At 40.6% G+C, this 61,194-nt stretch overlaps 2 protein-coding genes across 14 annotated transcripts; both read left to right on the forward strand.

Annotated features, from left to right (window-relative positions):
* Positions 1 to 32,007: 32,007 nt before the first annotated feature.
* Positions 32,008 to 51,849, forward strand: LOC134821767 (hemicentin-1-like). Of its 13 annotated transcripts, none has more exons than XM_063832523.1 (19): positions 32,008 to 32,147; positions 32,278 to 32,431; positions 37,530 to 37,675; positions 37,901 to 38,040; positions 38,560 to 38,725; positions 41,249 to 41,453; positions 41,679 to 41,770; positions 42,777 to 42,949; positions 43,477 to 43,594; positions 43,890 to 44,043; positions 45,174 to 45,328; positions 46,032 to 46,307; positions 46,975 to 47,073; positions 47,887 to 48,015; positions 49,354 to 49,390; positions 50,127 to 50,233; positions 50,571 to 50,768; positions 51,026 to 51,108; positions 51,321 to 51,849. In XM_063832523.1, the coding sequence occupies exons 1-19, from the start codon at positions 32,039 to 32,041 to the stop codon at positions 51,357 to 51,359; spliced, it is 2,580 nt and encodes an 859-aa protein (XP_063688593.1). In that variant the 5' UTR covers positions 32,008 to 32,038; the 3' UTR covers positions 51,360 to 51,849. The 13 variants fall into 13 exon arrangements, 12 of the variants coding, with proteins under 12 accessions (XP_063688593.1, XP_063688600.1, XP_063688601.1 ...); XM_063832521.1 differs by having other exon boundaries at positions 32,015 to 32,147; positions 50,550 to 50,768; XM_063832522.1 differs by having other exon boundaries at positions 32,015 to 32,147; positions 50,562 to 50,768.
* A 1,812-nt stretch (positions 51,850 to 53,661) lies between these two features.
* LOC134821916 (uncharacterized) lies at positions 53,662 to 60,670 on the forward strand. The gene is made up of 9 exons (XM_063832744.1): positions 53,662 to 53,801; positions 54,333 to 54,443; positions 54,714 to 54,810; positions 54,943 to 55,104; positions 56,013 to 56,188; positions 56,315 to 56,390; positions 56,714 to 56,804; positions 57,527 to 57,647; positions 59,677 to 60,670. The coding sequence occupies exons 1-9, from the start codon at positions 53,676 to 53,678 to the stop codon at positions 60,466 to 60,468; spliced, it is 1,752 nt and encodes a 583-aa protein (XP_063688814.1). The 5' UTR covers positions 53,662 to 53,675; the 3' UTR covers positions 60,469 to 60,670.
* The last annotated feature ends 524 nt before the right edge of the window (positions 60,671 to 61,194 follow it).

Raw genomic sequence — 61,194 nt, forward strand, 5'->3', positions numbered from 1 at the left:
CTTGCTTGACCAACTCAAGATGTACAATTCCTCAGGTTCCACGACCTCCGACAAAGAATGGATACGGTTCAAGTCGAAGGATGGGAAGTATGAACACCCAAAGCCAAAGTTGAGGAAGGAGAGGCCCTTTGAGAGAGCGAAAGACTGGAAGCTGATATGGGACGAGGATACACTACCTGCCCAGTTTCCACAGCACATCTACAACACAGCGGAGAGACCCGACATTGTAGTATGGTCGGATAGTTTGAGAGAAGTAGTTCTGATTGAACTGACTTGTGGTGACGAGAGTAACTTCAGTGACCAAGTAACACGTAAAGAAGCACGCTACAACAGAGAGCTGATTCCTGGCATCGACGGGTGCGGTTGGAAAGCTCTGCTCTTTACGGTAGAGATTGGGTGTAGGGGCTTCTGGCACCATACTGTACCAGCTCTATTTAACTACTTTGGATTGGCGAAGAGAACGAAGAATAAAGCCCTGAATGAGGCTGCTTTGGTCGCTCTTCGATGTTCCTATACAATCTGGTTAGCCCGCGACAACAAGAAATGGTCTACCTGCTACGACATCGCAAGGAGGCCAGAAGTCATAAACTGTGAAAGCTGAGTGTTGGGCCCATAAAACATGTTGAAAGCTGCAACCATGCCAAGATCACAAGTACTGGTGGAATACAGAATGACTTGCTAATCAGATTGATAGATGGAGTTGCTATCAAAAGATATAGAACTCAGGTAAACATCTAACCTGTAATAGTTTATTGTTGATTTTTCTCTAACCACTGCTGCACTCACTCACTCGTTTATAGTGTAACCACTACTGCACTCACTCACTAGTTTATAGTGTAACCGCTGCTGCACTCACTCACTTGTTCATAGTGTAACCACTGCTGCACTCATTCACTCGGTTATAGTGTAACCACTACTGCACTCACTCACTTGTTTATAGTGTAACCACTACTGCACTAACTCACTAGTTTATAGTGTAACCACTACTGCACTCACTCACTTGTTTATAGTGTAACCACTGCTGCACTCACTCACTCGTTTATAGTGTAACCATTACTGCACTCACTCACTCGTTTATAGTGTAACCACTACTGCACTCACTCACTAGTTTATAGTGTAACCACTGCTGCACTCACTCACTTGTTCATAGTGCAACCACTGCTGCACTCACTCACTCGTTTATAGTGTAACCACTACTGCACTCACTCACTAGTTTATAGTGTAACCACTGCTGCACTCACTCACTTGTTCATAGTGTAACCACTGCTGCACTCACTCACTCGTTTATAGTGTAACCACTGCTGCACTCACTCACTCGTTTATAGTGTAACCACTACTGCACTCACTCACTTGTTTATAGTGTAACCACTGCTGCACTCACTCACTCGTTTATAGTGTAACCACTACTGCACTCACTCACTCGTTTATAGTGTAACCACTACTGCACTCACTCACTCGTTTAACGTGTAGCCACTACTGCACTCACTCACTAGTTTATAGTGTAACCACTACTGCACTCACTCACTTGTTTATAGTGTAACCACTGCTGCACTCACTCACTCGTTTAAGGTGTAACCACTACTGCACTCACTCACTCGTTTATAGTGTAACCACTGCTGCACTCACTCACTAGTTTATAGTGTAACCACTGCTGCACTCACTCACTCGTTTATAGTGTAACCACTACTGCACTCACTCACTCGTTTATAGTGTAACCACTACTGCACTCAGTCACTCGTCTATAGTGTAACCACTGCTGCTCTCACTCACTCGTTTATAGTGTAACCACTGCTGCACTCACTCACTCGTTTATAGTGTAACCACTACTGCACTCACTCACTCGTTTATAGTGTAACCACTACTGCACTCACTCACTCGTTTATAGTGTAACCACTGCTGCACTCACTCACTCGTTTACTTACCGAGACATGTCGAGATCATCTAGAGAGTTTCAAACGCAAAAACACGACGTACACAATATTAACGTACGTAAAAAATGTTGGCTAAAACGCGGATCAGCAGATGTTGCCATAGCAACAAGACGGCGACTTGTTGCCGGAGTAGTCTGGGAGCTGTTTAATGCGAGCTAGTAGTAATAGCAGGCTTTCTGTTTGAGTGTTTCTGTTTCTCACTTACTGACCGAACGTGCATTAACATTTTCAGGCAACTCAGACTGATATAGGAGAGAAGGGATACGATTTTGTTTCTCCATGATATCTTCAGTTTGAAAGGTTCACTTTAATTTGCTGATGCACCTATATGGTTTCAAGACGTTGGTAAATGTAGCTCAAACGTATCAGCCAATTAGCTGCAAAATGTAAGCCATTTAAATGCATGCAGCATAATGAAAAGTTTTGCCAGCAAGCTAAAGGGATAACTTTTAACTTATATAAATTTTATAACAGCATGACGAGGTCATTTAAGATTTAGATCCGAAGAGCTTGATTAATATAAAGCTTGCAGCTAAAGTAGCAGTGAGCAGTGGCGTAACCAGTAACGAGCAGTGAGATTGCTAAACTCGGGCAGTGAGCAGTGGCGTAACGAGCAGTGAGATTGCTAAACTCGGGCAGTGAGCAGTGGCGTAACGAGCAGTGAGATTGCTAAACTCGGGCAGTGAGCAGTGGCGTAACGAGCAGTGAGATTGCTAAACTCGGGCAGTGAGCAGTGGCGTAACGAGCAGTGAGATTGCTAAACTCGGGCAGTGAGCAGTGGAGATGAGATTGCTAAACTCGGGCAGTGAGCAGTGGCGTAACGAGCAGTGAGATTGCTAAAGGAGTGAGATTGTAAAGGAGCAGTGAGCAGTGATATTGCTAAATGAGTTGGTCACACTGCTTCCACTGACTTGACGACTTTCTTTCCTCTCTTAGATTTTCTGGGCTCCTCTTCTTCTTCTACTCTAGGTCTGGCTGGTTCTTCACCCCCTGCTCCTTCCCCTGCTCCGGGAGGAGGTGTTCAGCATGAGACGAGTATTATAGTATCGGTTTTAGTGATAAGTACATGCTCATTGCTCGCGCTATGCATGACTAACAAACAGATAGCCTTTTCTTAAGCGATAAGTACATGTTCGTGACGATTCCTCGCGCTGTTGATCGCATTGAGGTTTGAAGATTTTACAACTACAGTAGTATTTGGGCGTTAAGGAGGTTACTTCAGATTACTGTAGTAGTAATAGTAGTAGTAATATTGAAGATGAAACCTGGTTGATGAGGTGCGTGGTGTTCGTTCTTATCAGACCTCTCACTCTTGTCTTGACTGGTCTGCTCTGATGGTGTCTCCTCACTGGTTCCTGTAGAGCACTGGTTCTAACAGCAGTCACTAGTCAGCACTAACTGCAATACTTGCGCAGCACTTCACAGGATAAATAAACCTGATCACAACTTTAAGAGCTATCAATAAGAACAAATAAATACGTTGTCAATATTATTATTATTAATATTAACTACTAATAATAACTGTTAATATTGACTACATTGTAGATACGTAGATAAGAATGCGAGTAAAAATACCGGAGGATAAGTCAGTTGATGATGTAGTGGTGACCTGGCTCTCAGATAAACTGTTCCCACTTGATAGCTGACTACTCACCGATCTGCTAGCCTCGTACTGCCCTGTCCAGATAGCAGCCTGTAATTATCTCCTACTATATACTCACTTTATACTACTATCCTATACTCTATATACGCTACAGTGTCAAACCTTAGGTATCTCCTTGCAGGTGGAGTGTACGAGCTCTGCGTCGTAGGATGGGCGCCTAGCGTTCACTATTCGGACTTAACCTTCCTAGCGTTCACTATTCGGACTTAACCTTCCTAGCGTTCACTATTCGGACTTAACCTTCCTAGTGTTCACTATTCGGACTTAACCTTCCTAGCGTTCACTATTCGGACTTAACCTTCCTAGCGTTCACTATTCGGACTTAACCTTCCTAGCGTTCACTATTCGGACTTAACCTTCCTAGCGTTCACTATTCGGACTTAACCTTCCTAGCGTTCACTATTCGGACTTAACCTTCCTAGCGTTCACTATTCGGACTTAACCTTCCTAGCGTTCACTATTCGGACTTAACCTTCCTAGTGTTCACTAATCGGACTTAACCTTCCTAGCGTTCACTATTCGGACTAATACTTCCTGGCGTTCACTATTCGGACTTAACCTTCCTAGCGTTCACTATTCGGACTTAACCTTCCTAGTGTTCACTAATCGGACTTAACCTTCCTAGTGTTCACTATTCGGTTTTAACCTTCCTAGCGTTCACTATTCGGACTTAACCTTCCTAGCGTTCACTATTCGGACTTAACCTTCCTAGTGTTCACTATTCGGTCTTAACCTTCCTAGCGTTCACTATTCGGACTTAACCTTCCTAGCGTTCACTATTCGGACTTAACCTTCCTAGTGTTCACTATTCGGTCTTAACCTTCCTAGCGTTCACTATTCGGACTTAACCTTCCTAGTGTTCACTATTCACATTTAGCCTCCCTCTGATGTTATGTTGTATCGTATTATCAAGTTGTTAAGCTACGTTCTATTGGCGAATCTCGTCTAAATCCGTGAGGTATGCTTGTCTAACAAGATTATACTAATTCAGTGGGCAGTGAGAAGTACACTGATAGTATAGAGTATACTTCTCACTACTATAGTATCTACTGAGCTAGATCACCTGATTAGGTACCACTGTGCTGATATCACAATACACTAGTGATACATATCATAAACTGGGCATTGTCCAACAACGAGTTCTTTTTATTACCCTTTATAACTCAAACAAAGACAGGGCGAAGAGTCTTTATTTTGGTTAGTTTAGTTTAGAAATATAAGCCTCTGATAGAGCAGGATGGAAGAAATTGTGTATTTATCTTATTCTACTACCACTAGTTCACTAACAAAAGGAAAGCTATATAAGGTGTATTTATCTTATTCTGGCTACTTATCTGATCTTTATTCTTGATTCGAATAAAGTTATATAATATATAGTTACTATCGAATTCCTGCAAAAAACAAGAGGTTTCACAAATGAAATGTTCTCACCTTTTTGAAAGAAACTGTCAGAATAGTCAGAATAATCCGAGTAATGACAAGCAGCTAAAAAATCATCGTAATCGTCGTCATATTCCATAAGCAACAAACGGAGCGAACAACATCTTTTAATTGCGATAACTCTAATTCCGAGGAGAGAAAGGCTAGCAAGTGAAGGGGAAGTATTTATAAGTCCTTTGTTGGAGCACTGCTGTAGGACACATCGTGGCAATGTCCGTATCTCCCGACTTTCCGCTCAGATTCTTTAACAATTCACCGCTCCTCCTGTTATTTCCTCAAGTTTGTAGCGGTGCTGCTATACTACTGCTGCAACGTTTCAACGAACAAAAGAAATGAAAGTAATTATCGGAACACCTTCTTATATAATTGTATACAGTCTACGAATATAGTTGGTAACAATAAAGTATAGTAACAGTAATTATACGTTATGGTAAGGTAACTATGGTAAAGTTATATAATTTACCAAATTTGGTTGTCATTTTGACGTGGGACGGAATCAATAAATTTTAAAAATACGCAACAAAAATACTTTGAAACTTTCAAGTTTTCATGTCTAATAACCCCCTACGTAGCTAAGTAGTAGTAGTAATAGTATTAGTAGTAGTAGTAACTAAGCTACTGTAGTTAATACCTAAGTAGGAGGTTACTACTGTAGGAATACTGACCTATTCATCGCTCCCCTCCCCCAGTCCACTCATGATAAAGCCGGTTCTGCAATTCCACAACACTCAGACGCAGCAACACTACTAGTGACACTACTAGTGACACTACTACACACTGATTAAGAGAAGTACGTGCTGGTAAAAGCAATGGATAATATCGCTACAGATCCACCATCACAAGTACTTACCAGACAAAAGTAACCTTACACTATTAACACACTACTTGACAGGTGTGTTGCTGGTGTGTTGTCATTGGGTGAGGGTGATAAGGATGTTTGCTAATAGTTGCCATAGTTACACTACTATTTGCTAATAGCCTCATTATACAGCAATCATTACATTTGTTATTAATATTATACAGATTATCAGTACATGATGTATTTCAGTCAATCAACGTGTAATACCGCGTTATAGCGAGGTACTACTGTAACAGTAATCTTCTGCTACTCTTGCTACTATATGCTTTATAAGACAGTTCAGTTAAGACGTTTTAAGTGCCGACGCTAGGCGCCGCTAATCTTCCTGTCTCTGTGACCTATGTTGAGTTAATCTTCCTGTCTCTGTGACCTATGTTGAGTTAATACTCCTGTCTCTGTGACCTATGTTGAGTTAATCTTCCTGCCTCTGTGACCTATGTTGAGTTAATCTTCCTGTCTCTGTGACCTATGTTGAGTTAATCTTCCTGTCTCTGTGACCTATGTTGAGTTAATCTTCCTGTCTCTGTGACCTATGTTGAGTTAATCTTCCTGTCTCTGTGACCTATGTTGAGTTAATCTTCCTGTCTCTGTGACCTATGTTGAGTTAATCTTCCTGTCTCTGTGACCTATGTTGAGTTAATCTTCCTGTCTCTGCGACCTATGTTGAGTTAATCTTCCTGTCTCTGTGACCTATGTTGAGTTAATCTTCCTGTCTCTGTGACCTATGTTGCGCTAATCTTCCTGCCTCTGTGACCTATGTTGAGTTAATCTTCCGAGCTAATGATTCTAACAATCCCGCACAGGAGTATAGCGCTATAGTTAGCTATAGTAGATATAGCTTCTACTCTACTTCTAGTAGGGTGTGAATATTTGGCATATCTCTAAATACAACCCAACACAATGTAGCATGTATAAAAGTATAAAAGTCCAAAGTTTTTACCAGTTGCAGTAAATTCTAGTAAATTACTCCTACTAGTACTACTGGAGTAGAACACCCTCCCCCCTAGTAAACTACTCCACTAAAATTAGACAGCTCCTAGTTTACTGCTCCCTCAGACTCTTCATTAAATACTACTACTACTACTACTACTAGTAGTAGTAGTAGTAGTAGTAGTATTAATGAACTACTACTACTAGTACTAGTAGTAGTAGTATTAATGAACTACTAGTATTAGTTCATTATAATTACACGTTCAATTTAGAGCGGCCCAAAAAGCCTCCTTCATGTGGAACGTCGCAGTTCTAGCTGATGATTTTAATGCTGCTATATACTACTACTACTGCTGCTGTTGCATTACACATTAATATTATTAATATTATTAAATAATATTACAGATAGTGAATAATTAGTGCTTACGTTGCCTGAGTGTGTCATATTTTACAAAAGTTACAGCCCTGAATCCTGACTCAGTGACTCGTGACCTGACAGTCAGTGTGATATTCTGAGAAAAGTATGTGTTACAAATGATTTAACAGGGGTTTTAGCAAGATATTTGCACTTAGTTACTGTAACTACATGGTAACACTTAGTTACTGACTGATGACTACTTTATCACTTAACCACTGAAGATAGGAGAAAGTAATTAAAATACACTGAACACTCAGACTCTTATTACTGAGTTACTGGTCTCCCTAGTTACTGGTCTCCCTAGTTACTAGTCTCCCTTATTTCCAGGCTTTTGAGTCTTCTCGTGTCTTCAAGTAGACATATATATATAGACACATATATGGGAACATTTTCAATAGCAACTAGACTGAGAATAGCTCGTAACAAATAATACAGCACTGATACTTATTCGTTAAGGCTGGCCTATTCACGACCCAGTCTAATTCTAATTCACGAGCCCCTCGGGAGGAGACCGGCCCTTTACTCCTTCATAATGCAGACCAGCCCTTTACTCCTTCATAATGTAGACCGGCCCTTTACTCCTTCATAATGTAGACCAGCCCTTTACTCCTTCATAATGTAGACCGGCCCTTTACTCCTTCCTGATGTAGCCAGTATACTGACTACTCCTTAAACCACGTTAGAAGGTCAGAAGGCTGCGATGATGAATATTTGCTTTATAATTTTAAAGTTCACTTCGGACTTCTATGAATTAAAATTGTGATCATGAATGGCAGGGGCTATTATTTTATGGATGCAGCATGAATGTTTAAATAAGTTCAATCGAGTATTCTTGGAACATTTTAAAATTTTTCTTAGCGGAATATTTCATCACGAAAACGAAGATTTGTTAAGGAAGATTTGGTGAACGAAGACATGCTATTCATATTCATTTGGTCATCCATATTGCTATATTGTCGTTAAACATTGATTCTAAACAAAATATTGTCAATAAGCCAACCAAAAGCTATTCGAGATGGAACACCAACAGGGAGAGGTAACATCAATTTCTTTTAACCGAATTGCTAAAGAACTACTAAAAAATCGGGTAAGAAATTGATGAGTGTCATTTTACTAATTTAGCCATCCAAAGAACGACTAAAAGGGCTAACTGGATAACGTTGGTTATAACCAAGGTAACCATGGTAACGTCATTCTGAAGGGGCTAACCTTATAACGTTGGTTATAACCAAGGTAACCATGGTAATATAACGTCATACTGAAGGGGCTAACTGGATAAGGTTGGTTATAACCAAGGTAACCATGGTAACGTTATACTGAAGGGGCTAACCTTATAACGTTGGTTATAACCAAGGTAACCATGGTAACGTCATACTGAAAGGACTAACCTTATAACGTTGGTTATAACCAAGGTAACCAAGGTAACCATGGTAACGTCATATTGAAGGCTTGAAGGGGCTAACCTTATAACGTTGGAGACAACAGTTCTGCTCATATCAGCTGTAGCACTGAAACATTACAGTCCGCCCCATCAACCACTCCACAAAAATGAGTTGTATAACGAGAAGTTCACAAGGTAATGCAAGTTGTAGAGGGCCTGGACAGAGACCCAGATTACCCTGTTACCCTGGTAACGTGATCACTGGTAGCCATAGTCACGTGGCTCACTGGATTACCGACAGGTAAGCTAATAGCAGGAGAAGAGAAGGCTCCCGTGACCCCCCACTATGATACCATTGAGTAAATTAAAGTGCTAGTACCATACCAAGCTTTCAGGGCATATTTATTAATCAGATGCGCCCAGATCGGACAGGATTATGACACACAGCTCGAGTAGCGGGAGTAGCAGCTCGTGAGGGGTGACAGGGTACCTACTAATATCCATCTTACAGGACGAGTACTACGTCCTTTTAATCAGATCATTGCACGAGTTCCTCATTACCCTGGTAACGAGTTCCTGATTACCCTGGTAACGAGTTCCTGATTACCCTGGTAACGAGTTCCTGATTACCCTGGTAACGAGTTCCTGATTACCCTGGTAACGAGTTCCTTATTACCCTGGTAACGAGTTCCTCATTACCCTGGTAACGAGTTTGGAAACTCAGGGTTTGGAACCTTTTTTTTTTTTTTTTTTTATCTAGACACTTATTTTACTTCGGTGTATTCCAACAGCCACAATGTTACACAAGTGCAACCAGCCAATTAAAGGAAGCCGAAGGATCTTTTTGGCCAGTGACGGTTAAGGTAGTGTGTACCATACTTTCTTCGTCCGAGACTTTGCTGCAATGTGCAGCTCCTCATTTAACCCTCACACCCGATTTCTCGAGTATTCGGCTGAGTAGACCGGGGGGCTGCATAGACCACTCATGATCCTTAGCTGAACGTCGACGACGCTCACCCCACGACCAGGCAGTCAGTGGGTTTCGAACTCGCAACCTAACGATTGTAAGACAGGCGTTCTAACCAACTGCGCTACCTGGCCTATTGGCTTGAAAATCGTATCATTGTTTCTTTTAATTATGCTGCTTATTAAAACAGTTGTGATTGTTTTGTGTGTAAAAACAGACAAATGTGATATTTCGCATGTTTTTAGACGAGCAGAATAGAGAAGTAGTGACAGATACCACAATAGATTCAGGAGGTTTTGAAGATTTCTCCAAATCTATCGACACATAAAATGACTTAGGAAATGTCTAAAAATAACTCACAATTCAAAATTTTCTTCGTCTGAGTAAAACATTTCCTCGTTAATGATGGAGTGTTCGAGCATGTCAGGTAGAATGCAGGGTCCCCAGTTTCCGCCGCCACCTCGAGGTACCATAAACTCATCCGCCAGTTCAGTGATAGCCAGCAACCGTTTAGTTTGGACACCCAACCCAAACCTCCCTCTCCCATTAGTGAAACAGGAGTTTATCATCTGAGCTCTGCGTTGGTAGGACCAGAAGGAGTGCCCATCATGGAAACTAGTCCCGTCCTCGAACCGCCGGTAGTAGGTGCCGAGGATAACCAGCGTCTCCTGGTTCGTGGTGCTGGTGCTGTTCAGCACCATCCTCCGCAGGGCTGAGGAACTGATGTTCGCGCGGCTCCTCTTCGCACGTGTGTGCCTCTTATCCACACCATGGTGGTGGTGATGATCAAACCCGTGATTATCTATATTCTTGTTTCGGTACCGAGACCTACCTCCTCTCTGTCGAGGCATTTCTCAGATTAGAAGACACAGAATAGGACAATAAAGTTGAAAGTTATTATACCTTATATGCATCAATACTGACGTGGCTAAGAAAAAGTGACAGAAAATGAGTCACTGACCGTAAGATACGGAAGATTCATCAAAATCCCATTAAATCTCATAGACCTTATTAATTTGCAGATTCGTAATGATGAACCATGTTACTGGTCAAAGCACCAATTAGCGGCGGAAGGTAGTAGGAGTGGTGATCTTTATTACCGAGTAAGTATGTTACGGAGCACGAGCTACCTGTGTAGCTGTGTGACATGCTCAATTTGTAATTACGAGAACTACCTGTCAGTCTAGACCTACATTATTGACGATGAAAACAGATTTTTGATGACAAGATAAAAATGTGTCGAGGTCTTATGTATATATACTGAAGATATACTGAAGAAGGCTAACAGCTTCAAAAAATTACATCCCTAGATCACCAGAAATATATTGGTAATACTGAAATTGTCACTTTCCTACATAAGTTCCATACCTATCCACCTAGTCACCATACCGTCACCTAGTAACCACACCGTCACCTAGTAACCACACTGTCATCTAGTAATCATACCGTCACCTAGTAACCACACCGTCACCTAGTAACCACACCGTCACCTGCCACCTAGTAACCATACCGTCACCTAGTAACCATACTGTCACCTAGTAACCACACCGTCACCTAGTAACCATACCGTCACCGGTCACCTAGTAATCATACCGTCACCTAGTAACCATACCGTCACCTAGTAACTACACCGTCACCTAGTAACTACACCGTCACCTAGTAACCACACTGGGTTACTAGGTGTCATCTAGTAACCGTACCGTCACCTAGTAACCACACTGTCACCTAGTAACCATACCGTCACCTAGTAACCGTACCGTCACCTAGTAACCATACCGTCACCAAGTAACCACACTGTCACCTAGTAACCACACCCTCACCTAGTAACCATACCGTCACCTAGTAACCATACCGTCACCTAGTAACTACACCGTCACCTAGTAACCACACTGGGTTACTAGGTGTCATCTAGTAACCGTACCGTCACCTAGTAACCGTACCGTCACCTAGTAACCATACCGTCACCTAGTAACCACACTGTCACCTAGTAACCATACCGTCACCTAGTAACCACACCGTCACCTAGTAACCACACTGTCACCTAGTAACCACACTGCCACGCAGTTCTACTGGCGACAGTTGTCAGAACTTCATAGCTTATCCGGTCAAAGCTTCTTTGCTCATTAAGATGATGTCAAAACAAATAAAAGTGTACAAATAGCTACTATAATACTTATAGTATTATATTTTACTACTATAAACTTCTACTAAAACTATACATACCCATCACCAGTAGCTGCAAGATGTTAGGACAGGTTGAAATGTTCCTCAAGTGGTTTTAGGTACTAATAGTCAGTTCTACAAGCGGCGAACATTGAGTTGTACAAATACAAACACGTAAAGAGGCGGTTGAATGTTTCTGATTATGCAAATTGATGGCAAGCATGATATAAAGACTGTACTGAGCCTACATTTAAAATTTTCAATTTTGCTCTTTTTAACTGGTCGAACAGGTGTTTGTCGTGCGATGCTTGTAAAGCTTGCAGTATTTCAGCGTTTTAGTAGACGATTCCGTGAGATGACCTTGTAACTGTGTAATTGTACACTGTACTACTGTATGTGTGAAATTGTGGGAGTTTCAAGTAAGAATTAGAGAATTAGCTACAAAGGAGTTAACTGTGAGTTTGAGATACTACCATCACACTGCAGTTAACTGTGAGTCTGAGCATGTCTCCCTTCTACACTACCATATCACTATCTACCAGACTACTAGTTATACTGCCATAACACTCTCTACTAGACTACAAGTAGAGTAACAGTACCTCAGGAATATTCTCTGAAAACTTCCTGCATTATGCTGTAAAGAAGCACAATAATAATTTCCGCAAATCATGATGCAAAGCTTAACGTTTCTGAAGCGGGGTTTTAGGAATTCCTATCACCATGGTGATATAACAAGGAATTCCTTAAGTCACCACGCCTTGTGCGGAAGCAGCATAACAATGGCATAACCACCATGTAGTCAACTAATTGCCATTAACAAGCTGTAGAATGTCTTGTTAATATACGTAACAAGAAAATAATAAACATGTTTTCAGACGCGGCGATTGGTATAACAGTTTAGTGAATGGACGTAATGCCCAACATAGAAATAAGAAACATCAAACTTGGTACCTGCTTGAGGCGCGCACTGAGTTTAAGTTTAAGCTAACGGGGAAAAACTTGACCTGGAACCAAATTAAATTAAATTAGAAAGTAAAGACTACCTGATGTAGTATTCACTTTCTGATGTAAGCATCTGAGTTGACAGGAGGATGACAAAGATAATAAATTCCTCCTGAATTTCCCGTTTAACTAAAAACGTTATACCGTACCCCGCAGATATGTGTGTTACAATATTCAGCGGTTGGTGGGCACCCAATTCATTGCTGACAAGTAACAAGTTATCACCCTCCAGATATGAATGGGCATTTGTTCCCAGGACAGCCGAGTAGCTGGTAGTCTCATAGCTTCATAGGGTGGATTAACCTCCTAGGATATAACTTACACTTCTGATACATTAACCTCATAGGATATAACTTACACTTCTGCTACATTAACCTCCCAGGATATAACTTACACTTCTGCTACATTAACCTCCCAGGATATAACTTACACTTCTGCTACATTAACCTCCCAGGATATAACTTACACTTCTGCTACATTAACCTCCCAGAATATAACTTACACTTCTGCTACATTAACCGCCCAGGATATAACTTACACTTCTGCTACATTAACCTCCCAGGATATAACTTACAATTCTGCTACATTAACCTCCCAGGATATAACTTACACTTCTGCTACATTAACCTCCCAGGATATAACTTACAATTCTGCTACATTAACCTCCCAGGATATAACTTACACTTCTGCTACATTAACCTCCCAGGATATAACTTACACTTCTGCTACATTAACCTCCCAGGATATAACTTACACTTCTGCTACATTAACCTCCCAGGATATAACTTACACTTCTGCTACATAAACCTCCCAGGATATAACTTACACTTCTGCTACATTAACCTCCCAGGATATAACTTACACTTCTGCTACATTAACCTCCCAGGATATAACTTACACTTCTGATACATTAACCTCCCAGGATATAACTCACACTTCGGCTACATTTTGTAATATAATTTACACTTCGGCTACATTTTGTAATATAACTTACACTTCGGCTACATTTTGTAATATAACTTACACTTCGGCTACATTTTGTAATATAACTTACACTTCGGCTACATTTTGAAATATAACTTACACTTCGGCTACATTTTGAAATATAACTTACACTTCGGCTACATTTTGGTTATGCATTTCTGTTCCTGCAATCCATGAACGCGACAACAACCAAACGAATTTCCTGAAGCGTAAAATTCTGCTCCCAAGTGTAGATACGCATCAATCAAATGGTAAATAAGGGGGTGCTATAGAGGCCATTGTAATCATAACAAACACGGTTTGTAACTTTGTAATATAGCTTTAAAATACTCACCTATTGTAACCATAGTAACTAACTCACCTATTCGAAAATGGAGCTCATCAAGCGCACTGGATCAACCAAAAATAAAGTTATAGAACTCGGATCTCTCAGTATTCTAATAAAATGCATTTGTGTGACGGACCTTCTGCTAATTTGGCCTTATATGGATAAAGAGGCTTCAGTCCGGCCCACGTTGCTCTCTGATCTGCCTTCCTATTGGATGGTCACCCTGTCACGTGACTCACAGAAGTTATCACGTGCACCATTCAAAGTTATATTGGTTCCAAATATAAAGGCATCCTCGTGATCCCGGCTAGTGGTTACAATCTTTTGCGAATATAACTCATAATCACAAAGCTGGTCGCCTCTAGTACGGGAGTCCTGGCGGGTTAACTCACAGTTAACCGCCTCAAGGCGACACATTAAGTAATCCATCCCAGGATCACCGTCTAATTCATTAATTCTTATCTTCCTCTAACTATTACTACAGGTTTAAATCCTATGTTTCGTGGCTCCTGCCATCAAAATCAATAAAGACAGCTCAGTCCATCTGTCAGTGCGCTCTACTTACTTCATCTTACTGTCACTCCCCGCCAGTTCTCTGCTCTCATTGGATAGATTACTTTATTTTATGCGTTTTAAATCGCCGGAGATATAAGAAAGTAAAAATTCGCCTGCCGTTACAGAAGCAAAGTGGTCGCGTATTTCAGATATTATAATGGGTTAAGATAATTAACTAAATATAAGGATCCTAAAGTCAAGTATAAACGTGTCTGAGTTCTGAAATAACTTAACAATGGTTTTGTTAAATATCCTGACTATTACTACTTAAATTAATTTAAGGAATATCAAATGATGGAGTAGTTCGCTGTTTATTAGTCTCATGATTGAAATACTGATAGTTTGATAATATCCGGTTGGAAGAGATAAGGACAAACATTAATTTAAGGTTCAAATAATATCACCAGATTCTTATCTTCTTGAATTCTTTGTTAGCATTGTAAGTTCAATAAGTTCACTTCAGCAGAAGCATCAAGCAATTATAAATTTGATTTGTGTAATAGGGACATCCCATTTGTTAATACAGACGATTTGTATAGTTTAAGAATATTAGTCTTGGATAGAGCAGGATAAAAGAATATTGTTTCAGTTTATGTGTATATAATATGTATCCGTATTCATTTTATTCATGCTACTTATCAGATCTTTAAGATGTTCATTTACATAGTTATATAATAAGCAACAATACACAAACAGTATTACTCTCATTAACCTACCCTCCTTACTCACTTCAACCACTAAAGCTCGCACCCTCCTGCGCCTCAGTAGTCCGTCTAGTTACCATGACAACTAGACCACCTCACTTGAGGAAACCAGCTAGAGCTCGCAATTCGCGACGAAATAATCACCGTTGTAATCCACAAAGAAGTTTTAAAAACTCTCCTAAACTAAAAATCAAGGTGATTTTAAGACTTACGTTAGTACGTTGTATAGAAAAGCGTCAAATGTCACCAGGTAGTCCCCGTCCTAAACCATTGAAACAAAACAAAACCGACTCCTAAAATCGAATATTGGGTCAAACTAAAATCAATACAAGGTTTACAACCAATTGTAACACCGGAAATTCAAGAAACGATTAGAAACGACGTTTAAATCTATAATTAACTAAAAATAAGTTGAACAAGCGGCAACAGCAGTTATAATGTCCGGCATTTTCCTGCCAGCATTCGCTCTATTTTTGATTTTTAGCTACTGCACAACGCAAAACCTTGACAAGTAATTTACAAGGAAATATAATTACGCTAATCAAACTTAATTCTTTGATAAATAATTTACAATGAATATCAGCGAAACAGTTCGATCATGCGTGACAGTATTGCAAAACACGCCCTGTTACGTGTAGCTGTATAGTAACATGACGTTAGTAACGATGATGTGATAAGGAAGGTGGATATGGGGAGTTACAAATGTTGTGGCTGTACAATTTCTACATACGACTTGAGTAACGCTACTGTAATTATCTCGCATAGATTAACTCCGAGCTGCTTTCCTAATTAGCACTAAATTGGCGATATTTCCACGGGTCTTACCACCGGATTATTTTTCACACGTGCCCTATTTTAGGCACAAGTGGTCAAGTTGTGCACAAACTTGAAGTTGGACTTATTGCCAAGGAAGAGAGTGAAAACTAGAAGAAATTAGGAGAATTATTGGATACAGTACTGACTGTGTATTAGACTACTAGAGCTTGCATTTGACTGGGAATTACAGCTGCACAATTACTAGTCGGGAAATATAGCTTAACAAAACGTAATTAGACTCATGTGAAACATACCGACAACATGTTAACTCAAGGCAAGGAAGTCCTACTCAAAGGTCGCTTCCTTAAGTTTCAAAACGAGAATGAGAAACTTTCTCTCCCACAGATGGAATTGCTAGGTTACAGTTGCTAGGTTACAGTAGCTTTGTGAGCTAGCGGACAGCACTAAAGCTTTGATCGGTAGAGAAGTGATTGGAAAATGCACATCTACGGGCTCGCATCATATATCAGCTGTCTTGTACTCACTACAGTTAACTTTTTCCCGTTAAAATATATAAATATTTTCAGACAAGGAACGAGCTGACGACTTATCACGGGATTGTGAGCAAAGAAGGAGGAGATTTAAAGCAGCTAATTTGGTGTCATAATAGAGTAGTAGAGTAAGAGTAAGATGGCGTAAAGTTTTAAGTCATGCGCGGGCCGTGTCCGCCAATACGCGCCAGGGTACGCTATATGATCGTGTACTTCAGGAGTGCGCTCAGTAAATCTCGCTTACATCCGCCGGACAGACAGACGATAAATCCGTGACGTCAGGAAGATTTTAACCGACTCAAAAGTGATCATTCTCTTCCCTGCAGCAAATCATTTCTTAATAAAGGCAGACTCGGGGTAGTTTGCATGTCTGGGTCTAAAAATGGCACATGGTTTTCGGCAATAGATTTGTAGATATGTGAAAACATCCCAGTTTTCGGAAACATGTGACTTTGTACAGAGAAAACTGTGTAGTAGAGAGGATCAAGAAATATGCCGAGTAATATTGGAAATGTTTTTAAAATGCAATGTCATCAATGCATTAAGTTCGTTTCTTTGGGGTTTTGTGTTTCTGTATAAGCCGAATAAATTGACCATGTTAAGATCATAAAGAAAATATATTTTGATCTTGTTGATCGAAATTGGGATACTAAAGGTAAACTGTGTGATATAAGGGAATATAACTGTATCAATACAAGTAACACGTTGCTATGGGAACAGGAGCGGTTGGAGAGGTGTTACCGTGGTAACGAATAGTGCAAACTACGTGGTTGTCTGCACGTTTTTAAAGTTTTAATAAGTTTTAATAAGTTATATTCTAATGTTGCTTGTTTAACTTTATCGGAGATAATGGAATCCCAGTAGCACTGGAATATCCGAAGTTAGTGAAGCCGAACCAACAAAGTAAATAATAAAGTACACGAGTACTCCGCAGTTCTGAAGTTGTTTGCACTGAATACGCGGATCTCTACAATATGCCATATATCAAGCTAATCCAGAACAAAATTTCGCATAATGGCTTAATTGTCGTTCCTAAATTTGCAGCCGTAATTCATTACAAGTATTTGTGAAGGAGCAAGTATTACAAGTACTAAAGAAGCAGTGAATAAATTAATCATTATATTGCTGTCAGTAAAGAAAACCAATTAGCTTGCCTGGCTAAACTCACTGTCAATAAAGAAAGCCAATTAGCTGGCTATTAATATTATACTTACTCGTCGTTAAGGCTGTCGATGAACTGATCCAGCATGTTCAAGTGGCTTGCACCCGGCATCTTGTAGTGTAGTAGTGTAGTAGTGTAGTAGTGTAGTAGTATCTTATATCATATGGTTTCGGTGACACGTCACTTTTTTACAGCAGATGTAGTACAGTGTTACTTTTCAGGGTAGAACCAGCTCAACTACAAATTGTCAAGAATTCCGCAAATATTTTGAGTGGTTGTCAATAAAATCGTTCTAAATGATAACAGAGGATCATGTATACAGATTTAAAGCCGAACTAAGTTAATACTATAAGTAGAAGAAAGTGCGATTACCTTGTATTGCATGTTTCTTCAGTTGCTTGCTTGTTTTTCCTATCACGAGTTATAACACACATTCATTTTTCTGATGCATACGATTTAGTCGCATAGCTGATCAAGGAATTAATTATTACACAGTGATGTATAAAAATGGGCACATAAATACAGAAGAATACGGAAATATAGCCCACTGGTGGATACAGAAGAATACGGAGTATACAAAAAGGAAAAGACAGGGACTAGAAGAAGAATTTGTACAGAAAAAGTGTTGTTTTTAAAATATTTTCCAGCGTCACAATTATAGAGGTCATTCACAAAAGTAAGTTTTTTATTGTAAACCGAGACGGTGCCCGGGTGGTTCTAATGACCAATTTAAATCTTAAAAAATATATTATACAAATGTTAATAATCCCTAACAAGGGCACCTTACTCTAAATAGGAAAATAACAGCGGTACTATTATACACACTACTGAAATTGCCACACTGTGTAGAACAGCAACTTTACGATGGAATTTAAACCTCGTCTGACAAATATCGCACAAAACTTAAAGTTTTGTGTGCTCCAACGGCCAGAATGAATGACTCAATCAAACAACAAATGTAAACCTACTCAAGTGTACACTCATAAGCTGAGACTCCCTTCGAGTCAGTCAAAAATTAGGTGTCCATAAACGCAACCCAGACTCATCGGATTACTGGCATTTTGGCTTAATTTCTGTAAGTTTCGACTCACCAGCTAACTTTTTTGAATTATTTTAACTGAAGCTTCAGATCTGAGTCTCGGATCATTGGATTAGGGTCAAGACTCATGCTCATATTTTCGGCTTGGATTAAATGATCGGCTCGCCAAGAAAATCCTGCAGCTCAAGGCAAAAGCATAAACATGATTAAGTATAATATAATAATGGAAGAGAAAAAAAAGAGAAAAAACACTAAAAGTAAGGATACTGGAGCCGGCAGTTTTTCTGATTTTGTGTAAACAGAAGGGAGGGATGAAATACACGATTTTTACACGATTTTTTACACGATTAGAAAATTTATTTGTTATACTGGAATAATAACAATTTTAAAATATAAAATAAATCACTTCCCTCTGAAGTAGAACAGATGATGGGAGAGCTTCAAACATGGCGATGGAGGGAAGCGGTGTCTCACCGCTGGGAGGTAAATTAATACCCGTATCGCGATGGTAAAATTTTATGATATGAGATCTCAAGTAAAAAATAACACAAAAAATAAAAAGTGAATGTTGTCAGTGTAGTGAAATCGGAGGCAACATTAATAAAGACGTATACACTTAAACCGTTACAATTATAGTCCCCATCTTGTTTTAAATACTCACAATAAAATACACACAAAAAACACACAAACGTCCCCAAAACATTAACTTCAATTTATATTTCCCTAGTTGAAGTTAACTTATTTTATGAAATTGATACATTCGAGAAGATATCGTGATTACATGGTAGCCATCCATGATCCCCATTTAGCCCTAGGTTTTGTATATGTTAAATAGGTTAAACACAGACGATGAAAAGCAACAGAAAGCAAGCTCCCATAGTCGAGGGATAAAAACAGAAATGAGACAGGGCGATTAAACAAACGTTTCGGAGAAAATGGGCGATTAGGTTTGGCCTCTATACGGCCACTTTATGGCCCCTACACGGCCACTATACGGCCTCTATTATACGGCCTCTATACGGCCTTTATACAGCCTTTATACGGCCTTTATACGGCCACTTAAAAGATATATTACATGGCCTTTATACGACCTCTAAACGGCCACACAAAACATCTAATCTATGGCCTTTATACAGCCTTTGTATGGCCTCTATACGGCCTTTATACGGCCTTTATACGGTTAGGGTTAGGGTTATGCCGTATAGAGGCCGTATAGAGGCCGTAATCCGTATAGAGGCCGTATAGTGTTCGTATAGAGGCCAAACCTAATCGTCCAATTTCCCTATTACTATTCGTAACTATCCCTGTTTATAAATATTTATACTTATTTCAAAATGAAAAAAATTTGTTTTCTTCGCAAAGTGTACTCCGTTCTTGGGTCCTTCGTTTTAACAGAGAGATTTTTCAGTTGAAACTCGCATTTCCTAAATTCAATAAGGCTCCATGAATGACTGACTAAAACGCCGGAATTGAACCAGTGTGGTTCCACTTCAGATGGGGGGGGGGGGGGGGGCGGGGGGTTCTACTTCAGTTGGAGTGGGGGGGGGGGGCGGGCGGGGGTTTCTACTTCAGTTGGAGTGGGGGGGTTCTACGAGTCCCCTTTACTTTTAGCGCCTTTTACTTAACTTCTCATGTAAGTCAGATTTGGTTCATTTTATATTACTTACTATTATATTAATTTGACCAAAACTCATAATCATGGGTAGAGTGGACCGCTCCCAGTGTCTCTCTTTTCCAAACAAAAGGAAATGATATTAATTTGAAGAACCGTCCGCAAATGCAAATTGATACCGAGAACGGAGAATGAAATCGGTCGCTCGAGCTTTTCCCATTCAATAAAAATTCAATAATCTTTATTACAATTCGTAAGCCGTGAATGAACGGGAAATATCTAAACAATATTAAAATGCAGTAATCTGCAGTATGCATTTAATCTGTATTATAATATGGGCTACCGGGATTCGGCTCTGAAATTTACTTAAACTTATTACCTTATTGACGATCGAATGACTCACATTTTAACTTGACAAGACAACAGATTATCAGAATAAAAGTAGAGAAGTAGTTAAGTTATCTAAACTACTTCTCATACTACTACGGACTTAGTAGTATGCATTATAACTCCACTTTTGACCTATTTGACGGCCACTTATAATTTTCATAATTGCACCGGTTTTTCCAGGGAGTGCGATTACAAAACTAGTTGCACTGATTTTCTGAGGTGATTTTATAACGGGTGATACTAACGGGTGATTTAACGGGTGATACTTGGGTGGTTTGAAAATCCACAGCAGGCAAGCAAACGTTCAAACAATCATCACAACTGCAGAAAATAGGGACGGGCCTAATCTTGGTCCATCCCATCCAAGCAGCCAATAACAATCGATGAGTTATGTCACGTGACTCAGATCCGACCAATCACATAACAGGAGCAATGAGCATTAGACGGTTATCCTAATATGTTTACTTTTCTTATCTGTATTTGACCCTATGTTGAGATGGTTATCAGACTTTTTTGTGGTGCTACTAGATTGTACAAATCAACCGAGAGAGAGTCGGCGGATGACTTGATATGACAAGACAACAGATTATCAAAATAAAAGTAGAGAAGTAGTTAAGTCTTTAAGTGTTTGTAATAACATAAACCCGCCACGCAAAGGGTTTATATAACAGATCATCCCGCGCTAGCGGGATGATCTGATAAACACATACGAGTGCGCGCAGCGCACGAGTTTTGTGTTAATATGTAATCCCGAAGCGCCAGCTGAGGGATTACATTTATTTAGCCCTGAGCGTGAAGTGTTTATGGATTATAATTATCTCCGGCGATTTCGACAAGGGATTTATACTTTAGAAGAGAGTGATAAAATAGTTTTTATTTCGGAATACGGGTCTGATTTTAGTAATAAATTTTAGTAGTAAATCCAACAGAAACAAGAAAGCACTCTAAAATGTAGTTGAGTCGTTGAACAGGAATTTGGTCAAAGTCATTGAAGTCACGAGCAAATCTGGATGACTGAAGCCAAGAATTAAATTTGTTTAGAGCCCAGTTGTTGACTCTAACTGTACTGTCCGGAACACGATTGGAAAGCAGTTCATCAATCTGAATGTCAAACCGATCTGTCATAGTGGAGCAATAGCTTGAACGTTAGCAGGAACAAGAGCTGGAAGGAGAGCAAGCAAAACAATACTATTTTTAGGGCACGGACAAGGGTAGCTGGCTAGTCGCCAACTTCTCACGCCACGCGTTGGAGAAATTCCAAGAATTAGCTGCTTTGGCAACGTTCCCAGGAATTTGCGTGTAAAAGAAGTGGACGGTTACGATGTTTCATATCACGTGGTGCGCTTTCGTGTCACGTGGTATAGACTCGGCGTATGCTATTGGTGGCACGTGGTACGCACGTGACGCGCCCACGTGATCGCGCGTCTAACTGTTCTACTATTATCGAGTTCTAATCAGCAGTATCATTGATTATTGTAAGTCGGAGAATTGAATGATAAACATCAGTTACGACTAAAAAGCGGGCCGGGTTTATACAAATTTCCGGGGCGGGATGATATCACCTTGAGATGTTTATCTAACAGCGGGCCGGGCTGAGTGATAATATGATCCCGCGTCGAAATCCCGGAGATATTTATATCAAGAGAAAAGCTGCAACTTGCAAAATGATTGGAATACAGTGAAATTTGACTTGTACTCCTCCGCAATACTGCTGAAGGACGGAATAGAAAATAAGGGGCGGAGTTATGTGTGTTATAAATATCTCCGGGATTTCGACGCGGGATCATATTATCACTCAGCCCGGCCCGCTGTTAGATAAACATCTCAAGGTGATATCATCCCGCCCCGGAAATTTGTATAAACCCGGCCCGCTTTTTAGTCGTAACTGATGTTTATCATTCAATTCTCCGACTTACAATAATCAATGATACTGCTGATTAGAACTCGATAATAGTAGAACAGTTAGACGCGCGATCACGTGGGCGCGTCACGTGCGTACCACGTGCCACCAATAGCATACGCCGAGTCTATACCACGTGACACGAAAGCGCACCACGTGATATGAAACATCGTAACCGTCCACTTCTTTTACACGCAAATTCCTGGGAACGTTGCCAAAGCAGCTAATTCTTGGAATTTCTCCAACGCGTGGCGTGAGAAGTTGGCGACTAGCCAGCTACCCTTGTCCGTGCCCTAAAAATAGTATTGTTTTGCTTGCTCTCCTTCCAGCTCTTGTTCCTGCTAACGTTCAAGCTATTGCTCCACTATGACAGATCGGTTTGACATTCAGATTGATGAACTGCTTTCCAATCGTGTTCCGGACAGTACAGTTAGAGTCAACAACTGGGCTCTAAACAAATTTAATTCTTGGCTTCAGTCATCCAGATTTGCTCGTGACTTCAATGACTTTGACCAAATTCCTGTTCAACGACTCAACTACATTTTAGAGTGCTTTCTTGTTTCTGTTGGATTTACTACTAAAATTTATTACTAAAATCAGACCCGTATTCCGAAATAAAAACTATTTTATCACTCTCTTCTAAAGTATAAATCCCTTGTCGAAATCGCCGGAGATAATTATAATCCATAAACACTTCACGCTCAGGGCTAAATAAATGTAATCCCTCAGCTGGCGCTTCGGGATTACATATTAACACAAAACTCGTGCGCTGCGCGCACTCGTATGTGTTTATCAGATCATCCCGCTAGCGCGGGATGATCTGTTATATAAACCCTTTGCGTGGCGGGTTTATGTTATTATAATTAAGTAATTAGCATCACTGACGCAGATATAAGAAACAGCTTTATCGACACACGCACATTCCGCGTACACATTTCACAGTGTTATTACAAGTCAGTTTGAATCCGTGCACACTCGCCGGTATAGTGCGCCATCTTATGGGCCACCAAACAACACGTGAGAACTGAGAAGCTCTGCTATTGGCTGGATCGACAACTGCTCAGGTCTCAGGATTACCATGGTTACCGTGTCATGGTCTACTATAGAGCACGCGCGTGTGCCGTGTATGTGATATTTAGGTATCTTTTTACCGTTCTGCTGACTTTATTAAAGTGGACTTTTTGCTCGCTTATCCCGTTCTGCAACAAAACTTCCTTTATATTTCGTTATTTTACCTCTTTAACAGCCCAGTTCCACAGCCCAGTTCCACAGCTCAGTTCCACGGCTCAGTTCGCACAGCTCAGTTCCACGGCTCAGTTCCACGGCTCAGTTCCACAGCCCAGTTCCACAGCCCAGTTCCACGGCTCAGTTCCACTGCTCAGTTCCACAGCCCAGTTCCACGGCTCAGTTCCACTGCTCAGTTCCACGGCTCAGTCCCACGGCTCAGTTCCACAGCCCAGTTCCACGGCTCAGTTCCACGACTCAGTTCCACGGCTCAGTTCCACAGCCCAGTTCCACAGCCCAGTTCCACGGCTCAGTTCCACAGCCCAGTTCCACGGCTCAGTTCCACAGCCCAGTTCCACGGCTCAGTTCCACGGCTCAGTTCCACAGCCCAGTTCCACAGCTCAGTTCCACAGCCCAGTTTCACAGCTCAGTTCCACGGCTCAGTTCCACGGCTCAGTTCCACAGCCCAGTTCCACGGCTCAGTTCCACGGCTCAGTTCCACGGCTCAGTTCCACAGCCAAGTTCCACGGCTCAGTTCCACAGCCCAGTTCCACAGCCCAGTTCCACAGCCCAGTTCCACGGCTGAGTTCCACCAAAGTATCGCCCGTTAAATCACCTCTGAAAGCTATTTAACGGGTGATACTCGTAAAATATCTGTTCCATATATACACTTACAGGACCGTCGACGAGTCCAACTCGGCGCGCGTCCTGGTAGGTTGTAAACCTACAAAAAGCTATTAATATATCACAGTATCTTTCAGAAAATCAGTGCAACTAGTTTTGTAATCGCACTCCCTGGAAAAAACCGGTGCAATTATGAAAATAATAAGTGGCCGTCAAATAGGTCAAAAGTGGAGTTATAATACATACTACTGAGTATTTTGAAGAGTCCGTTATAGTTATGAATAATTTAAGTGCTGTTAAAATATTGTTAGACTTAGTAACCAAGTATGCTTTGTCGTGTTTATTAAGTTTATAAAGTCGAAATCAATTAATTGTTAACGGGGTAGCCGGTACCTAGTTTTATTGAAAAATCCCTTAATTTCCAACCTCCTTATTATTTCTCCCAAGCTATACTTGATAGTACTAATTATAAAACATGAACCCCGACACTAGACTGGACCCTCAGGGTCGGACGCTATACGCGACGGAGTTCCCGGATATAATCATGAGCACATTTATGAGTACAGTTAGTGTTCTCTGGGGTGGGTTGGGGTGGGTTGGGGTGTAAACTGGGAATGTAGGTCGTAGGAATACTTAAGAGATATATTACATGTCCTTTACACGGCCTCTAAACAGCCTCTACACGGCCTCTACACGGCCTCCACAAGGCAAGCCGCTAGGTGTTAGAGAGTGTAGAAACTCAACATGGCATTATATATGAATTGTCGAAACTATACCAAAAAACCAGTCCCGTAACTATTACCGTTTCCTTCATTAAGCCGCTCGGGAATTACACAGACAGACAGGCAGACAGACAGGCAGACAGACAGGCAGACAGACAGGCAGACAGACAGACAGGCAGACAGGCAGGCAGGCAGGCAGGCAGGCAGGCAGGCAGGCAGGCAGGCAGGCAGGCAGGCAGGCAGGCAGGCAGGCAGGCAGGCAGGCAGGCAGGCAGGCAAGCAAGCAAGCAAGCAGGCAGGCAGGCAGGCAGGCAGGCAGGCAGACAGACAGACAGACAGACAGACAGACAGACAGACAGACAGACAGACAGACAGACAGACAGACAGACAGACAGACAGACAGACAGACAGACAGACAGACAGACAGACAGACAGACAGACAGACAGACAGACAGACAGACAGACAGACAGACAGACAGACAGACAGACAGACTTACAGGCAGACAGACAGACTTACAGGCAGACAGACAGACAGACAGACAGACACAGATTATTGGCATTATATATGAATTTAAGAGTTTAGAGGCCGTATAAAGGCCATTTAAAGGCCGTATAGTGGCCGTATAGTGGCCGTATAGTGGCCGTATAGTGGCCGTATAGTGGCCGTACGCGTATAAAGGCCGTATAAAGACCGTATAGTGGCCGTATAAAGGCCGTATAGACGCCGTATTAAGGCCGTATAGACACTGTATAAAGGCCGTATAGTGTTCGTGTAGGGGCCATATAGTGGCCGTATAGTGGCCGTATAGAGGCCGTATAAAGACCGTATAGTGGCCGTATAAAGGCCGTATAGACGCCGTATTAAGGCCGTATAGACGCTGTATAAAGGCCGTATAGTGTTCGTGTAGGGGCCATATAGTGGCCGTATAGTGGCCGTATAGAGGCCGTATAAAGACCGTATAGTGGCCGTATAAAGGCCGTATAGACGCCGTATTAAGGCCGTATAGACGCTGTATAATATATATCGGGAAAAAACCTAATCGCCCATTTTCCCGATATTGAAGTTCGGTTTATTTAGAATAGTAATAATAAATCCCAGTCAATACACAATTACAATAAGATGAATAATTAAATACACATTTCTAGCTCCATAGCCTTGTGCGTGATCCAAGCTCACACAGTGTGTCACGTCACCAGGTCACCAGTGGTGGTATCACGTGATTTGCAAAGGGCCATATAGAGGCCGTATAGAGGCCATATAGAGGCCGTATAGAGGCCGTATAGTGGCCGTATAGAGGCCAAACCTAATCGCCCATTTCCCCTTTGCATGAACTTGAGCTAAAAATGGGTGCCCAATCATGCTTCTAAGGAATTTGGATTTGAAGAACGGTCTATGAAATGGCACAAGGCTTATTGTTAGGCATATGGGTGATAGGTGCATAGCAGCGGAAATAATATCCGGATATGAGGCTTCAATAGGACGTCAAGTATTGATACCCCGCGTGAAACTGATCACGTCTGATATAAAAATACCGTTCAGTCCGCCTGGCGTACTGCATGACCATCAATAAGAGCCAAGGCCAAACATTCAACAAAGTAGGACTGTATTTACCTCAACCCGTGATCTCGCATGGCCAACTGTATGTAGGCTTTTCGAGGGGGAAATGTTTTGAAGACATTTATCTGCCTGCAATTAAAAAATACTTTACAGTTAACGTTGTATTTGAGGTTAAATAGCTTCTCTCTTTATCACTTTTAGCTTATGAAATGAGAGCTGACAGTTGCTTTTTGCCAGTTACTCTCATTAATTTTATAACACAGTAGCAATAAACAGTTGAGATTTAACGTCCCAAAACATATTTTGTACCATTTTACTGTACCGCATAACTGAGCTATAAGTTGGAACTGGTGTAGATCCTTGGCTTTCAGAAATAAAATTTGATAAATGGGGAATTGCAATTCCTGCAGGATCCTGCTTCATTTCTGTTTTGAAAGCCTATGGTAACTATTGGGCTAAGTATCATAAATAGATTTATATATATCACCGAACCAAAAATGCATGGATGAGATTTACATTTTATTTTTATGTTTGAGACTATTTAAGTTTGCACCAGTACAGAGTTTGCGCCAGAGTTAGCACCAGCGTCAGACTTTGATACGAATTTAATAAACATTTAGTTTGGGGGGGGGGGGGGGGGGGGGAGGAAGTTGACTGGACGATCAGGCCACTGCAGCTCGAGGAGCACATTCCTTTTAGTGCCATTCAAATTTCGACGAGGCCAGTACGACATTAATTTGAGATCTACAAAATTATGTTTCCTGATTATTGCCATCAAAAATTCGACGATAATTTTTCAAACAGGCAGGCTAAAAGGAGTGTAAACGACGGCTCAGAATCCCAACGGCTGAGACCAATAGCTCAATAGTACGTATTTATCTTTCACATAAACCTATATTCGTTGATTTAAGTTAAATACTATTGGATACGTGAGGGCACTCCGAATAGAATTGCTCACCTATAAAGGCCGTATAGAGGCCGTATAGAGGCCGTATAAAGGCCGTATAGTGGCCGTGTAGTGGCCGTATAGAGGCCGTATAAAGGCCATATAGAGGCCGTATAAAGGCCATATAGAGGCCGTATAAAGGCCATATAGAGGCCGTATAAAGGCCATATACTGCCCTATAGAGGCCAAACCTTATCGCCCAATTTCCCACGTTTCGATCACCATGGTAACGTGATGAGCTGACCAATGTACTACGGTACCATGGTGATTGTAAGACTACAGTCGCACAGTCTGTCTATGACTGTAGTCTTACAATTTGGAATGATCGTTTCGGGAGCATGGCTCTAGCATTACATGGTCCACACATGGTCCACACAATTCAAATTTAACCTCAATTTCCGAGCGTGCTAAATCACTCTACAGTCGATATTCGAGATTGTTCTAAAAAGGCCCCCGACAGTTGAAAACAACTTCAATCGATGTATTTTCGGACGCTGATTCCGAATCAGCCCCCTTGATATAGAGTTAAAATGCTCCCCTGACGAGATATTGGCGAAACACTGTCTCGATCACGTGATATGATTGTAAAGGAAGTTAGTCTAATTTATCGTCAGGTTTAGAGTTTCAGCATATGCTTTTGTTAAGGATTAGGTTAGGGTTAGGGTTGGGATCAGATTAGAGGGGTAGGGTTTTGAATAGTCGTTCGGGACCAGCTAGAGAACGGGTTGAAAAAGTCACGTGACAGTCGAGTGTAGAGTGATTAATCATCATCCCTCAATTTCAATGATGACGCAATTTCACTTTTACCAATTTCCCCATTATTTTCTGATTTTACTTTTTACCATTTCGGCAATTTGTTAAATTCACATAATTACCCCCACACAATTACAATCATCGCCGTCAGTACTTACTTAATACGTCAGTAATACAAACTCGATTTATTTATTTTTCTAAAACTAGCATTATATAACATTTCTAAATTATCCCTACACACTTGTAAATAATTAGAATTGTGTAACTTAAATTATTTCAGAATTACAACTATTGTGTACTCAATAAAGTAATTATCACTTTTGTATCCTTGTATCCTTGTATCCTTGTATCTTACTTACTTAGATTTATAAATTAACGTCACAGATTACATACGATTGTAGGGCTCATTGTTAAGAAAACTCCCTTTTCAATCGTCACACGTTGCATGACTTTGACGCATGTTGTGACAAAACGAAATGACCTGTTTTCTTCGTTAAGCATTGCCTGGCTCAACTCTGCTTAATGATCGTGCATCATGCAGATGTTTTAGCAGATGCCGGTTTTAATTTCTGATCAATCAATCAAAATGGCTTACTCACCGATCTGCTTGTCAACAGATTACGTTACTCCGCAAATTGCGCACTTCGGGGACTCTCAAAATGAGCCTAAATTCTTCAAATAATGAACAACTTTCATTTCCTTGGGAATCTCTTTCACACGACTTAAGCTGAACATCCTGAAAGTTCAATTCATTGAAAGCTCTTTATGTGTACTGTGTGTGCTGGCTCACTATATATTTATGTGTACTGAAAACCACGTGACTAGTTGTGTCACTAGTTGTGTTCGTGTTGCTTGTTGAGCTGTGTTAGTGCTAAGCTGTGCGCTAACTCGCGCTCTTTAACTAGACTTTTAGCTGTTGTTGTGTTGTGTTGGGGACTATGTCACTAGTTCACGTGAACGAAAGTACTTTTGGTTTCCAGTTTTTGTTTCAATCCCATAAATAGGGACATCTCATAGCTGAGTAATCTAAAGTAGTTTTCTCATAGTTTCTTCTTACTTTTAGCTGAGTAATCTAAAGTAGTTTTCTCATAGTTTCTTCTTACTCATAGCTGAGTAATCTAAAGTAGTTTTCTCATAGTTTCTGTTGTATCCCTTACATTTCCTCACAGTAACATCCCAACCGAGGTTGGCTACAACGTTTTTTCAAGTCAAGTTCTTAGATATGGTAATGTTTGCACTAGATTGGATATCTTTACCTCCCATCTTCACAAAATATTCAAAATTCTAATTGATAGAGGATATAGCCGTGATAGACTGATTAAAGGCATTAAACGTTGTCGGAGGAAATATGATAACGTTTTCAGGAAGTTCGGTATTCTAGATGACCGTAACATTATTAAAGAACTCCCCTGATATCTTTTGATTTATTGAAACACGGGTACTAACTCTGCTAAACTGAACAAATTCTGAAACTTAGGTGAATAAGTGTACAACGTGCTAAACCGAAGTTCAGACTGACCAGTGAAAATGGGCGAGGGTACCAAGTGTCATTTTAATTAGAAGTTTTAGTCAGTGATTTATTATTGAAGCTTGTAATTACAATTTCTAATGCTCCTATGAATACTTTAATTAATTGTTTGTCCCGTTATTCTTTTTCCTTCCTCTTTTCCTTGTCATCCCCTTTAGTTTTAAGATTCTTGCTATAAATGGCTACAGCTAACACTATTAATGCTAAGTACCAAACAACAAGTGGGAGGTGGATCGTTGGTACCATTAAATCGATTTAACACCGCAATTCCAGTCGCAAGCCTGGGACCACTACTAGCATAGTCACAACATCTACAAAGCTGCCATATAGCCTGACTGACAATTTTCTCGACTGACTGACAATGTTTCTTCTTTTTCCCCATTTAGAATACAAAGATTAGTACATTTTAGCTTATGATTAATATTATATTTTTACCTATAGTTTACCTAGATTCTTACTTTTAGCTGAGTAATCTAAAGTAGTTTTCTCATAGTTTCTTCTTACTTGTAGCTGAGTAATCTAAAGTAGTTTTATCTCATAGTTTCTTCTTACTTTTAGCTGAGTAATCTAAAGTAGTTTTATCATAGTTTCTTCTTACTTGTAGCTGAGTAATCTAAAGTAGTTGTATCTCATAGTTTCTTCTTACTTTTAGCTGAGTAATCTAAAGTAGTTTTATCTCATAGTTTCTTCTTACTTTTAGCTGAGTAATCTAAAGTAGTTTTATCTCATAGTTTCTTCTTACTTTTAGCTGAGTAATCTAAAGTAGTTTTATCTCATAGTTTCTTCTTACTTTTAGCTGAGTAATCTAAAGTAGTTTTATCATAGTTTCTTCTTACTTTTAGCTGAGTAATCTAAAGTAGTTTTATTTCATAGTTTCTTCTTACTTTTAACTGAGTAATCTAAAGTAGTTTTATCTCATAGTTTCTTCTTACTTTTAGCTGAGTAATCTAAAGTAGTTTTATCTCATAGTTTCTTCTTACTTTTAGCTGAGTAATCTAAAGTAGTTTTATCCCATAGTTTCTTCTTACTTTTAGCTGAGTAATCTAAAGTTGTTTTATCTCATAGTTTCTTCTTACTTTTAGCTGAGTAATCTAAAGTTGTTTTATCTCATAGTTTCTTCTTACTTTTAGCTGAGTAATCTAAAGTAGTTTTATCATAGTTTCTTCTTACTTTTAGCTGAGTAATCTAAAGTAGTTTTATCTCATAGTTTCTTCTTACTTTTAGCTGAGTAATCTAAAGTAGTTTTATCTCATAGTTTCTTCTTACTTTTAGCTGAGTAATCTAAAGTAGTTTTATCTCATAGTTTCTTCTTACTTTTAGCTGAGTAATCTAAAGTAGTTTTATCTCATAGTTTCTTCTTACTTTTAACTGAGTAATCTAAAGTAGTTTTATCTCATAGTTTCTTCTTACTTTTAGCTGAGTAATCTAAAGTAGTTTTATCTCATAGTTTCTTCTTACTTTTAGCTGAGTAATCTAAAGTAGTTTTCTCATAGTTTCTTCTTACTTGTAGCTGAGTAATCTAAAGTAGTTTTCTCATAGTTTCTTCTTACTTGTAGCTGAGTAATCTAAAGTAGTTTTCTCATAGTTTCTTCTTACTTGTAGCTGAGTAATCTAAAGTAGTTTTCTCATAGTTTCTTCTTACTTGTAGCTGAGTAATCTAAAGTAGTTTTCTCATAGTTTCTTCTTACTTTTAGCTGAATAATCTAAAAGTCTGAACGATGTCACTGCAGTGTAATTAAACAGCTACTTTTTATCGCTACTTGCACTACTCAATCATTAATTTCGTGTTTTTAACTAAAGCTTTCTTTATATCTCGCTTGATATCTAGTTTTATATTTGTTTTTTCTTCACTATTTAAGTATTTAGAGCTCAATACACTTGTTCATTTGTTATTGGTCATGACTAAACAATTCGCTGTATTTAGAGACCTGACTTGACACAAAAGGAAATGTTGTTGCGTCTTTCCCTTCTGGTGCTATGTATCGGGGGAGTTATAGCGAAACCTCACAGATCAGTCGGAATGAAAAACCTTATACTTCCCTCTGGGGAGAAGGATAGTAAGTACTTATCTGTTACATACATGTTACCATGACTGTTACATAGTACATACATGTTACATTTTATCTTACGACTTTATATATAAGCATACTTCTCCATGTACTCATGATATAACGAATTAACCCTCAGAACCGAACATGTTGTTCACGAAAGAACCCCGTCCCTCAACAATGACAACACTCGGTAGTTCAGTGACTCTCTCCTGTGCTGGAACTAGTAGTTTACCAACTGGGGAGCCAAGTGTTTCCTGGCTCTTTACTCCTAAAATAACTCCCGACATCAAGTTAGTACTCGATACTTTACTCCTAAAATAACTCCCGACATCAAGTTAGTACTCAATACTTCACTCCTAAAATAACTCCCGACATCAAGTTAGTACTCGATACTTCACTCCTAAAATAACTCCCGACATCAAGTTAGTACTCGATACTTCACTCCTAAAATAACTCCCGACATCAAGTTAGTACTCAATACTTCACTCCTAAAATAACTCCCGACATCAAGTTAGTACTCAATACTTCACTCCTAAAATAACTCCCGACATCAAGTTAGTACTCAATACTTCACTCCTAAAATAACTCCCGACATCAAGTTAGTACTCAATACTTCACTCCTAAAATAACTCCCGACATCAAGTTAGTACTCAATACTTCACTCCTAAAATAACTCCCGACATCAAGTTAGTACTCAATACTTCACTCCTATAATAACTCCCGACATCAAGTTAGTACTCAATACTTCACTCCTAAAATAACTCCCGACATCAAGTTAGTACTCATTACTTCACTCCTAAAATAACTCCCGACATCAAGTTAGTACTTAATACTTCACTCCTAAAATAACTCCCGACATCAAGTTAGTACTCAATACTTCACTCCTAAAATAACTCCCGACATCAAGTTAGCACTCAATACTTCACTCCTAAAATAACTCCCGACATCAAGTTAGTACTCAATACTTCACTCCTAAAATAACTCCCGACATCAAGTTAGTACTCAATACTTCACTCCTAAAATAACTCCCGACATCAAGTTAGTACTCAATACTTCACTCCTAAAATAACTCCCGACATCAAGTTAGTACTCAATACTTCACTCCTAAAATAACTCCCGACATCAAGTTAGTACTCAATACTTCACTCCTAAAATAACTCCCGACATCAAGTTAGTACTCAATACTTCACTCCTAAAATAACTCCCGACATCAAGTTAGTACTCAATACTTCACTCCTAAAATAACTCCCGACATCAAGTTAGTACTCAATACTTCACTCCTAAAATAACTCCCGACATCAAGTTAGTACTCAATACTTCACTCCTAAAATAACTCCCGACATCAAGTTAGTACTCAATACTTCACTCCTAAAATAACTCCCGACATCAAGTTAGTACTCAATACTTCACTCCTAAAATAACTCCCGACATCAAGTTAGTACTCAATACTTCACTCCTAAAATAACTCCCGACATCAAGTTAGTACTCAATACTTCACTCCTAAAATAACTCCCGACATCAAGTTAGTACTCAATACTTCACTCCTAAAATAACTCCCGACATCAAGTTAGTACTCAATACTTCACTCCTAAAATAACTCCCGACATCAAGTTAGTACTCAATACTTCACTCCTAAAATAACTCCCGACATCAAGTTAGTACTCAATACTTCACTCCTAAAATAACTCCCGACATCAAGTTAGTACTCAATACTTCACTCCTAAAATAACTCCCGACATCAAGTTAGTACTCAATACTTCACTCCTAAAATAACTCCCGACATCAAGTTAGTACTCAATACTTCACTCCTAAAATAACTCCCGACATCAAGTTAGTACTCAATACTTCACTCCTAAAATAACTCCCGACATCAAGTTAGTACTCAATACTTCACTCCTAAAATAACTCCCGACATCAAGTTAGTACTCAATACTTCACTCCTAAAATAACTCCCGACATCAAGTTAGTACTCAATACTTCACTCCTAAAATAACTCCCGACATCAAGTTAGTACTCAATACTTCACTCCTAAAATAACTCCCGACATCAAGTTAGTACTCAATACTTCACTCCTAAAATAACTCCCGACATCAAGTTAGTACTCAATACTTCACTCCTAAAATAACTCCCGACATCAAGTTAGTACTCAATACTTCACTCCTAAAATAACTCCCGACATCAAGTTAGTACTCAATACTTCACTCCTAAAATAACTCCCGACATCAAGTTAGTACTCAATACTTCACTCCTAAAATAACTCCCGACATCAAGTTAGTACTCAATACTTCACTCCTAAAATAACTCCCGACATCAAGTTAGTACTCAATACTTCACTCCTAAAATAACTCCCGACATCAAGTTAGTACTCAATACTTCACTCCTAAAATAACTCCCGACATCAAGTTAGTACTCAATACTTCACTCCTAAAATAACTCCCGACATCAAGTTAGTACTCAATACTTCACTCCTAAAATAACTCCCGACATCAAGTTAGTACTCAATACTTCACTCCTAAAATAACTCCCGACATCAAGTTAGTACTCAATACTTCACTCCTAAAATAACTCCCGACATCAAGTTAGTACTCAATACTTCACTCCTAAAATAACTCCCGACATCAAGTTAGTACTCAATACTTCACTCCTAAAATAACTCCCGACATCAAGTTAGTACTCAATACTTCACTCCTAAAATAACTCCCGACATCAAGTTAGTACTCAATACTTCACTCCTAAAATAACTCCCGACATCAAGTTAGTACTCAATACTTCACTCCTAAAATAACTCCCGACATCAAGTTAGTACTCAATACTTCACTCCTAAAATAACTCCCGACATCAAGTTAGTACTCAATACTTCACTCCTAAAATAACTCCCGACATCAAGTTAGTACTCAATACTTCACTCCTAAAATAACTCCCGACATCAAGTTAGTACTCAATACTTCACTCCTAAAATAACTCCCGACATCAAGTTAGTACTCAATACTTCACTCCTAAAATAACTCCCGACATCAAGTTAGTACTCAATACTTCACTCCTAAAATAACTCCCGACATCAAGTTAGTACTCAATACTTCACTCCTAAAATAACTCCCGACATCAAGTTAGTACTCAATACTTCACTCCTAAAATAACTCCCGACATCAAGTTAGTACTCAATACTTCACTCCTAAAATAACTCCCGACATCAAGTTAGTACTCAATACTTCACTCCTAAAATAACTCCCGACATCAAGTTAGTACTCAATACTTCACTCCTAAAATAACTCCCGACATCAAGTTAGTACTCAATACTTCACTCCTAAAATAACTCCCGACATCAAGTTAGTACTCAATACTTCACTCCTAAAATAACTCCCGACATCAAGTTAGTACTCAATACTTCACTCCTAAAATAACTCCCGACATCAAGTTAGTACTCAATACTTCACTCCTAAAATAACTCCCGACATCAAGTTAGTACTCAATACTTCACTCCTAAAATAACTCCCGACATCAAGTTAGTACTCAATACTTCACTCCTAAAATACCTCCCGACATCAAGTTAGTACTCAATACTTCACTCCTAAAATAACTCCCGACATCAAGTTAGTACTCAATACTTCACTCCTAAAATAACTCCCGACATCAAGTTAGCACTCAATACTTCACTCCTATAATAACTCCCGACATCAAGTTAGCACTCAATACTTCACTCCTAAAATAACTCCCGACATCAAGTTAGCACTCAATACTTCACTCCTAAAATAACTCCCGAAATCAAGTTAGTACTCAATAGTCAATACCTCATGAGATTTGAACTATGACAAGAAAATGCGCCCTGGATTGAGTCTGCTGATACCTGGTTACCTGGTTACCTGGTTACCTGGTTACCTGGTTACCTGGTTACCTGGTTACCTGGTTACCTGGTTACCTGGTTACCTGGTTACCTGGTTACCTGGTTACCTGGTTACCTGGTTACCTGGTTACCTGGTTACCTGGTTACCTGGTTACCTGGTTACCTGGTTACCTGGTTACCTGGTTACCTGGTTACCTGGTTACCTGGTTACCTGGTTACCTGGTTACCTGGTTACCTGGTTACCTGGTTACCTGGTTACCTGGTTACCTGGTTACCTGGTTACCTGGTTACCTGGTTACCTGGTTACCTGGTTACCTGGTTACCTGGTTACCTGGTTACCTGGTTACCTGGTTACCTGGTTACCTGGTTACCTGGTTACCTGGTTACCTGGTTACCTGGTTACCTGGTTACAAGGTTACCTGGTTACCTGGTTACCTGGTTACCTGGATACAAGGTTACCTGGTTACCTGGTTACCTGGTTACCTGGTTACCTGGTTACCTGGTTACCTGGTTACCTGGTTACCTGGTTACCTGGTTACCTGGTTACCTGGTTACCTGGTTACCTGGTTACCTGGTTACCTGGTTACCTGGTTACCAGGTTACCAGGTTACCAGGTTACCAGGTTACCAGGTTACCTGGTTACATGGTTACCTGGTTACCTGGTTACCTGGTTACCAGGTTACCTGGTTACCTGGTTACCTGGTTACCAGGTTACCTGGTTACCAGGTTACCTGGTTACCTGGTTACCTGGTTACCTGCTTACCTGGTTACCTGCTTACCTGGTTACCTGGTTACCTGGTTACCTGGTTACCAGGTTACCAGGTTACCTGGTTACCTGGTTACCTGGTTACCAGGTTACCTGGTTACCTGGTTACCTGGTTACCTGGTTACCTGGTTACCTGGTTACCTGGTTACCTGGTTACCTGGTTACCTGGTTACCAGGTTACCAGGTTACCAGGTTACCAGGTTACCTGGTTACATGGTTACCTGGTTACCTGGTTACCAGGTTACCTGGTTACCTGGTTACCAGGTTACCTGGTTACCTGGTTACCTGGTTACCAGGTTACCTGGTTACCAGGTTACCTGGTTACCTGGTTACCTGGTTACCAGGTTACCTGGTTACCAGGTTACCTGGTTACCTGGTTACCTGGTTACCTGGTTACCTGGTTACCTGGTTACCTGGTTACCAGGTTACCAGGTTACCTGGTTACCTGGTTACCTGGTTACCTGGTTACCAGGTTACCTGGTTACCAGGTTACCTGGTTACCTGGTTACCTGGTTACCAGGTTACCTGGTTACCTGGTTACCTGGTTACCTGGTTACCTGGTTACCTGGTTACCTGGTTACCTGGTTACCTGGTTACCCGGTTACCCGGTTACCTGGTTACCTGGTTACCTGGTAACCAGGTATTCTGTAGCCATCAGAGGAATATTTGTAAACTTCCTCTCAGATTGTGGGAGGGACTAGTAGGAGGGACTAGTGGGACACTGATTCTTGTAGTGTAACTATGGTAACTAGTTGTGTAATATTTATAAACTTCCCCTCAGATTGTGGGAGGGACTAGTAGGAGGGACCAGTGGGACACTGATTCTTGGTAACTTGCAGAAGAGCGAGGGAGGATATTACTTCTGTCAGATAACTGACGGTTACGGTTACAGCTTGATCAGCCGCGGAGCTCTTGTTATTGTCACTTGTTAGTGCTTATATATTTATAATATAACAACGTATGGTATATAAATTATGTTGTTAGTGCTTTTCTGGATGACTTTTTAAACAAATATAATTATTGATGAAAGGATATGTCATTTATTTTACACTATTCCTTTCTCGAGTCAATATTAGAAAAACAGCTCGCAACAATTTATCATTATCTATCATCACATCATTAACAGCTATATTTGAGATTTCGTAACTGCAGATTTGGATCCTGATTTTGGTGCGTATCCAGAAGAAAAGACCATCACAGAATCAAAAGCTTACATCAAGGTTCCGTGTCAGCCGCCAGCAAGTAATCCGCCTGCAAAGATAAATTGGTATAAAGACGGAAAACTTATTGAGGTTAGTAACCAATAGTAACCAATAGTAACCAATAGTAACCAATAGTAACCAATAGTAACCAAGAGTAATCAATAGTAACCAATAGTAACCAATAGTAACGAATAATAACCAATAGTAACCAATAGTAACCAATAGTAACATATAGTAACCAATAGTAACCAATAGAAACCAATAGTAACCAATAGTAACCAATCGTAACCAAAAGTAACAAATAGTAACCAATAGTAACCAATAGTAACCAAATACTTTGAAGAGTTATAATTTGATTATAAATCGGGGATAATGGGTTTTAGATAGGTTTTGATGTCATAAATAAACACCCTTCAAAAAGTTGACAACATATTACCCCTCATTCAGAAAGTTGACACCTTATTACCCCTCATTCCAGAAAGTTGACACCTTATTACCCCTCATTTCAGAAAGTTTACACCTTTTTAGTTTTTACCCCTCATTCAGAAAGTTGACACCCTATTTACCCCTCATTTCAGAAAGTTGACACCTTATTACCCCTCATTCCAGAAAGTTGAGAATATGATACAAGAGTACGTGAGTCCCAACAAGTACGGTTCCCTGATAATCTTCAACCCGAGAACTAGTGACAGTGGTATGTACGCTTGTGAGGCCAGCAACATTAACGCTAACCCTGAAAAGAGGAAAACTAGCGAAGTTCTCATCGATATTAAAGGTAAAGCTCAAATTTTAATATGAGTTAAGTGATCATCAACATTGACGTTATTTAAGTCACTATTAGTATTAACAACTCAGTTCTCTCACACGTAATCCTCTCAGTTCTCTCACACGTATTCCTTTCAGTTCTCTCACACGTATTCTCTCAGTTCTCTCACACGTATTCCTCTCAGTTCTCTCACACGTATTCCTTTCAGTTCTCTCACACGTATTCCCCTCAGTTCTATCACACGTATTCGCCTCAGTTCTATCACACATATTCCTCTCAGTTCTCTCACACGTATTCCTCTCAGTTCTCTCACACGTATTCCTTTCAGTTCTCTCACACGTATTCCTTTCAGTTCTCTCACACGTATTCTCTCAGTTCTCTCACACGTATTCCTTTCAGTTCTCTCACACGTATTCCTTTCAGTTCTCTCACACGTATTCCTTTCAGTTCTCTCACACGTATTCCTCTCAGTTCTCTCACACATATTCCTCTCAGTTCTCTCACACGTATTCCTCTCAGTTCTCTCACACGTATTCCCCTCAGTTCTATCACACGTATTCGCCTCAGTTCTCTCACACGTATTCCTCTCAGTTCTCTCACACGTATTCCTCCCAGTTCTCTCACACGTATTCCTTTCAGTTCTCTCACACGTATTCCTCTCAGTTCTCTCACACGTATTCTCTCAGTTCTCTCACACGTATTCCTCTCAGTTCTCTCACACGTATTCCTTTCAGTTCTCTCACACGTATTCTCTCAGTTCTCTCACACGTATTCTCTCAGTTCTCTCACACGCATTCCTCTCAGTTCTCTCACACGTATTCCTCTCAGTTCTCTCACACGAATTCCCCTCAGTTCTCTCACATGTATTCCTCTCAGTTCTCTCACACGTATTCCTCTCAGTTCTCTCACACGTATTCCTCTCAGTTCACTCACACGTATTCCTCTCAGTTCTCTCACACGTATTCTCTCAGTTCTCTCACACGTATTCCTCTCAGTTCTAATACACGTATTCCTCTCAGTTCTATCACACGTATTACTCTCATTTCTCTCACACGTATTCCTCCCAGTTCTCTCACACGTATTCCTCTCAGTTCTCTCACACGTATTCCTCTCAGGTCTCTCACACGTATTCCTCTCAGTTCTCTCACATGTATTCCTCTCGGTTCTCTCACACATATTCTTTCAGTTCTCTCACACGTATTCCTCTCAGTTCTCTCACATGTATTCCTCTCAGTTCTCTCACACGTATTCGCTCCGTTCTCTCACACGTATTCTCTCAGTTCTCTCACACGTATTCCTCTCAGTTCTCTCACACGTATTCCTCTCAGTTCTCTCACACGTATTCTCTCAGTTCTCTCACACGTATTCCTCTCAGTTCTCTCACACGTATTCCTCTCAGTTCTCTCACACGTATTCCTCTCAGTTCTCCCACACGTATTCCTCTCATTTCTCTCACACGTATTCTCTCAGTTCTCTTACACGTATTCTCTCAGTTCTCTTACACGTATTCTCTCAGTTCTCTTACACGTATTCTCTCAGTTCTCTCACACGTATTCCTCTCAGGTCTCTCACACGTATTCCTCTCAGTTCTCTCACACGTATTCTCTCAGTTCTCTCACACGTATTCCTCTCAGTTCTCTCACACGTATTCCTCTCAGTTATCTCACACGTATTCTCTCAGTTCTCTCACACGTATTCCTCTCAGTTCTCTCACACGTATTCCTCTCAGTTCTCTCACACGTATTCTCTCAGTTCTATCACACGTATTCCTCTCAGTTCTCTCACATGTATTCCTCTCGGTTCTCTCACACATATTCTTTCAGTTCTCTCACACGTATTCCTCTCAGTTCTCTCACATGTATTCCTCTCAGTTCTCTCACACGTATTCCTCTCAGTTCTCTCACACGTATTCTCTCAGTTCTCTCACACGTATTCCTCTCAGTTCTCTCACACGTATTCCTCTCAGTTCTCTCACACGTATTCCTCTCAGGTCTCTCACACGTATTCCTCTCAGTTCTCTCACATGTATTCCTCTCGGTTCTCTCACACATATTCTTTCAGTTCTCTCACACGTATTCCTCTCAGTTCTCTCACATGTATTCCTCTCAGTTCTCTCACACGTATTCCTCTCAGTTCTCTCACACGTATTCTCTCAGTGCTCTCACACGTATTCCTCTCAGTTCTCTCACACGTATTCCTCTCAGTTCTCTCACACGTATTCCTCTCAGTTCTCCCACACGTATTCCTCTCATTTCTCTCACACGTATTCTCTCAGTTCTCTTACACGTATTCTCTCAGTTCTCTTACACGTATTCTCTCAGTTCTCTTACACGTATTCTCTCAGTTCTCTCACACGTATTCCTCTCAGTTCTCTCACACGTATTCGCTCCGTTCTCTCACACGTATTCTCTCAGTTCTCTCACATGTATTCCTCTCAGTTCTCTCACACGTATTCCTCTCAGTTTTCTCACACGTATTCTCTCAGTTCTCTCACACGTATTCCTCTCAGTTTTCTCACACGTGTTCTCTCAGTTGAAGGCTCGGGAACGTACGCTCAGAAGTTTGTACAGGATCACGATGTACTCGTTAACAAAGGAGAAGACGCGGTACTCCACGCCGGAGCTATTGGTTTCCCAGTGCCTAGCTACCGCTGGACTCTCGGCGTGTCTGTAGAAATAGATGTCAATCCTGGTAGCCGCTTTTCTACTGCTGACTTCGGGAGAGATCTTAGAATATCGTAAGTGTAGTTCTTAGTAAGTGTGGAAATAGTATTTGAAACGCTCTAATTAGTGCTATTCTAGTGCTACATTAGAATTTGACAAAATTTTATTTCTGTTAAATTTGAGGGGCCTCCAAAGTCCAGGAATGTCTGAAGCTAGTATAAGGAATGTTTGAGGTAGAAGTACTGTTGTAGCACTATCACCTACTATTAGATGGCTGACTAACTATAATTACCACCCAGGGGTGTTCGCACTGAGGACCGGGGCACGTACTGGTGTCAGTACAAGAACGTGTACACGGACAGTGTCGCTGTAGTCAGACTCTACGTCAAGGGTTAGAAACTACTTTATTTATAATCTACGTCAAGGGTTAGGAACTGCATTATTTATAAGTTACGTCAAGGGTTAGAAACTGTATTATTTATAATCTACGTCAAGGGTTAGAAACTGTATTAATTATAAGTTACGTCAAGGGTTAGAAACTGTATTATTTATAATCTACGTCAAGGGTTAGAAACTGTATTAATTATAATCTACGTCAAGGGTTAGAAACTGTATTATTTATAAGTTACGTCAAGGGTTAGAAACTGTATTATTTATAATCTACGTCAAGGGTTAGAAACTGCATTATTTATAAGTTACGTCAAGGGTTAGAAACTGTATTATTTATAATCTACGTCAAGGGTTAGAAACTGTATTATTTATAATCTACGTCAAGGGTTAGAAACTGCATTATTTATAAGTTACGTCAAGGGTTAGGAACTGCATTATTTATAAGTTACGTCAAGGGTTAGAAACTGTATTATTTATAATCTACGTCAAGGGTTAGAAACTGCATTATTTATAAGTTACGTCAAGGGTTAGAAACTGTATTATTTATAATCTACGTCAAGGGTTAGAAACTGTATTATTTATAATCTACGTCAAGGGTTAGAAACTGCATTATTTATAAGTTACGTCAAGGGTTAGAAACTGTATTATTTATAAGCTACGTCAAGGGTTAGAAACTGCATTATTTATAAGTTACGTCAAGGGTTAGAAACTGTATTATTTATAAGTTACGTCAAGGGTTAGAAACTGTATTATTTATAATCTACGTCAAGGGTTAGAAACTGTATTATTTATAAGTTACGTCAAGGGTTAGAAACTGCATTATTTCTAAGTTACCGGTTACGTCAAGGGTTAGAAACTGCATTATTTTTAAGTTACGTCAAGGGTTAGAAACTGCATTATTTCTAAGTTACAAACCAAACAAATATCACCAGGCTTTCTTGCATGACTGCAGGCCGCAGGGCGCAAAACAGAGTGATATATTTCACCTAATACACCCCCACTCTCAGAGGACATTTCGTTCAACACAGTGTTGACAGAGCAGACAGTGGAGCACCTTACTCCGCTGACATTCGACTGTCAGTGTTCAGGGACCCCCTACACCAGCGGGGACCCTACTGCCCCTCCTTCTGTACTCTGGCTCAGAGACGGGCAACCTATTGTAGATGGCAAGAGGTTCAAGGTTCGTGTGCTTTTTGTAAAACTTTTGTTAGTAAGAATGTATGATCTGTTGTAACTTTTGTTAAGTTTCATGTGGTGGTCTCTGTGTTACAGTTTGTAAAATAGTACATTAAAGTTTAATGTTAAGTAAGATAAACAACACAAGAAAGTGCAGAACCTGGTCACCTGGTCACCTGGTTACCTGGTTACCTGGTTACCTGGTCACCTGGTTACCTGGTCACCTGGTTACCTGGTCACCTGGTTACCTGGTCACCTGGTTACCTGGTCACCTGGTTACCTGGTCACCTGGTTACCTGGTCACCTGGTTACCTATTTACCTGGTTATCTGGTTACCTGGTCACCTTGTTACCTGGTCACCTTGTTACCTGGTCACCTGGTCACCTTGTCACCTGGTTACCTGGTTACCAGGTTACCTGGTTACCCCGTTACCTGGTTACCTGGTTACCTGGTTACCTGGTTACCCGGTTACCTGGTTACCTGGTTACCTGGTTACCTGGTTATCTGGTTACTTAGTTACGTTAACCTCAGGAGGAGGACGGTAGTCTGGTTATGTCCGGACTGGAAATGTCGGAGGCTGGGATGTACCAGTGTTTCTGCTACAACACCATGCAGATATCACAAACTTACATGCCTGTTTCTGTTAAAAGTAAGTTTCTAAGGTTCATTACTCAACATTCAACAGTTGCTGTAAGAGTAAGACCTTTTTTACTTTCATTTTCCGATGAATAAGAGAATAAGGGTAGGAAAAATATAAGTTTAAACTTTTCATGTTCAGCTCACGAAGTAAATTTAGCCTAACCCTCCCTGTAATATGACCCACACTTTCGTCCAGATATGACGATCCCAGTAAGTATTACCTGGTTACCTGGTTACCTGGTTACCTGGTTACCTGGTTACCTGGTTACCTGGTTACCTAACTCATGACCCACACTCTCGTCCAGATATGACGATCCCAGTAAGTATTGACGGTAACGACAGAGCAGAGGGAGTGTACAACGAGAATATTCAGATATTGTGTCGGGCTAACGGATACCCGCTTCCTGTGGTCACGTGGTACAAAGATAACGAGGAGATCACTGCTGTATTTGATCCTAGGTGAGTCAGCTGAGTATTCTATCCTAGGTCAGTCAGCTGAGTATTCTATCCTAGGTGAGTCAGCTGAGTATTCTATCCTAGGTCAGTCAGCTGAGTATTCTATCCTAGGTCAGTCAGCTGAGTATTCTATCCTAGGTCAGTCAGCTGAGTATTCTATCCTAGGTCAGTCAGCTGAGTATTCTATCCTAGGTCAGTGAACTAGCTGAGTATTCTATCCTAGGTCAGTCAGCTGAGTATTCTATCCTAGGTCAGTCAGCTGAGTATTCTATCCTAGGTCAGTGAACTAACTGAGTATTCTATCCTAGGTCAGTCAGCTGAGTATTCTATCCTAGGTCAGTGAAATAGCTGAGTATTCGATCCTAGGTCAGTGAAATAGCTGAGTATTCTATCCTAGGTCAGTGAAATAGCTGAGTATTCTATCCTAGGTCAGTGAAATAGCTGAGTATTCGATCCTAGGTCAGTCAGCTGAGTATTCTATCCTAGGTAAGTCAACTGAGTATTCTATCCTAGGTAAGTCAGCTGAGTATTCTATCCTAGGTCAGTGAACTAGCTGAGTATTCTATCCTAGGTCAGTCAGCTGAGTATTCTATCCTAGGTCAGTGAAATAGCTGAGTATTCTATCCTAGGTCAGTGAAATAGCTGAGTATTCGATCCTAGGTCAGTCAGCTGAGTATTCTATCCTAGGTCAGTCAGCTGAGTATTCTATCCTAGGTCAGTCAGCTGAGTATTCTATCCTAGGTAAGTCAGCTGAGTATTCTATCCTAGGTCAGTGAAATAGCTGAGTATTCTATCCTAGGTCAGTCAGCTGAGTATTCTATCCTAGGTCAGTCAGCTGAGTATTCTATCCTAGGTCAGTGAAATAGCTTAGTATTCTATCCTAGGTCAGTGAAATAGCTGAGTATTCTATCTTAGGTCAGTGAAATAGCTGATTATTCTATCCTAGGTCAGTGAAATAGCTGTCTAAGTATTCATTAGACGTACACTTCTAGATTTATATCATAATAATCTAAAGACTGTGATTTATATTTCCCCTCGGTTATAAGACTCCAAAACAGACGTTTTAAAGTTTTAATAGTAACAATGCTGTTAGTTACCATGGTTACCATAGTTATCCAACAATGCTTCTACAGGTACTCGATAACGCAAGAGAACTTCAAAGATCACGTTCTCTCTAATCTGAGAGTGCTGTCTGTAAAGGATGCTGATGCTGGAATATTAACTTGTAGAGCAGTTAACCAGAAAGTTTCTACTTTTGCTGCTGAACTTAAGATTGATTTTCTTGTTGGTAAGATCCACTTTTCTCACAAATATAGCAAAGTTATTTGTTTTATAATGTCTGTATTGGTTGTAAGAGTGATGCTATTGACTCTACCCCCTCAGGTCACGAGATATCTCCCAGTATCTCCCTCTCTGATATCAGTATACAGGTTACCAGGTTACCAGGTAACCAGGTTACCAGGTTACCAGGTTACCAGGTGATGCTATTGATTCTGTTAACAGCTCTGTCCCCCCTCAGGTCACGAGATATCTCCCAGCATCTCCCTCTCTGATATTAGTATACAGGTTACCAGGTTGCCAGGTAACCAGGTTACCAGGTAACCAGGTTACCAGGTTACCAGGTTACCAGGTGATGCTATTGATTCTGTTAACAGCTCTGTCCCCCCTCAGGTCACGAGATATCTCCCAGCATCTCCCTCTCTGATATTAGTATACAGGTTACCAGGTTACCAGGTAACCAGGTTACCAGGTAACCAGGTTACTAGGTAACCAGGTTACCAGGTTACCAGGTTACCAGGTGATGCTATTGATTCTGTTAACAGCTCTGTCCCCCCTCAGGTCACGAGATATCTCCCAGCATCTCCCTCTCTGATATCAGTATACAGGTTACCAGGTTACCAGGTAACCAGGTTACCAGGTAACCAGGTTACCAGGTAACCAGGTTACCAGGTGATGCTATTGATTCTGTTAACAGCTCTGTCCCCCCTCAGGTCACGAGATATCTCCCAGCATCTCCCTCTCTGATATTAGTATCCAGGTGGACTCGTCCATCGTGTTTGAAGCGGTTGCCTATGGTTACCCAACACCAGCTGTCACGTGGTACAAGGGAGCAGACAGAGTTCCTCTATTAACTGGAGGGAGGTACACTGTAGCTGAGTCCTCTCTCCTCATAGACGGGGCTCAGAGCTCCGACACTGGTCTATACGTGGTAAAGGCTAACAACGGGGTCGGGGCACCCGCCTACGCCAACGCTACCATATCTCTAGGTTTGTTTTCAGTGCTGTTATCCACCATCTTTTAGTACGTTAGTAACTTTAGTAACTTTAGTAACTTCAGCAACTTTAGTAACTTCAGTAACTTTAGTAACTTCAGTAACTTCAGTAATTTTAGTAACTTTAGTAACTTTAGTAATTTTAGTAACTTTAGTAACTTTAGTAACTTTAGTAAATTTAGTAACTTTAGTAACTTTAGTAACTTTAGTAACTTTAGTAACTTTAGTAACTTTAGTAACTTTAGTAACTTAAGTAACTTTAGTAACTTAAGTTACTTTAATAACTTCATTAACTTCAGTAACTTTATTAACTTAAGTAACTTTAGTGCTCATCAATTGTTGTAAAGTGAAGCAAATTGTTGTGACGTATTGTGATCGTGGTGTGATCATCTGAGAGTGTGTTAGTTAGTGTTAGTTACGTTGTGAGGTGTAATATGTTTAACACTGTGTTTGAAGTGAAGTGTTAGTTACGTTTTGAGGTGTAACATGTTTAACGCTGTGTTTGAAGTGAAGTGTTAGTTACGTTGTGAAATGTAACATGTGTAACACTTGTTTGCAGTGAAGTGTTAGTTACGTTGTGAGGTGTAACACGTTTAACACTGTGTTTGAGGTGAAGTGTTAGTTACGTTGAAAAGTGTAATATGTTTAACACTTGTTTGCAGCATTCCCAACAGACGAGGAACCAGTTATCAGTTACGATGACACCACTGATTACTATGACCCAGCTGATTACTTTACTATTACCGCCAGTAGTAACTCCAGTTAGTAACCATAGTAACCGTACCTTCATGTTACTTTACTATTACCGCCAGTAGTAACTCCAGTTAGTAACCATAGTAACCGTACCTTCATGTTAAGGAGCTACTCTTATCTTCTCATGTTAAGGAGTTGTTTCTACAGCGACTAATTAAGGGTCTAACTAACTGCCCACTTATTTCTTATCTTCAAATGTTACTTGATAGCTGGTGATCACTAAATGTTACTTTAACTTATTGAATGTATTTGATAACTGGTGATCTTTATGCAATAACTGATCACTCAGTGGCGTAACGTTACGCCACTGTGATCACTAAATAGTAAAATACTTACATAAGATCCCAACTCCCACTTTCGCTTCATTTTACCATCTCCTATTTTTCAATGTATTTTAATGGCACCACTTAGTAAAGTTCTACAATCTGATAAAACTAAAATCTGGTGGTGCCGTTAGGTAAATTGTTGAGAATGTAACCATACATGTAACCATAGTAACCCTACATTTATTTGTACGTTAAATGGAGTCTTGCTCCGTGAAAATGGTTTCAATGTTACTGGTCGATGTGACCTACCTATGTGGTATCTTTCTGTTCACGTCTGAATAGTCTACTAAATGTTTATGTCATGAAATGTTGATAAATATCGTGATTTTAAAATATGAAATTTCTCGTCGATTTATTAACCGTTGATCATTAAGTTGCAATTTATAAAATTAAAATGGGTATTGCCAGGTTTGTAACCATAGCACCCATATTCCCAGGTTTGTAACCATAGCAACCATATTGCCAGGTTTGTAACCATAGCACCCATATTGCCAGGTGTGAACAACGCCATGATATACGGTTCAGCGAGCGGGGGAGTCGCTCTGATCCTGATAATAGCTATTTTGGTTCTCCTGTACGTTCTAATAAAGCAGAAAGAGAAGAAAAACTACGTCCCTCCCAAGGGTTAGCTTTAAGACATTTTGTTTCAGTTTTCTCAGATTTGATCACTTAGGACTGTTCATTTGAGCGGCCAGTGTGTTAGCTTGGTTTTCAATCAATGTAAATACTTAAATAATCTAAATTTATTTCGTGTTCGAAAAAGCATGTGAGTGAAGCGTTCATTTTGCATCACAATGTTAGCATGTGTCACGATGACCAGGCGTGTCAACACGTATAACATGTTCATTTGCTAGTGCATGACACATATCACTGCTGTGAGACGTGTGTTCCGTTTAAATGTTTAAATTAGCGTCATTATTGAATAAACGCGTTCAGTAACCGTGTTAGCATGTGTTAGCATGTGTTAGCATGTGTTAGCACGTGTTAGCATGTGTTAGCATGTGTTAGCATGTGTTAGCATGTGTTAGCATGTGTTAGCATGTGTTAGAATGTGTTAGCATGTGTTAGCATGTGTTAGCATGTGTTAGCATGTGTTAGCAGCTGTGAGCATGACCTCACAAGCCCCTTCTAGCAGGACTCCTGAAGGTACCTGTATACAGGACAAGGTCCGGACGTTGGACTCACAACCTAGCTACGTGAAACCATCCCGGTCTGAACCCTGGAGACGGCTGAGTCGTCTTAATCCCCGGTCAGCTATTGTAGCTTTCTATAACGGCTGGAAGAAGAAACAGGAAAAAGTTCCAGAAACTTCGGACGAGATTTTAAATGATCTGAATTTAACTCTAGCTGTAAATTCCTGTGAAGTTGTCGATACGTTGCCAGGAAACACGTTGCTAAGCAACACGTTGCCTGCTTTGAATTGTGAATATGACCAGACGATGAACAGTTTCATGAGATTCCAGCATTCCACACAGAGTGGTAGGACACAGAACACTTCAACAAGAGGAACTAATTGTAATCAGTCTATAAACAGGAACTCGTATCACAAAGGCTTCATCGCTGATCCTTCCAGACATAACAAGAAAGAGAAATCATCTCAGACTGAACCAGTCCTTATCAAACCTATTCGACCTATTCCTTTCAAGTGTGATAAAAGCAGGGGTGTAGGAAGCGGGGGGGCACCCCTGGATAAAAGCACCTCTACACGAAGAAACAACTTTCCAATAGATAGCCAAACGTTGCTAAGCAACACGTTTCCAATAAATAGCAACTCCTCCTCCCCGGCCTCCTGTCGCATGTATAAAATGTTAACCCGTAAAAAACACAGATCATTTTCCCACAAGTTTGTTCCGAGCACTAATAGTGAAATATTGCATGGTTATTTATTTTGTGGGTCGTACAAGCCTAGAAAGTTTGAAAGCTTGGGTAATTTAAGCTTTATTGACAATGTTACTGTTCCAGCCGCCCCAACGCCAACCGAGAAGGAAATCGAACGAAGGTAGGAAAATATATTCTTATATTTGAGACACAGGTTTGGTTTATATTTTAAAGCATTCATACTACTACTTCTACTACTACTACTTCATTCATACTACTACTACATTCATACTACTACTACTACATTCATACTACTACATTCATACTACTGCTAATTCATTTGTACTACTACTACTACATTAATATTACTACTACATTCATACAGCTACTACTTCTTCATTCATACTACTACTACTACATTTATACTACTATTACTACTTCATTTATACTACAGATTTCAGAGAAAGATGCCCGAATACCATGCTTGCTTGTTGCCTATCATCTGAATTAAGCTTGACAGTCTATGATAGGCGTGGTATTTCATCATCATAAGAGCATAAGTTACCAGCGGGTCACTTTATCAGTAACCTCATTCCAGAATCCGTATGGCCAGCGAAACACCGCCTATTGGTTTCAACCCTAAACCAGATCTAGACGACAAAACCAAGAACTCCCTTTACTTGAGAGACAATCCCGCTCTGTTCGATGTGAACGTTACTTCAAAGAACTTGCCCCCACTACTCAGAGCTCCTATGGGTAAATCATCTTAACAAGTAGTTACCTGGTTACCTGGTTACCTGGTTACCTGGTTACCTGGTTACCTGGTTACCTGGTTACCTGGTTACCTGGTTACCTGGTTACCTGGTCAACTACAACAAGTAGTTACCTGCTTTTATTTGACGTTGGAGAATTTTCAGAGACAGTCGGCCAAGTAGCGCGAAAAGCAAGACATCAGGCGCAGATAAGAAACCTAAGACAGTAGAAAATGATGTGACTATGATCATTAATGATGTCAGTGACGGAGGTACAAATAGCTCACAAATTCTTGTTCTATAGCATTACCATAGTAGCCACATTACACTAAAACTCTTGCAGTCAGTCTTAGTGTTTGTCTGAAATTACCTTTACTTGCATGTACACAGTGAAACATCTTCTGTAGCTAATCTAATAGCTCTCTAATTAATCTAATAGTTTTTCCTGAACCCAGGATCCTATAATAAAGGAAAAAAAGCTGTGGGTAACTGGTCTTACCGGTAAAACCTTTGTAAATAATCTAACATTTCTTGGGCAACTTTCTTATGATCCTCTTACTTTTGCTCACAAAACTAAATGATCTAAAGCTAAGCAAGCAGCTCCACTAGAGTTCGATAATGATATGCCCAACGGTAACCATGGTAACAATGACATGGTGATGCAAGGACCGGGGATGGTAATGGAGCAACCTGTGCCGGCCACATTTCTCTCTGATTTACCAAGTAGGCCCACGGAAAATAGCGCGGACATGCCCGGAGTAGTAGTTGAGCAACCTGTTCCCGTCACTTTGTTCCCTAACATGCCACGTAAGTAGTTTAACTCACCAACCTAGGACTCGTACATCTCAGTATTAAATTACTAAGTTATTAGACTTGTCCTCAAACTAATATCTGCTAAAATCTGAAACAGAGCTATTTGTACCTCCCAGTACAGTACCATGGTAACTATACCTGGTTACCGTGGTAACTGTACCTGGTTACCGTGGTAACTGTACCTGGTTACCGTGGTAACTGTACGTTAAAGACATGTTCTAAAACTCCGTTTTAAAACTGGATCCTCGCAGGTGAACCAGACAGTTCTCCTAGTTCCACCTCCCCTTCAGAAGACGACAGTGACTCCACCAGCTACGGATCTAGCACCAAAATAGTAAGGAGATTACTTGCAGCGGTTACTAAGCAGTTACTAATACTAAGCAGATATTAAGCAGCAATTAAGCAAATATTAGTGGAGCAGTTATTAGTGGAGCAGATATTAAGCAGTTATTCAGTGCGGCAGAACTAAAATAATAGAATAATTAATTTAGCGGAGCAGTTGTGGATCGGTGTGCTGTTTTTAGTTTAATCATTCTAATTCTTCAGGTGAAGAAGGTGAAAAAGTCGAAAGTGGGGCCGTCCTAAGTGCTTTAAGTGAAGATATTCAATTCAGATCTTCAGAATAAAACGACAAAGCGAAGCCGCAGCACAGATGAAAACGCGTCGTCAACAATCCATCTTCATTGAATAAACAAATAATCAATTATAAGGGTAATTGCGGATTTGTTTTTATAAATAGAATAAAATACACTCATTATCAACTTGAAAAATGGAACATAATTTGCAAACTGATTTATCTCCTGAATAATTTGAAATTATTCGCATTATTTCAAATAATTTGCAAGTAATTTGACCAAACACACCAAAATTTGTTAATAATAATGATCATTTTGTTACAATAATATTAAAAATATATTTTGACTGACATCAAAAAGGTGAAGGGAAACATTTTCAGTTTGAAACTAAGTGATAATAGTTTTTATCCTAGATATTTACAATTTTATAAAAGCTTTTGTTTATGATGATTACTCAAAACTGTATCGATTTTTTACATTGATCTTGTTTTATCATACAACGCAGCTTTTCTCGAATCTACGGCAGCAATTTATCACAATGTTTATTTCTTTGGACGTTTGTAATTTTCAAAAAAGTGGCAAAAAAAGTCATCCACATGACACATCTCGGAATTAGTGACTTCTGCACACAGCCCCCCCCCCCCCCCCCCCCCCCCCCCCCCCCCCGGCCCCCCTGTGTGCAGTAATTCAATGTTCCTTGGAAGCTTAAAGGACTTCGACGCTCGAACTATCATTCTTGCTTCGCATCGAATTAGGAGATCGTTGCTCGATCTGGAAGGGTTGACATCGTCAATCAAAATGTTCCATTTTCATGGTACTTACAACGTTGAATCATTGTAACCATGGTAACTGTACCTGATTACCATCCTAATACACAATAATTATAACTTACGTCTATTAGTATTATAATAAGCATCTGCATATTCAGAAATCATAATATAAAAAGAGATGTTGGAAGATTTTTGAAGAGGAGCTTTTCTGCCGTCCCCTTGACCGAAAATTCGCGGTTTCGACCGAAATTTTGACCAGTGACCATTCAGTGAAGTCGGTAGGGTAAAAATCAGGGGTGTAGGAAGAGGTCCCCCCCCCCCCCCCCCCCCCCCCCCCCATAAATCTGGAAAAGGGGCCTTATTTGGCATATCCTGTCTAACTGCAGTCTAACTGCACGATAGTTGCCGATTTATAAAATTCAGATAACATTGCTAGTTACTCTTCTGTGCCGTGTTCAGTATTTTCAAGTAAATTAGCAGGACACCATCCAGCAGGCATGAACCAGAAATCTGTTAATTTATATTACATATTCTGATATTAAACGGGTATAAAATGACATCGTGATCCGGCGTGATCAATTATTTTAACTGAAATACAACGGCTGCATCCCTGACTTAATAACTAAAGATAAGAGGCGTATATATATTAGGACATTTGTAATTTGATCAAATTTAAAATTTTGGTGTGAGCTGTGAGCTGGCATGAACCAGAAATCTGATAGTTTATATTACATGTTCCAATATTACATGTCAGCAGCAGAATTGTCAGTTGCCCGGAGACGTAGTATCCAGCCCGTTTAATTAATTTAAACAAATTTATCTTTACAATATCTATTTGGGAGTAGAATGCTTGTACACATTGTGCCGTGTTTGTTCATTTGAAATTTATACAAAATGGTAATAATTTTGCATTAAAAGATAATCATGCCAATGCAATGAAAAATGAATTTTTTCTTTGTTTTTTCTTATGATAAATACAAGTACTTACTCAATACTACTACTATAATACTATAATACTCATAGCACATTGGTTACAAAGTAAACAAAGACTCAATGTGATGTTTACAATTCATATCTTTTAGTAAAATAAACAATCTCCCACTCATCTCACCCTTACTACGGGTTTACTTACTTTCCACTCAGTCGTAAGAGGCTGCTTGTTTTGTGCGTAGTGAGGTAATTGTTGCGATTTACCTTACTTTCTACCTTGATAGTATAATTATACGTAAACCTTTTAAAGTTTTAAGGCCCCACAAACAAACAAACAAACGTCACAAAGTGTTAACAACTTCTGTGACGCATATTTTACTGATTTAGAAATTATTATTTATATTATACGTCACTCAGTCCATTACAGTTATAAATACCTCAAAATCGATTAGGGAATGCCATAAGCCTCATAAGCTCCATATGAAAAACGAACGAAATTGTTATTAAATCATCGTATCTCTTATATGTTTCTAACCCAACTCCACTCAGAAATTGTTATTATTAAAGTTTTATTTTAAGCTGATTTTGAAACAATTTCTCTTCGCAAGTCAAATGCAAAGTGGGTGATGCTGAAACAGTTGACTCTGCTAGCCCTGCTTCTCGGAGCGCAGTGCTTAACCCGAGAGGAGCTTGAAGCGTTTACACCTAGACACCCTGACTACACAGATTTTAATACTAATCTCAAGTCTGAGGTATGTTTACCTCAGGTAACCAGGTAACCAGGTAACCAGGTAACCAGGTAACCAGGTAACCAGGTAACCAGGTTTACACCTAGACACCCTGACTACACAGATTTTAATACTAATCTCAAGTCTGAGGTTTGTGCATATTTCCGATATTCTCGAAAATTCAGAGCAATTGTATTTAAGTGTATTTCAGTGCACTCAATGTTTCCTCTATTCTCGAAAATTCAGAGCAATTGTATTTAAGTGTATTTCAGTGCACTCAATATTTCCGATATTCTCGATAATTCAGAGCAATGTTTATTGTTTGAGTGTATTTCAGTCATGACAACATTTCCTAACGATTGTGGTGATTTTATATAGCTAAGGATCTAATTTTTATATCCTGAATTCAACGATATGATTTTGTTCTTAACATAATAAAATAAATATAGGAAACGGCTTGTACTTCATGCTCTGAAAAGCAAGATCAACTCAGCATGAACACACCGTTACCATGTCAACACACCGTTACCATGTCAACTAATCCATCTCCCGCAGGTTTACGGTCGAGATAATGCAGATGGATCACAAACAATCTACACTAACGGGATTCCGTCTCATCCTACGTGGGAGTTCCCCCAGGCCTCTGGAAATCCCAACGAATTGAAAGTATATTGTTGCTTTAATCCGAGCAGCTATTTCACTATCCGAAGGGTCATGTAAACGACGGTCATCATTTTTGTGCTTGTTATTCTGGCAGCTATTTCATTGAAAATGTCTTGAACTGTATAAATTGTATACAGAATATCACGATTTGCAATATTTGCTTGTAAATATTGGTAAGTTGGAATCTTAGCTTATACAAACCTTTAGTTTTATTCGTCTAATGTAGTTGTGAATGTATTGCTATTGTTAAATAGTAACTAGAGTATATTGCAGGAGATCAGAACAACGTTAAACATATACTCTGAACCTCGTATGAGAGCTGAGCCTTTGAGATGTATACCAATGGGTTTCATAGGAATCGCAACTTCTGGTAGGTACTGGGTAATCTATGGTGTAATTTGGTTAAGCAACGTTTAGATTTAAATCGCATATACCGAATAGCAAATTTCAGTGCAATTCTGATCAAAGTACTGAATTTATAATACCAAACAAATCTCCCCAGGAGTAGCAATAGATGGATGGTTCCCGGCAGAACGTGGATGTCCGGAAGTAGCCGAGTTTGAGGAACTGGATATTTGCGAGGGACACCCGTCACCAAACGGGCAATATCACTACCACCACTACTCTCCCTGTGTGCAGATGCCAACTTGTGGAGTACCCTCAAGTGAGACAAGTAACCAGGTAACCAGGTAACCAGGTAACCAGGTAACCAGGTAATATCACTACCACCACTACTCTCCCTGTGTGCAGATGCCAACTTGTGGAGTACCCTCAAGTGAGACAAGTAACCAGGTAACCAGGTAACCAGGTAACCAGGTAACCAGGTAACCAGGTAACCAGGTAATATCACTACCACCACTACTCTCCCTGTGTGCAGATGCCAACTTGTGGAGTACCCTCAAGTGAGACAAGTAACCAGGTAACCAGGTAACCAGGTAACCAGGTAACCAGGTAACCAGGTAATATCACTACCACCACTACTCTCCCTGTGTGCAGATGCCAACTTGTGGAGTACCCTCAAGTGAGACAAGTAACCAGGTAACCAGGTAACCAGGTAACCAGGTAACCAGGTAATATCACTACCACCACTACTCTCCCTGTGTGCAGATGCCAACTTGTGGAGTACCCTCAAGTGAGACAAGTAACCAGGTAACCAGGTAACCAGGTAACCAGGTAACCAGGTAATATCACTACCACCACTACTCTCCCTGTGTGCAGATGCCAACTTGTGGAGTACCCTCAAGTGAGACAAGTAACCAGGTAACCAGGTAACCAGGTAATCAGGTAACCAGGTAACCAGGTAACCAGGTAACCAGGTAACCAGGTAACCAGGTAACCAGGTAACCAGGTAACCAGGTAACCAGGTTACCAGGTAACCAGGTAACCAGGTAACCAGGTAACCAGGTAACCAGGTAGCCAGGTAACTAGGTAACCAGGTAACCAGGTAACCAGGTAACCAGGTGACCAGGTAACAAGGTAACCTATAGAGTAATTTCATTAATTCACCAGATATTGTATAAAACCCCTTCATCAGTTCATCGGTTTGTTCAACTTTAGTCGGGATACTTTCAGCGATATGGGGCGTTGCAATAGACGGTATTCCAATATACGGACCATTTGATGAGGACGGAAGACAGCTAACTAAAGAGGACCTGGACGAGTGCGGAGGAAAGTACGACAGTACTGGGAGGTACAAGTATCACATGACTGTGGATCCTCCTTACTCCCTCGCTTGTCTCCGTGGTGAGGTGAGAGACTTTTGTTTAGCTCAATCGAGGATTAACAGTAATTACTGCTGGAATAAACGTGTCAACAAACAGGGTTGTTTGTGAACTAATTTATTTGTGATAGGATTTTAATCTAGTTATCTTCAGATTAGGAGTGATCTAGGAAAATCGGCCGGAACTTTCTTCTGTGCTTGTCCTTTTGATGATACTATGTTTGTGGACAGTAAGTCTTACATTTTCATATACTTCTCATATCGTAAATTAATCAATTAAACGAATAAGTATTATATTCTATGCAACATAACTTATGAATAAGATACCATTATTACTATGATAATATGATAATATGATACCATTATTACTATGATAATATGATAATATGATACCATTATTACTATGATAATATGATAATATGATACCATTATTACTATGATAATAAGATACCATTATTACTATGATAATATGATAATATGATACCATTATTACTATGATAATATGATAATATGATAATATGATAATATTCTGAGTAAGTACACATTTCTACAGGATCTGGAGATAAGAGTCACGGGTACGATAACAGAGGAAGTAGACCGTCTAGTATATGTCAGTTCAATACTGACGGGGACCAGCCTGCCCAGTAAGTAGACCGTCTAGTATATGTCAGTTCAGTACTGACGGGGACCAGCCTGCCCAGTAAGTAGACCGTCTAGTATATGTCAGTTCAGTACTGACGGGGACCAGCCTGCCCAGTAAGTAGACCGTCTAGTATATGTCAGTTCAGTACTGACGGGGACCAGCCTGCCCAGTAAGTAGACCGTCTAGTATATGTCAGTTCAGTACTGACGGGGACCAGCCTGCCCAGTAAGTAGACCGTCTAGTATATGTCAGTTCAGTACTGACGGGGACCAGCCTGCCCAGTAAGTAGACCGTCTAGTATATGTCAGTTCAGTACTGACGGGGACCAGCCTGCCCAGTAAGTAGACCGTCTAGTACATGTCAGTTCAGTACTGACGGGGACCAGCCTGCCCAGTAAGTAGACCGTCTAGTATATGTCAGTTCAGTACTGACGGGGACCAGCCTGCCCAGTAAGTAGACCGTCTAGTATATGTCAGTTCAGTACTGACGGGGACCAGCCTGCCCAGTAAGTAGACCGTCTAGTATATGTCAGTTCAGTACTGACGGGGACCAGCCTGCCCAGTAAGTAGACCGTCTAGTATATGTCAGTTCAGTACTGACGGGGACCAGCCTGCCCAGTAAGTTTAAAGTACGGATAAGTTTCCAATTCAGACAAAATTATAACATTCTTTTCGAACGTCTGTCTTCCAAGAAAATTATTTGCTGAGAATCCTCATTTGGCAGATGCAATGAATCGTATGATAAGAACTACGACATTGGATACGAATGGGTTAAACAAGACAGGACCATCAAACTAGCTCCGTGTTGTCCAGCTGGGAACGCTTGCGGAGACAGCTGTAAAACTGTAAATAAACAGGCAACTTGGTCGTTTAGCTCCGGACAGTCTATGCAACGTCTATGCAACGTCCATGCAACAACAAAAGAACCGTCTATGCAACGTCTATGCAACGTCCCTGCACAATGAACACTCTATGCACACTCCCTGCACGGTCAGTCTATGCAACGTCTATGCAACGTCTATGCAACGTCTATGCAACGTCCCTGCACAGTACCATATGAACACCGGCTACTAGCCGGCTACTAGCCGGCTACTAGCCGGCTAGTAGCCACTTTTGTAATAACAGCTCCTCAACTTCACATTACCAACCGGCTACTAACCGGCACTTGAAAAGTGGTCACTAGCCGGCTACTAACCGGCTACTAGCCGGCTAGTGACCACAAAGTGGCTACTAACCGGCTACTAAGCGGTCACTAGCCGGCTATTAGCCGAGCTCTAAAGCAGACCTACTAGTAGCCGGTTCCAAACCGGCTACTAGCCGGCACTTAGAAAGCGGTCACTAGCCTTAGCGGTCACTTGCATAAGAATCCCTGCAGGGACGTGATCAGTGAAAACGATGTGATCCCCAATTGAGTTCTAACGGATCACCGCAATCGTTAGGATTTGACGTGATACCATGCATGATAGATCAGATCAAATAACCATGGGTATAACGAGCCCTGACGGACCTGCAGGCCTTTCCAAAAACTATATAAGTAGCATTAGCCACCAACTTATTTATCCCTCGTTCTTTACATCGTTCTTTACTATACATCATTCTTTACTCTTAATCAACATGCGGACCAGAAGAAACAGATATACCGCTCCTACACCTGCTCCTAAATGCGATCACTGTGGGTCTACCGGTCACATCTCCTCAATCTGCTCCAGAAGGACTTACAGTCCCGACCTTCCCTCCCTCAGATGTACTGCCTGCATTCGGACTGTTAGAAGCGCTTACAGAGAGGACCCAGATTATCTACAGATTATAGTACACATCGATCCGTGCTCCCTGCACTCTACACCCACAAAGACCCAAAAAAAAGGCTAGCGACCGCTTTTCGAGTGCCGGCTAGTAGGTCCGCTTAAGAGCCGGCTAGTGACCGGTTAGTAGCCGGTTAGTAGCCACTTGGTGGTTACTAGCCGGTTAGTAGCCGGTTAGTAGCCGGCTAGTGACCGCTTTCTAAGTGCCGGCTAGTAGCCGGTTTGGAACCGGCTACTAGTAGGTCCGCTTAAGAGCCGGCTAGTGACCGGTTAGTAGCCACTTGGTGGTTACTAGCCGGTTAGTAGCCGGCTAGTGACCGCTTTCTAAGTGCCGGCTAGTAGCTGGTTTGGAACCGGTTTGGAACCGGCTACTAGTAGGTCTGCTTTAGAGCTCGGCTAATAGCCGGCTAGTGACCGGTTAGTAGCCGGTTAGTAGCCACTTGGTGGTTACTAGCCGGTTAGTAGCCGGTTAGTAGCCGGCTAGTGACCGCTTTTCAAGTGCCGGCTAGTAGCCGGTTTAGAACCGGCTACTAATAGGTCTGCTTTAGAGCCGGCTAGTGACCGGCTAGTGACCGCTTAGTAGCCGGTTAGTAGCCACTTTGTGGTCACTAGCCGGCTAGTAGCCGGTTAGTAGCCGGCTAGTGACCACTTTTCAAGTGCCGGTTAGTAGCCGGTTGTTAATGTGAAGTTGAGGAGCTGTTATTACAAAAGTGGCTACTAGCCGGTGTTCATATGGTACTGTGCAGGGACGTTGCATAGACGTTGCATAGACGTTGCATAGACTGACCGTGCAGGGAGTGTGCATAGAGTGTTCATTGTGCAGGGACGTTGCATAGACGTTGCATAGACGGTTCTTTTGTTGTTGCACGGACGTTGCATAGACGTTGCATAGACTGTCCGGAGCTAAACGACCAACTTCCCAATAAACACTTGAAATAACATGCCCACTAAGTTTCATTTCGTGCTTCGTAAACTTTACAATATTCATAGTTGAACCTGAAATTTTTGCTCAAGCTTGTCACGTTCTTATCAACGAATGAACGAAGACTGAATCTCACTTGTTATGTTTCAGAGTGAAGGGCTCCAGGAGAACTGCACCCAAGAAGTAAGAGAAGTGAAATACCTAACAAGGATTGCTAAAGAGGGATCTAACCAAGACAACAGTAACCAAGACAACAGTAACCAAGACGACGACAGAAGACCTGACGACGATAAAAGACCGGATAACGGTGGTAAGCCTGATCGTAGCTGTATGGAACCATGTATACAAGAATGTGAGGGTTCCAACAGCGGCGGGCAAGGTGGGCGCGGAGGAAGAGGAAATGAGTGTCGGGACAAATGTCATAAGAAGTGTACATCCCAGGGAAGTGATGATGAAAGAAGACCCGATGGTGATAGAGGAAGGCCTGATGGTGGCAAAGGAAGGCCTGGTGAAGATAGAGGAAGGCCTGGGGATGATAGAGGAAGGCCTGGTCAAGATAGAGGAAGGCCTGGTGAAGATAGAGGAAGGCCTGGTGAAGATAGAGGAAGGCCTGGTGAAGATAGAGGAAGGCCTGGTGAAGATAGAGGAAGGCCTGGTGAAGATAGAGGAAGACCAGAAGGTGGCAGAGGACCAGAAGGTGGCAGAGGACCAGAAGGAAGACCTGACAGGAGTTGTATGGAGCCCTGTATGAGCGACTGTGACAGTGGCTCACGTGACTGCAGGGACAAATGTCACTCGCAGTGTACTTCTGGACGATCTAGATACTTTGCTGATGATGTGGAACTCGAGGAGGGTGGAAAACAGAAAAAGGGAAAAGCGAAGGGAAAGGGAAAAAAGAAGAAGGGCAAAGGAAAAAAGAAAAATGTCAAGAGAGGAAGTTAAAATGATAGAATAACGGGAATTTTATGGACAGCAAAAGTCTTTAATTAGTTTAAATCTGGAGTCTACTTAAGAATTCTATGAACGTTTCAAATCATAATATTTCAGAATGAGTATTGTATCAATATAATATAATCAATAGACACTTGGAGGATTAACGCATTGGGTTAAGTTGTAGTTGTTCATGTTAGACAGTTACGAATTATAAATTACCTTGTTTTATTTCATATCCGTTGTAATAAACTTATAAAATAGACTTACTTGACTTGACTTGACTTAAGGCGGCTTCAGCGTCCGAGTATTAATGCGCTGTCTCCATATAACTCTATTCGCCATAAGTCCGCCCATTTCTCCAGTGTCGTTGAGACCCGTGTCAGCGTGTAGGCTATCAACATAAGTCATGGCTGGTCTCCCCCTATTCCGCACCCCATGAGTTGGTTCCCAGAGTAGCAAGCGGTTTGCGACTAGTTCTGGGTGCCGGTGGATATGGCCTGCTAGTTGCATCCTGCGCTCTTGGATCTTCATGGTTGCTCTCGGTAGGTTGCCATAGACTTCTTTGTTGGTTTTGCGCTGCTTCCAATCCACATTTAGTGCCATCCTTAGCATTCTAGTGTAGCAGCCATCAATGCGTTTCTTCAATTGCTCTGTCAACGTCCACGTTTCAGAACCATAAAGAAGTATTAGGGTAAAATGCTTCCCTGGAGAGTTATGGGCAAACAACTGTTTTTG

The sequence above is a fragment of the Bolinopsis microptera genome, chromosome 10 (assembly GCF_026151205.1).
Source record: "Bolinopsis microptera isolate Bmic1 chromosome 10, MBARI_Bmic_1.0, whole genome shotgun sequence".
Classification (NCBI taxonomy): Eukaryota; Metazoa; Ctenophora; class Tentaculata; order Lobata; family Bolinopsidae; genus Bolinopsis; species Bolinopsis microptera.

Coding starts and splice junctions, on each gene's coding strand:
- LOC134821767 (XM_063832521.1), top strand. CDS start 32,039: ATGTTGTTGCGTCTTTCCCTTCTGGTGCTATGTATCGGGGGAGTTATA. Junction 32,148..32,277: donor TCCCTCTGGGGAGAAGGATA/GTAAGTACTTAT, acceptor ATTAACCCTCAG/AACCGAACATGTTGTTCACG. Junction 41,454..41,678: donor GGGAGAGATCTTAGAATATC/GTAAGTGTAGTT, acceptor ATTACCACCCAG/GGGTGTTCGCACTGAGGACC.
- LOC134821916 (XM_063832744.1), top strand. CDS start 53,676: ATGCTGAAACAGTTGACTCTGCTAGCCCTGCTTCTCGGAGCGCAGTGC. Junction 53,802..54,332: donor ATACTAATCTCAAGTCTGAG/GTATGTTTACCT, acceptor CATCTCCCGCAG/GTTTACGGTCGAGATAATGC. Junction 54,811..54,942: donor CATAGGAATCGCAACTTCTG/GTAGGTACTGGG, acceptor AAATCTCCCCAG/GAGTAGCAATAGATGGATGG.